The sequence below is a fragment of the Cryptomeria japonica genome, chromosome 7, assembly GCF_030272615.1.
Source record: "Cryptomeria japonica chromosome 7, Sugi_1.0, whole genome shotgun sequence".
In the NCBI taxonomy this organism is placed as follows: domain Eukaryota; kingdom Viridiplantae; phylum Streptophyta; class Pinopsida; order Cupressales; family Cupressaceae; genus Cryptomeria; species Cryptomeria japonica.
The window spans coordinates 315,075,534-315,147,622 of NC_081411.1; positions in this window are offsets into that span (position 1 = coordinate 315,075,534).

Consider the following 72,089-nt stretch of genomic DNA (forward strand, 5'->3'; position numbering starts at 1 on the left):
TCAAATATTTAAGCAGAGGGAATAGAAGAGTTTATGTTTTAGATTTACAGATTTAAAAAAATATTGATACTGGTGTCTCTAGGATGGAATAGAGGAGACTAAGTAGATACAAAGATGGAGTGCATAGAGAGAAAAGATGGTGCACAACTGATTTGTGGTTCAAGGTGTGTTAAGTTCATTGGATGGAGTGCATTTTATGGAGAGGTAAATCTAGAGAATGGGTGCAGAAAATGAAAGATTTGCTTTTTTCATTTTATATCTAGTGGCATCTTCATTTAAACAACTACCAGATTTCTTATTTATGTGGGTTGTGTGTAAAATGGTTATTATCAAGTCCAACAATACAAAAAATTGTTTTTGATGTGTTGTATATGATAGGCTTTTAAATGGTGAAAAGTGCTTGCAAGGGTTGAACAACGAATTCTTGTTGTGATTTTATCTGTTTTCTCTTTTTTGTAATGGAAGAATAAATATTGATTGCATAAATGGTTTGAAAAAAGCACATTTGCAGTGGTGACAGGATGTACAATCTTATGTATTTGATGCTTACAGATGAGTATTTGATATTGAAGATAATATTTTTATTTATTTGATAATAAAAAGTGAATAATGACTCTTATGTTCTATTTTATGTACTTTAACATAAAGAAATATAATTGTTCTTTCTAACATTTTCTATAATCTTTTATTACTCATGTAATTGAAATAGTTTAGACTTTTTTGTTGTCTATATAATTTGGTTAAGGATAAAAATATTGGGTAAAATTAGATTTTAGTCGCTAAAAGTTCAAATGAGACATTATATTAATATGGGCATCTCAATAGTTGAAAAATGTTTAAAAGTCATCTTATTTTCAAGAAATTGGATATAAGAAAAAATTTCAATAGTAAGGATTCAAATTACCAAATTAATATTAGTCAATTTATTATGAAGAATTTGAATGGTAATTAAGTTTTTAATAAATAATTGAGAAGTATTTGTCCAATATATCTAATATTTGTCTTTGTTTCTTTATTTTATGTAATTTTAATTTTTACCTTTGTTCATTGTTGAATGTAAATTTGTCTTGAGTCAAAATTAGTACTTAGGGTATTGAAAAAAAATCCTAGTTTGACAAAAAACCCTCCATAAAAATGGCAATTTAGATATTGAGTCCATAATAAATTTTTTAAATATATAATAGAAATATTAAATGTTAGAACTTTAATGTAATTATTTTTAAATCATATTTGTAAAATTTAATTAAAAATTTCAAAATTATTTTCTATAAGCAAATTGAATAATGAATTGAAATCTACCTAACCAAAATTCTACTACCAACTATTTTTTTTTTTAAATTATTATTTTTTTTTTAATTAAAAAAGTGACTAACACGCTATGTTAGTCGAATTCGTTGTTTCACGGTCCAAAAGAAAATGGTGGCCACGTAGTCTACGAATCAGCGAAAAGTGACTAACATGCTATGTTAGTCGAATTTGTTGTTTCATGAGGCAAAAGGAAATGGTGGCCACACAGTCTGCGAATCAGCAAAAGCAACTAACACACAATGTTAGTCAAATTCGCTGTTTCACAGGGCTATCAGTGGAGCTCTTGCCAATAATCGATGGAGTCATGTCTTCATAGCGGTGACATCGGGTTATCAGGAGGTCCCAATTTATGTTTCCTCGATACCCGATACTCGATACGCATGTTAGTCCCTCCATACTGCCTGATCTATCGAGTCCACCATCCTTTAGCTGCTTCATGAAAGATAAACTCCATGCTATTTTGCCCACCGAAATAACGTAGACTGTCGGATCCTTTTCAAGATGCACCTTCTTTACTTTCCACGTCATCCTACATCGGGGAAGCCTACATCGATAAGACCAAAACAACCCAAAACTGACTAACCTGTGAATTCGACTAACATGGCATGTTAGTCGCTTTTGCTAATTCGCGGGCTACGTGGCCGCCATTTATTTTTCCTCGCGAAATAGCGAATTCGACTAACATGGCGTGTTAGTCACTTTCGGGTTGTTTGGGTCTTATCGGCGTAGGCTTCCCTGATGTAGTCACTTCATTTGTACCAAGCTCATTTTCCTCATCGGACATCGAGATAACTCAAAACACATCTCCCCGACAATGTATGTTATCCTGATGAGTTTGACTCCCCTTCTTGCTTGGTATCACTTTATTGGAGAGAGTCTCTCTAATAGAGTCCCCTTCTCCATTTAGTGCATCGGGTATCGAGGTAACATAAATTAGGACCTCCCGATAACCCGATGTCACTGCTATGAAGACATGACTCCATCGGTTATCGGCAAGAGCTCCACTGAAAGCCCCATCGGGCATCGGGATGACATTTTTTCCTCATTGTCGATAGTGTATGTTATCCTGATGACAATAAAGGGCCTTCGCTGGTTTGCGGGCTGCGTGGCTGCCATTTCCTTTTGCCCCACGAAATAGAAAATTCAACTAACATGGCGTGTTAGTCGCTTTTGCTGATTCGCAGACTGTGTGGCCACCATTTCCTTTTGCCTCATGAAACAGAAAATTCGACTAACATAGCATGTTAGTCACTTTCACTGATTCGCAACTACATGGCCACCATTTCCTTTTGGACCACGAAACAATGAATTCGACTAACATAGCGTCTTAGTCACTTTCGGGTTATTTTGGTCTTATCGACGTAGGCTTCCCTGATGTAGGATGATGTGGAAAGTAAAGAAGGTGCATCTTGAAAAGGATCCGATGGTCTGCATTATTTCGATGGGCAAAATAGCATGGAGTTTATCTTTCGCGAAGCAGTGAAAGGATGGTGGGCTCGATAGATTAGGCAGTACGGAGGGACAAACATGCATATCGGAGTATCGGGTATCGGGGTAACATAAATTGGGACCTCTCGATAACCCGATGTCACCGCTATGAAGACATGACTCCATCGATTATCTACAAGAGCTCCACCGATAGCCCCATCGGGTATCAGGATGACATTTTTTCCCCCTTGCCGATAGTGTATGTTATCCCGATGACAATAAAGGGCTTTCGCTAATTTGCGGGCTGCGTGGCCGCCATTTCCTTTTGCCCTGCGAAACACCGAATTTAACTAACATGGTGTGTTAGTTGCTTTCGCTAATTCATAGACTGTGTGGCCACCATTTCCTTTTGCCTCATGAAACAAAAAAATTGACTAACATAACATGTTAGTCACTTTCGCTGATTTGCAGACTATGTGGCCGCCATTTCCTTTTGGACCGCGAAACAATGAATTCGAGTAACATAGCATGTTAGTCACTTTCGGGTTGTTTCGGTCTTATCGACGTAGGCTTCCCCAATGTAGGATGACATGGAAAGTAAAGAAGGTGCATCTTGAAAAGGATCCGACAGTCTACATTATTTCGGTGGGCGAAATAGAGTGGAGTTTATCTTTCGCGAAGCAGTGAAAGGATGGTGGGCCCGACAGATTAGGTAGTACGGAGGGGCTAACATGCATGTTAGTCGTGTGTATTACACCATCGATTTTGCATTTAACAATCGCGATTGACTAACCTGTCACTAACACGTAGTATGAAAGGTCTATTTTGGAGCCAGAATAGTGGCCACGCAGCCAGAATTTGCTATTTCACGAGGAAAAATAAATGGCTGCCATGCAGCCCACGAATCAGCAAAAGCGACTAACATGCCATGTTAGTCGAATTCATAGGTTTCGCAAGGCAAAAGAAAATGGTGGCCACATAGCCCATGAATCAATGAAAGCTACTAACACACTATGTTAGTTGAATTTGTTGTTTCGCAAGGCAAAAGAAAATGGTGGCCACGCAGTCCACGAATCAACGAAAGCGACTAACACGCTATGTTAGTTGAATCTTCCATCAACACGCTAGGTGCCTAAACAATGTTCCATGAATCTTCTCTCTCTCTCTTTCCCTCTCTCTCCCATTCTTTCTGTCTTAATTCTCTCTCCCTCTCTACCTCTATCTCTCTATCTCACTCTCCTCCTTTGTCAAGTGTATCTGTTTCCCACTCTCTCCCTACCTCCCCCCCTCCCTTTCTCTTTTTCATTTAAGTCTCTCTCTCTCTCTCTCTCTCTCTCTCTCTCTCTCTCTCTCTCTCTCTCTCTCTCTCTCTCTCTCTCTCTCTCTCTCCCCCCCATTCTTTATCTCTAAAGTCTCTCCCTCGCATTCTCTCTATCTCACTCTCCCCTTCTCTCAGGTGTATCTCTCTCTTATTCTCTCCCTCTCTACTCCCCCTCCCTCTCTCCCTTTCTCATTGCCTCTCTTTCTCACTCTCTCCCTCTCTCCCTCTCTTTGCACCAATTAGGTGACCTCCAATGGTTAAATTGAGACACCAAGATCCAAAATCACCAAGAAGGGGAAGTGCACTAACATATTTAAATAAATACAGAAAAGGGTGCCTCAAGTGCACTTGTTCATCGAAAATAGGGAAAATAAATGACAAATGAATAGTAAACAACTCAATGTTAGGGTTTATATTAACGTGCAAAAAGATGACATCAGTTTTGAGGTAAAAAGGCTTGAAATGGACTCGGGTGAGAGTTAAGATGGGACACATGAAAGTAGGGGCACATAAAGTTGTGTAAATTGTGCTAGGTTACAAGTTACAACAATTCACTATCTCTCTCACTCATACACACACTCCTTATTTCTATCTCTCTATAAATCTCCTTTCCACCTCTCTCTATCTCTTTGTTCCGCTCTTTGTTACTTGTCTTCATCACCTTTCTCTCTCTTTATTGCTCCCTCTATCTGTATCTCCCTATCCCTCTCTATCTATATCTCATTATCTATACATCTCTCTTAGTCGCCCCATCTATCATGCTTTATATCTTCATCTCTCTATTACTCTCTTTATCTCCCTCTTACTCCTCTCTCTATCTCTTTCTATCGATATCTCTCTACCTCTATCTCTCTATCTCTTTCTATCTATATCTCTCTACCTCTATCTCATTATCTATACCCCTTAGGACACTATTTGGTGTTGTTATAGGTCCTATTGTGTGCTAAGGGATCATATAGTGTCCTATGACCCCTTAGGACAACCTATGACCCCTTAGGACTCCATATGACATCTTATGTATCGTTACAAGTCATATGGTGTCCTAAGGACTCATATGGTGTCCTATGACCCCATAGGACACATGCATGGATCCCTAGGATACCATATGAACCCTAAGAATACCATATGACCCTTGAGAGGGAGAGAGGGGTAGGAGAGCGAGGGAATGGGAGAGAGACACACCTAATAGAGGAGGAGAGTGAGATAGAGCGATAGATACTGAGAGGAAGAGATAAGAGATAAATGAGAGAAAGAGAGATGCAGAGAGAGAGGGGGGTGGAGACCGAGATAGAGAAAACATAATATTGATGAATCAACACTTTTTCCTTGCTCTTTAACCTATTGTTCTATATCATCATACATATCAACTTATGAACCTTTACCTCATAAGATGATCTATATTCAAGTTCCCAAGGGGTTTGAGTCGGGATAGGTGGGTGGTAAGCATATTGAATATACTAATAGCTTGTTGTAGAAAGTTTGTCTAGGATAAAACTAGCAGTGTTTTGGGTCTAATATAGATAATATGGTGTAGGAAGTATTAAATGGAAAGAAACTAAAAGGCAGTCCTAAAATATACAATTTCAATCTAAGCCTAAACAAAATCTTACTATAATTACAATCTAAGCGTAAAATTAACTCTAATCCTATAATTTGAACTATAATCTAACCATAATTGAACCCTAACCATAAACTAAGTCCTAACCCTGATTGAACCATAATTCTAATCATATTCTATCCCAAACCCTAACCCTCAATTACCTATAATCCTAATTTAACCTTAACCCTAATGTAATTGAATCATAACCCTAATTCTAATGTTGATTGAACTCTAATACTAACCCCGACTATAGTTAAACACTTACCATAATCAAATGGTAGCCTTGATAGTATCCCTAATCTAAATTAAATTGAATCCTAACCCTAATTGAACCTTTCGGTTAACATAACTATAACCCTAATTAAACCTTAACTCTAACCTTAAAATCAACCTTTATTGAAGGAGCCTAATCCAAACATCATGCTTCATACTTAAACTCTGGCTACATTTGAATCCTAACACTTACTCAAAGGGTAATAAAACCCTAATTAATTGAACCCTAATCATAAACGAAAAATTATGTGTATAACCTTATTGAATACTAATCCTAATCTTAACATTGATTCTAACTAATCGCCCACCCTAACCCCACACATTAACCTAGAATAGTAACCTTAACACTAACCTCAATATAGCCTTATCTCTGGCCCTAATATAACCCTAATTGAATCCTAACCATAACTCAACCCTAAACTTATCCCTAATCTTAACCCTAACACTAATCATGATGTAAACCTAACCCTAAATACAATCATAACAATAACAATATCCCTAATCCTAATCCTAACCCTAACCTAATAGTAACCTTGAACCCTAGCCATAGAAATAATCCTTTGTCCTAACCCTAAAGATTAACCCTAACCCTAGCAATAATCCTTTGTCCAAAACCAAAAGCCTAACCCTAACCATAGCCCTAACCATAACCCAAAACCTATCCCTATCCCTAACCCTAAACCTATATCTTAACTCTAAACTAATAGCTTAGCCCTAAACCCTAACCCTAACCCTAACAATAAAGTAAATCTAAGCCAACCATATACCTAAGCATAATCCTTAGCCTCAACCCTAACCCAAACTACTATATTAAATCCTATCCTTAACCATAAGCAAAATGCTAAATGTAACCCTAACCCCAACCATGATGTAAATGGTAACCATAACCCTAACTACTATGTAAACTATAAGCCTAAAATTAACTCTAACCCATACCCTAAACCATAATTCTAACCCTACAAGTTTGAAATCAACAAAGGCCAAGCTACTTGCAAATGGAGCTATGCAAAATAGTAGAGGGCCAATGCTATTCAAAATGTTTGAATGAAAAGCAAATTGCTGCCCTTCTGAGAGTTACAGGTCAACACCCTAAAGATAGAGAGATGGACATTTTACAAACTGTCTACCACAATGCATTTGCTCAAGATCCATATGCAAAAGAATTTGGACTTAAAATCAATGACAAGCATGCTTCAGTAGAAGCTCAAGTTTTGCTTTCACCTTGGCTGAAGTATCATGAAGTATCATTATACTGGAAAAGAAAAAGGATGGAAGCGACAGCGTTGTTGTTTGACCTACAAATGCAAAACTATGGAAGGAGCTTGTCATTTTAGTTTCCATGGTAAGCTCATGTCAGAAGGAAACAAGTAGCACAACTGGCATGTGTGAAAGCGTTGAGACCAGTGAACTTATTTACCATAGATCATAGGAAGTTGTTCCAAAGTGCATTGTGAAAAAGGAAAAGGTCATTGCAAACCATGATTTTCAATCCTTTGCAAGCATCGCTTGTGCAGATAATAACCAATTTCATGTTGTGTGTCTTGATACATCTTCTCCAATATTTTACATGAATGACACATCACACATGATCATAAATAGTCTTGAAGGATGGAATTGATTTGAAGAAACTCCTTACGGATTATAGTACATTTCGCAACAACCACCCTAACCCTAACCATCGGGTATTGGCGTAGCAAAAATGGCATTGCTCTGATACTATATGTTTTGCCAATGGAAACATTTGGTAAGATTTTCTTTCTTTCTTTTCCATCAGGTATCGACGTAGCCAAAAAGGCCTTCCCTGATGGACCAAGTTATGCCAATGTAAACTTTTGTTATACCAATGACAAAGACAAAGGATAAGTCTTCATTGCCATCGGGTATCGGTGTAGGATATAATGTGCTATCCCGAGAAGGTATGCTACCCCGATGGATCCACCGTGAGGTAATATATTTTTAATTTTTGTTTTGCAAAGGGATAATATAACACAAAATTATATTTCTTAGGTTTGCATGTACATGAAGTATCTTTTTACCTAAGAAATTTAATAGAGTATTTTATTTTCATAACGATTTTTTACCATTCATGTAAATACCATAGAAAAGGAAAATTATTATTTTAAAAATTATATTTTCCCTCTATTTCCCTCTATTTCCCCCCCCTCTCTCTCTCTATCTCTCCATATCTCTCCCCCTCCCTTTCCCTCTCTCTCTCTCTCCATCTCTCTCTCTCCCTACCTTTCCCTTTCTCCGTCTCCCCCCTTCTCTCTCTCTCTCCATCTCTCTTTCTCTCATTTATCTCTTGTCTCTCCCTCTCAGTCTCTATCTCTCTATCTCACTCTTCTCCTCTCTTGGGTGTATCTCTCTCCCATTCCCTCCCTCTCCTCCCCCTCTCTCCCTCTCTAGGGTCATATGGTATCCTAGGGATCCATGCACACTATATGACTCCTTAGGACATCATATGACCTGTAACGACACATAATATGTCATATGGAGTCCTAACGGGTCATAGGACACCATATGACCCCTTAGCAAACCATACGACCCATAATGACACCAAATGGTGTCCTAAGGGGTCATAGAACACTATATGACCTCTTAGGACACCATACGACCTATAACGACACCATATGGAGTCCTAAGGGGCCAAATGGTGTTGTAAGGGGTCGTAGGAGACCATATGACCCCTTAGGACACCATATGACCCCTAACGACAATATGGTTTCCTAAGGGGTCATAGGACAACATAAGACACATAATGAGACCATATGACCCTTAGGACATAATATGACCCCTAACAACATCTAAGGGGTCATAGGACACTATTTGATCCCTTAGCACACCATAGGACCTATAACAATACCAAATAGTGTTCTACGGGGTCATATAATACCATGTGACACTTTAGGACACCATATGGTGCCCTGAGGGATCATATTGCATCCTATGACCCCTTAGGACACCATATGGTGTCGTTATGGGTCGTATGGTGTCTTAAGGGGTCATATGGTGTCCTAAGGGGTCATCTAGTGTCCTAAGGTGTTATAGAACACCATATGACCCCTTAAGACACCATATGACCCATAACGACACCATATGGACTCCTAAGGGGTTTTACGGTGTCCTAAGGGATCATAGAACACCATATGACCCCTTAGGACACCATATGACCCATAGTGACACTCAAGGGGTCATATGGAGTCCTAAGGGGACATAAGACACCATATGACCCCTTAGTATACCATACAATCCATAATGACACCAAATGGTGTCCTAAAGGATCATAGAACACCATATGACCTCTTAGGACACCATAAAACTCATAACGACACCATATGGAGTCCTAAGGGGTCATATGGTGTCCTAAGGGGTCATAGGAGACCATATGACCCTAATGACACATAAGGGGTCATATGGTGTCCGAAGGGGTCATAGGATACCATATGAACCCTTAAGACACCATATGAACCATAACAACACCATGTGGTCTCCTAAGGGGTCATATGGTCTCCTAAGAGGTCATAGAACACCATATGACCCCTTAGGACACCATATAATGACACCAAATGGTGTCCTAAGGGGTTTTATAGTGTCCTAAGGGGTCGTAGAACACTATATGACCTCTTAGGACACCATACAATCCATAACGACACCATATGGAGTCCTGAGGGGTCATATGGAGTCCTGAGGGGTCGTAGGACACCATATGACCCTTTAGGACACCATACGACCCCTAAGGACACCACATGGTGTCCTAAGGGGTCATATAGTGTCCTAAGGGGTCATAGGACCCCATATGACCCCTTAGGACACCATATGACACATAACAACACCATTTGGTGTCCTAAGGGGTCATAAGACACTATCTAACCCCTTAGGACATAATATGATCCCTAACAACACCTAAGGGGTTATATGGTGTACTAATGGATCATAGAACACCATATGACCCCTTAGGACACAATATGACCAATAACGACACCATATGGTGTTCTAAGGAGTCATATGGTGTCCTGGGGGGTCGTAGAACACCATATGACCCCTTAGGATACCATATGGTCTCTATCTCTTTCCCTCTAACTCTTTTTACCTCTCTCCCTCCCAACCCCCTTCTCCTCTCACCCTCTATCTCTATCTCTCTCACTCCCCCTCCCTTAGGCATCTCTCTCTTTCTCTCATTATCTCCCTCTCTCCCTATCCCTCACTTTCCCTTTCTCTATCTCTCTCTCCCTCTCTCGTAGGTGTCTCTCTCCCATTCTTTCCATTCTCTCCATTCTTTCCCTCTCTCCCTCCCTCCCCATCCATCTCTCTCTCCCCTCTCTCCCTCTCTCTTAGGTCTCTCTCTCCCATTATTTCCTCTCTCTCTCTCTCTAGTGTCTTTCCCTACCCTTCTATCTCTATTTTCTCAGCTCTCTCTCTCTCTCTCTCTCTCTCTCTCTCTCTCTGGTCTCTCTCCCCCCCTCTCTCTTAAGTGTCTCTCTTTCCTATTATGTTCATCTTTCCCTCTCTCCCTCCCCCATCCTCTCTCTTCCCTCGCCCTCTCTCCTTCCCATCATTTCCCTCCCCCTCTCTCAAGTGTCTCTCTCTCACATTCTTTCCCTCTCTCTCTCTCTCCCTCTCTCCCTTTCTCTCTCAAGTCTCTCTCTTTCCCTCTAACACTCTTTCTTTCTCTCCCATTCCCTTTCTCTTTCTCTCTCAAGTATCTCTCCTTCTCACCCTCTCTTTCCCTCTCTCCTTCCATCCTCTCTTCTCTCTCCCTCTCTCCCTCCCAAGCCTAACCTAAGAGAGAGAGACCTAAGAGAGAGAGATAGATACTAAGTGAGAGGGAGGAAGGGATGGAAAATGAGTATGAGACTAGAGAAGGATCCCAGGTGAGGGAGAGGGGTGGAGGAAGGGAAGGGTTTAGAGAGAGAGAGGTTGATGGAAAGAGAAGAAGAGACTAGAGATTCAACCTTCAAGTGAAGCCTATTCAACCTTCAATTGATTCTTCTAAACTTGAAATCCCAAGATTTAGAAGCTTTCAATGCATGGAAGATGTTAAATGTATGTAGAAAACTAGGTCATCATTCCCCAAGAGAAACCCTTTAAAGAGATGTCTCCACCTCAAGGAATCCCCAAATCTTATCAAAGTCCTTTTGCAAATCAACTTTCATGCCCTAGCATCATTTTCCTTTGTCCAAGAGGTCCTATTATATATCTAAAGAGCTATTTTGTTGAACAAAAGAGAGACTTTTTTGAGGTAGAAAAAAAGTTATCTTTTGTAAATACACCATAACAACACCATGTAGTTTCCTAAGGGGTCATATGGTCTCCTAAGGGGTCATAGAACACCATATGACCCCTTAGGACACCATATAATGACACCAAATGGTGTCCTAAGAAGTTCTATGGTGTCCTAAGGGGTTGTAGAACACTATATGACCTCTTAGGACACCATACGACCCATAACGACACCATATGGAGTCCTGAGGGGTCATATGGTGTCCTGAGGGGTCATAGGACACCATATGACCCTTTAGGACACCATACGACCCCTAACGACACCACATGGTGTCCTAAGGGGACATATGGTGTCCTAAGGGGTCATAGGACCCCATATGACCCCTAAGGACACCATATCACACATAACAACACCATTTGGTGTCCTAAGGGGTCATAAGACACTATCTGACCCCTTAGGACACAATATGACCCCTAACAACACCTAAGGGGTCATAAGACACTATCTGACCCCTTAGGACACAATATGACCCCTAACAACACCTAAGGGGTTATATGGTGTACTAAGGGATCATAGAACACCATAAGACCCCTTAGGACACAATACGACCAATAACAACACCATATGGTGTCCTAAGGAGTCATATGGTGTCCTGAGGGGTTGTAGAACACCATATGACCCCTTAGGATACCATATGGTCTCTATCTCTTTCCCTCTAACTCTTTTTACCTCTCTCCCTCCCAACCCACTTCTTCCTCTCACTCTCTATCTCTATCTCTCTCACTCCCCCTCCCTTAGGTATCTCTCTCTTTCTCTCTTTCTCTCCCTCTCTCTCTCTCTCCATCTCTCCCTATCCCTCCCTTTCCCTTTCTCTATCTCTCTCTCCCTCTCTCATAGGTGTCTCTCTCCCATTCTTTCCATTCTCTCCATTCTTTCCCTCTCCCTCCCTCCCCATCCATCTCTCTCTCCCCTCTCTCCCTCTCTCTTAGGTCTCTCTCTCCCATTATTTCCTCTCTCTCTCTCTCTCTCTAGTGTCTCTCCCTACCCTTCTATCTCTATTTTCTCAGCTCTCTCTCTCTCTCTCTCCCCCTCTCTCTTAGGTGTCTCTCTTTCCTATTATGTTCACCTTTCCCTCTCTCCCTCCCCCATCCTCTCTCTTCCCTCGCCCTCTCTCCTTCCCATTATTTCCCTCCCCCTCTCTCAAGTGTCTCTCTCACATTCTTTCCCTCTCTCCCTCTCTCCCTTTCTCTCTCAAGTCTCTCTCTTTCCCTCTAACACTCTTTCTTTCTCTCTCATTCTCTTTCTCTTTCTCTCTCAAGTATCTCTCCTTCTCACCCCCTATTTCCCTCTCTCCCTCCATCCTCTCTTCTCTCTCCCTCTCTCCCTCCCAAGCCTAACCTAAGAGAGAGACCTAAGAGAGAGAGAGAGATACTAAGTGAGAGGGAGGAAGGGATAGAAAATGAGTATGAGACTAGGGAAAGATCCCAAGTGAGAGAGAGGGGTGGAGGAAGCGAAGGGTTTAGAGAGAGAGAGAGGTTGATGGAAAGAGAAGAAGAGACTAGAGATTCAACCTTCAAGTGAAGCCTATTCAACCTTCAAGTGATTCTTTTAAAGTTGAAATCCCAAGATTTAGAAGCATTGAACGCATGCAAGATGTTAAATGTATGTAGAAAACTAGGTCATCATTCCCCAAGAGAAAGCCTTTAAAGAGATGTCTCCACCTCAAGGAACCCCCAAATCTTATCAAAGTCCTTTTGCAAATCAACTTTCATGCCCTAGCATCATTTTCCTTTGTCCAAGAGGTCCTATTATATATCTAAAGAGCTATTTTGTTGAACAAAAGAGAGACTTTTTTGAGGTAGAAACAAAGTTATCTTTTGTCAATACACCTGCAAATGATGTAGAAATAGAAAAATTAAATTTATTGCAATAAAATGATATGTATGATGATATAGAACAATAGGTTAAAGAGCAAGGAAAAAGTGTTGATAACAAGTTTTTGATTGTTTTGTTTAATGAGTTACCTAGTTATATTGAGCAATATGATGAGATAATGCTTGTTTTGTTTAATGAGCTACATTTGTATGTTATTGATGAAGAAGAAGATACATCTATAATAACTCAACAATGATTTTGAAACATCATCAGAATACAAATTATGTTGACCTCAAGATGTTGATTCATCAATATTATGTTTTCTCTATCTCGGTCTCCCCTCCTCTCTCTCTCCATCTCTATTTCTCTCATTTATCTCTTGTCTCTCCCTCTCAGTATCTATCTCTCTATCTCACTCTCCTCTATTAGGTGTGTCTCTCTCCCATTCCCTCGCTCTCCTACCCCTCTCTCCCTCTCTAGTGACATATGGTATTCTTAGGGTTCATATGATATCCTAGGGATCCATGCATGTGTCCTACGGGGTCATAGGACACCATGCAATTGGCAGGCGTAAAGCGCAATCATGACCTTGCCTGTACTGTTGGACGAGACGGAGATGTCCTCAAAGAAGGCAGGTTTCTATTCCTTTATAAAAAACTTCTGAAACCTTCAAACAAATGCGATTGGCATTTATAAGGTCAAATCTTTTTTCCAATGTCCTCGCTTCCTGTATCAGGATGGCAGCCTTTGCTGCCATTCCAGCTCCCCGGGTAGACTTGTACGCAGAAGAGAGTGAGCACTAATGAAGAATGGAATCGAATAATGCACTTCGTGACGACATAGCAGAGAAGGCAGGAGAAGGAAGCGCCCCTGTGGAGATTCCTCCTACACGGGACGAGCTGGACATTCCCACATATCCCACATATATAAACTACAATAAAAGATTGAGCAACAATCAAAGAATGAACTCACAATATCAAAATATTAAGCAAAATCACCATGTTTGAGAGAGTTAGAAAATCTGGTAGTAAAAATTTCAACTAATATTAATATGATTTTCTTCAAGCCAAACTTTGACTCCATGTGAATCGTCACTTCAAAAGAAATTAAAAGAAGGTAAAAATAATCATTACAAGAATGATTTCACCGTTTTTTTTTGTGAAGAACTCATAAGTAACTTTAATTTTTTTTTATGCATACCTTTATATGTTTGATGGATAGCCAAAGATAAATAGGATTGAAATGTGGGTTAATGAAATTTTTCGAAATTCAAGTTGGTATAAAACTCCATGCAATACGCTGTGTTCTATGAAAAAATTATAGACATTGATTGCTTGTATCAGATAGGTACACATTTTGTCAATGTTCATATTAGTTCTTCTAAATCTCAATCAAGGCAAGAAAGTTAAAAATGGAATTTCTAAAATGTTGATCAAGAGTCAATTCTTTAAAGAATTGAATTATTGCATCCTAACAATGGTTCAACTTTCTCATGTAGAACATAAATTATTGATAAATAATGGTGTTGTCTATAGTTTGTTGAGACACTTTGTCTAAACAAACATGTAATAGAAGGTAGTGAGAAAGTACAATAACTTTATTAGAGGAATAGAATTTCTAAATTATGTAATGCATTTAGATACTTTTATAGGCATTAGCAAGTTCAATTCACTCATATTGAACAATATTAAAAATGAAGTTGATAAGGAATATATATTATCATAAGATTTCTAAATAGTTGAATTTAATGATGAAGTTGATAGATAATATATCATCATATGATTTGTAAATAGCTTTTTATTTCATAGAAAATAGACAGATTCACATATAGATAAAAATAACAAATTAAATAAATAAAATAGAAATTTCAATATGCTTTGTCGTAATCTTTCCCTGTATTAAACACTTTTTATACTATCATATCTAAAAACTATAAAAATTTTGAAATTTTGTATTAATTAGAATGTAACATGAATGGTCACAAATTAATATAATTGAATATATCTTTGTTCCTATTTGTAGGTTTTAAATTTGATGCTTTCCTTTCTAATTATGGTGCTTATATCTTGTACATATTTTTATATATATTTATCTTATATTTCTATTTTTGTATGCTCTTACTCCCTTGTATTTATCTTTACTATTTTCAGTATGATATTTGTAGGTTCATGGCAATGTCTGTCTTTACTGGTTGTGCTCATTCTATTGATTCTCACATGTTTGGAGGCCTTATGCACTGTGTATGACTGTAAGTGTTGTTTGGAGGACACCGATTTATTTCAGGAGTAATGGCAGAACAATTAGCATATACTTCATGCCTTCCCGTTAGAGTCCTTTTTTTACAGCAATATCATGGTATGTTATTGTATGTTTTGATTTTCACATGCTAGGGAGGAAAACCATTGTTGTTATGTCTCTGCTTTGTCGGCATGAAATATATATGCTTTGCTTTCTGTGAAGTAAGCATTTTTACTTATGGCTAGTATGCCATTTTTATTCCAGGTACTTTTGTTGGTTTATATGCTCTTCTAATTTGGGATCACGACCCTTTTCTTCTTTAATATGTCAAAAGTAATTTAATTTGTCTATTTTCCACTTCTCATTATGTTTATCAATTATTAAAAAAATTAAATCTCTTAAATCTTTATTTGATATAATTTTTTAAAAACTTAATTATTTAGTGTGTATATGTGTATATATATATTAAACGTATTATATATTTGTATATATAGATACATACATACATATAATATATATATAAGACATATATGTATGTATGTCTACATATATATTCATATCATATATATACATATAATATATATGTAAAGTATATAAGTATATATTTATATAAAAGTGGTCTAATAGAGTATTATCTATGAATCATATAACCATTACATTAAATAAGTCACAAATGTTGAATCAAATGATTTGAAACATACAGAATTTCTTTTTATGCTTATAAACTTATGTGTCATTTGTTGTTTGGAAAGTTTTCTTTTCTACTATTTGGGTTCACTGTAAGTTTGCTTCTCTTGAATGTAACCAATCATTTTAAGGAGAATGGATTAATTGTGATATAGTTGTTTATTCTTTTGCAAATGGGTTTGAAGTAAGTTTGGTTCTCTTGAATGTAACTATCTTGAATTAAGATAATAAATTATTTACTATATAATTAATTTTTCCTATTTGTAATTTGGGTTCACATGGAGTTTTCTTTATTTCATTATATAATTCATCATTTCATTTTATTTTATTTATATTGGTTTTATTAAGTTGTTAAAACAGTAACACCCACAAGTAGTTGGACCATGAAGGTGAGAACTACTTTTTTAGAATATGCTTTATAGACCAAGTAGCATTTTATCTTATCCTTATCTATAATGTCTAATTATCATCCTCGTGAATGCGTCATCAAGCTTACATCCCATTTGCATTGGGAAAGCCATGTGCCAAAATCAATTTGTGACTCGCGCTCAACATTTTCTAGATGTGGAATATAAGGTAACTATAAGAGGCTTTAATGCTCACATTCTTTATGTATGATGTGTTTGATTATGTCAATTGCCTAGTAGGGGGATCCTTATAAGCTAAGTGGAAGCATCCCTCTAGTACAAGGAATTCATATTCCCTCTAAATTTACCTCACCTAGCCTTGATATGTTATGTGTAGCATAAAATTTCTTAAAGACCATTTAGAAGATGTTTTTATTGGAAATTTTAATAGCTTTTCCTTCTCACTAATCATGAGCATAATTAACATAATATACCTCCTTAGTATTAATTTTAGATTTATCATCCTTTAATGCATATTCTTCTCTTTATGAGAGAGGAATAAATGAGTAGATCAATTAGTTACTAGTTGATTCAAGTATATTACTCTAATCCTCATCTGCCAATCGTTCTTTTGGCGAAAGATATCTGAGACAATCATGTTGGCCTTGATTCTTTTTTATATTTTTTTTTATCTTTGTGGGCTCCTTTGTTTTGTTTCCTCTTGATCGGCACAATCCTTTATATCATGTTATGCTGGGAATAACAAAGCTAGGGATGTGATCTTGTTGGGTTTTGCTTCTGCTTGGCATTTTATTTCTTGATGTGTCCCTTGTTGTATCCTCATGAGGTCTCGGCTAACTCATATTACACTAGGGAATGTCTTTTGCTTGTGGTTTTTCTAACATCATTTCTTGCAGTGTTCTCTATAACTATATGTGGTGTTAGATTAGCCTTGCATGTCTATTTATTTGCATCAATCCATGCCTTGGTTGTGAAACTCATCTTGGTTCCTAGGACCCTAGTGCCTCACATACAATGCTAAATCAAAATAAGTGCTCTCTACTTTGGCAACCCATTCCAAGGGTGCTCATGCTCCATGATCTTTTCATCTGCATTTTCCATTGCATTGCATTCACTATATTCTTTTCCTTTCTCAATTACAATTGGGAATGTGTGCACATCCCTTATTATTCCATCCATCGTACTATCATCGCCAAATATTCCTAGAGCATTTTGCATACATCATCATAGTATTCTTGCATTTTCATCTCAATGTGCTGACGTGCATTATGTCCTACATCACAATTGGGTTATCACCTAATCCACATGCATCGCATCTTGCATCATAGATAGGTTAGTCCATAATACATATTCATCCATCACATAATCATATCATATCCATTCATACTATCATATTGCACATACCATAGAAATGGATCAATAATCTCATGTGCATACATCCATGCCATCCACATATGCATACATCACATAAGGAACATCATAAATACATCCCATCCTGCATCACAAATCCATCAGTGCATGTCATACATCTCAGATCATAATCACATCACATAGCATAAATTTCTTATATACACATCATATCCTGTGTCACAAACATGTTAGAACAGCATATCATATGTATCCATACATATATCATCATCCATACGTACATGCATAAAAACATAAAAGTGTCGTACACATAGGCTGATTCAATCTCCATTGTATATATATATATATATATATATATATATATATATATATATATACATATATATATATATATATATATATGTATATATATATATATATATGTATATATATATATATATATATATGTATATATATATATATATATATATATTATAGTGTCTTTCAAAGAACATATGTACAAATGTATCAATTATACATCATATGGTACATCATGAAAGAAAGAATAAGGTACATATATGAGTAATCATGAATGAAAGAATGGAGATCACCTCCCATGCTCAAAAAAATGCATGGGGTGGAAAGAATCACTACAATCAATAATCATGTATATGGTACATCAAAAATAATCATGTCCTCTATATCAAGCTATATCAAAATGCTCTGGGTAGGCTAGGCTAGTCCTTGTGCTATGTGCCCCTGTCCCTAATCTTTCCTCTAGGATCCCTGTTCGAATCCTGATGTTAACCCCACACTCTACCCACTACCTTGTGTGTGGGTCCACTTGTTTGAGTCCACCAAAACTCCTAGTAGATCCCCATGTCCTCTATTGGATCCTCTATTGTGTGAGTAGCTAGACCATCTGGCTCTCAAAGGGGTTGTATATGTATCTCTCTACTTTGGAGGGATGGTTCTCTCATACTACGCCCTGTACCATTCTGCCTAATGAGATAGTTCATATATCTCCTTGAGATAATTCTCAATCATCCTGGCTAGGATTGCCTCTCCTCCTCCTCCACTCCCAACCATGTGTCGAGCCTTCTCCCTCTCCCACTGATATCAAGAGACCCTCTCCTCTGTCCACAGTTGTACATACTCCACAATGTCCCTCTCAGCTAGAGCTATGTCCCTCTCCTATACCAATCGATCCTTGTCCACTTGTAATTGGGCTCTAGTGTGCTCCACTATGTCCCTCTTAGCAGTGATCTCTCAGATCCTCCCCTTTTCCCTGACAACTACCTCCTATAGAGACTGTATACATGCTACTGCATTCGATGGTACCCCTGAGCCCTCACCTCTCCTCTCTCCTCTATCATTGGGATCACACCTATGTTTGTGTGCCTTGCCCTTACCATTGTGTCAATGCCTATGTTAGTGCCAATGCACCCTTGTCTATGTTCATGCAATGGGCATCTCTTCTTCCTATCCCCACATCCCCTACTCTTGGCCTCCTCTGCCCTCTCCTAACTAGCACTTTTGGTGCCATCAATATCCCCTTGGCTCTCCTCTAAATTGTGGCTATAGTTGCCATTTATCTCCCTCGAGTTGGCTAATATGTGTCAAGCCTTATGCCCATCACTTGTGTCACCCTCCTCCAAGTACCTAAGGGTGCTAAGCCTGCTATGCCAACTATTGTTGACCTATGCTTTTCTCACCATGTTGAATAAGCATCAATAACTCCAAGATCTACTACTCCTTCTCTAGGATCCTATGTTGTCGATGCAAACTAGGTCCATTGATCTATCAAACCTTGCCTATCTCCCAAAAGTGGCCCCAAATTTGCAACTCACTCTCTAGTAATCTACCTGAATCTCTGTGGAGCCTCTAGTACATCCTGAATAAAGTTGAACTTATGTTGGACCCTATCGAGTTTATACCTCTTGATAACGTACTCCCATCATCCAATAATATACATAGGAGTAATAACATAGGGGATGTGCCTAGGATCCTCTGGCCACCTTGCTAGGCCCATATATGGATGCTAGGTCATATGTGTTATATCTAATCTATCAAAAATGACCCTCCAGTAGTTGACGTCCTATGTCTCCTCATAGTGGATCCCCTCTCTATAGATATATACAACTAGCAAATTAGTTGTCTAATCTGCCCTACCTAGTAGTTGAGTCATCGTAATATGCTCCCAAGCCTACATCTGAACTAGAGTCACATATCTAAGACTACAACCCCAATGATAGCATATCACATGTAGCTCCCTATATAGCTCTATCAAAACTAGTGTCCCCCGAGCCATGGGTCGGCCTCCATAAACTACATCTATACATACCTATATCATCCCTAGTACAATTGATCGGTTGCCTCTATCCGACAAAAATGAAGCCACTGACCAGTGCACATACAAAAAAGTAAATTCACCTATCAGAAGGTACCTACCTAAATGCCTACTCCAAGGATTCCCATGTTGTATCTCAATACCTAATCCAACTAATCTCTAGATGGCATCATCTAGTGTTGACCACAAGCTGCAATCACCCAAACACCCTTGATCAACAGTTTGAGGGTGCGATACGCATCCTCACCAATCACAATCATCTCCCATGTGTGCATATGAAAGGTAGTAGTTTTGCTCCATCTCTCCACTGGTGCCATCAGCATCATCATATGGGACTTGATGTGGGGCATCCACGCCAAGTGTATTAACCTGGTAGCATCAATCCCGGCCCACTCAGTAGGTCCAAACTACTACACAACCTAAAGCACCGACAATCACCTCTCCCGAATGACCAAGATATCTACGCGTCACTACATTCAATAAAATCAACATATCAGATCATTTTTCTCTATCTATTCATTTTCTTCTTAGCTCCCTGGCCCTCGATTTTCTTCTATTTTCCCTCAATCTCACCATTTTTGTAGCTTTCCCTTTTTCTGACCACGGGAATGTAATCTCGCCGATCCTTGGACCATGGGAATGCATTCTCTCTATTAGGGTATGGGAACCCGCTAATGCGGGAACACGATATCATGAATTCCTAAATCTAAACTTTTATTTCTCCCCTTTTCCCAGTGGCAGGTTGCAATCCCACTAGCATGATAACTGTGGGAATGCATTCCCAGTACCCTATTTTGTGAACCCACTACTTAGGATCGCATTTCTGAAGCCCTCAAATTTAACCTAATTTTTTCCAAACCCACTCCCCTACGTGAGTAGTGGGAATGTTGTTTTTCCTACTTCTAGGCATAATAAATACACCAAAATCAAATGTGAGGTCTCAAATTTTTGAACATACCTAGTGATCAATTCATCGTCTTCACCTAATAGTCACCACCACATTCACACAATTCCTCAAAGTCTCTGTATTCACCAACTCGTCCTCTGCTCCCAAAGCTCTAAAATGCAAGCTAAGAAAATGTAAAGGGCTCTCCAATTCTCTCAAATTCTTTCTCATGCACAGTGAGAGTGAATAGTAAATTTTCAAATTTACTTATATAGGGCCTTCTAAAGCCCTATTTTCACCGTCTCGATCCTTTTGGGATCATTTTTCTTCCCATTTCTCCCTATAGTATCTGTTTTGAATGTCATTTTTGCCTGTTGGTCCCATTTCTCACTGCCTTCCTTTTCCTCTATTGGGATAGCTTTCCTATCAAGATGTCATCAGGGCCTCCATTTCCTATGCACTCTCTCGAGGGGGCATCCCTGCCTCATCCTCCATCCATCGTTATTTCGATCTGGGGCATCTTTTCTCTTCCTTTTGTGCATGTTCTTTGCATCATTGGTGTCTTATTATCTTTGCGCTAATGATGTTTTAGCACCACCGTGAAGAGGGGCAAAATGTAGACACTAGATTTGATTAATATAACTAATTGCATTTAGCTATCCCAAACGTTTATAGATTAAATAATTACACATTATTAATTAATTAGTGTTCCCTCCTTCTAGATAATTAATTATATTAATTACACTATAGTCCCCTTTTAATTAATTATCGAACAACCACAAATCATTCAATTAATTAAATTCGACCCCCTTTTATTAAATAAATCAAATGCATAATTTGACTATTTAATTCATCTTTTGTCCTTTTCCTCCTTTTCCATTATAGAATTAATTAATTAATTCAGTTATATTTCCCCATATGTCTCCTAACCTAAACCCTCATCTAACCCTTCTTCTAACCTAACCTACTACCTAACCCTTGGGTTATAACCAACCCTATCCCTTTAAACCAACCCTATCCTTTCTAACCTCTCCTTCACATCTGTATGCACATTCCTAATATTTTTTAATATACTAAAAAAATCTTTTATTTGGGGTGTTTCTCTCCCAAATAGACATGTATCTGTGGGGACACTTGTTATTCCTCTCCTTGACACTTGCCCTTCTAAAGGAGACTTATCATCCTTGGTTAAGCATGGAATCCAATTCCACATGGCATCTTGAGGATTGCCACTTGTATTATTTTAGGACAAGTGTCTCATTTTCAAGCCCGCTCATCTCTCATCCATGCCTATTTAATCCCTCATTTTTCCTTGCAATTCATCCAGCGTTTTTGCTATCATATCGTCGTAATCCTAGTTTGCATACTCATATCCAACCATCATTTCCATCCATTCTTATCTTAACATCTTGCATACTCATCATCATGGAGCACATCTAGCACCCTTAGAAGAACGAAATTGAGCACATAACAAACCAAAGGACAATCAAATCAAAGGAACAAAATCGAGATTGTGTTTTTATTATTTTTGTCAATTATACTTCATTAATTCCTTTTTAGCATCCTAATCTTGAGTGTTTGATTAATTTGTGTTTGCTTAGGTTGTTAGCGTGTTATATCAATCTTGTTATATTTGCACTCACATTTTTACTCACACACCATGGTATCTATATTTTCGCCTAGCTATCGAATTATTTGATAGGATACCAATTTGGGTAAGACTTCCAAATTTGCCATTACAGTTTTGGTTTGAATCTTGTTTTAAAGTTATAGGTAATACTTTTGGGGAAAGATTTGGGGGTGGATGAAGGGCCCCTAGAGTATATGCATACAACCTATGCATATGTTTTAATGGAAATGGATTTGATTAGGATTGCACCTACAGATTTATCTTTGAATTTATAGAAGGGGATTTGGGTGCAAACATTAGATTATGAAGGTATCCTATTTAGGTGTAGAAGATGTTATCAAGCCATGCATTTGGTAGCTAAATGTGATAGGAAAAAATCAAATAGAAAGGTTACTTGGTGGAGGGAGGTATCTCCTCATCATTATTCAATTAAGAAGGAAATGGTTGACATCTAGAAGGAGAGCATAGGAAATAAATCTGTAAAAATTATTAAGAATAAGTTGAGTCTAGATGTTGAGAGAAATGAAACTATCAAAGCTATGAAGGATATGCAAAGTAAAGATCCTTCAATCTTAAAAATAGTGGAAGGTTCGATGACAAGTAGTAACCTCATAATTCAAGGTTTAGCTTTGCAATAGACATAGTTGGTAGTCATGTGGATCCACATAATGCAGTGGGGGGAAGTAAGGCACCAACATGGGTTTCATCTTTGTAATTGTAAAGGATGAAAATGGAATCAAGTAGTATTAAGACTTAATTCCACTTTTATTCATACACTAGAATATGAAAGCACCTAAAGAAGTAATTCTCTTTGACTAACTCTTATGAAAGAGAGTCAAGGCATACTTTTAGGGTTTTTATTCCTTTTCTACTATGAAAGGGAATGTGTCAAATGTCTAGGAGAATGATAAACTAAGCTAGTAGTCTAAATGAAAACAACTAGCACAACAATTTAATAACAGTCTGATATAGAAACAAAACTAAGACAAAAAGCACAGATGTGAAAATGGAAATTTATTGTGCACCTCTGACGGAAAATTAGGCTTGAATTGGTAGGACCAAAGTAGTGGGCGCTCTAGTCTCAGTGATTGTCCTGATCTACAAAGTGGGAATTTGCAACCTTATACTATCTAAAACCTACCTGTCAAATTTGGAGCTGAATGGTGAGGACTGGGGTGTTGGGCATCCTGGTCCTAGTGGACTAGGGCTATGGGCACTCTAGTATAGGCACTTTCTGCTAAAACTTGACTGGACAAGAAGGAAAGAAGGGGGGTTGTCGATAGGGGTTTGTCTTACATCAAACCCCAAGTTTGGAATTAACCCTAATTGAAATAGAAATTGAACTTGAACTAAAATGGAAAAGCTTTCCTTTTGAGGGCAAGGTTAAATTTCTTGAATTTAAATAATTATACCTTCAATATGTGATACAATTCTCTTAGGATAATTCCTCCATTTTTTGATGCAACAACATGATATATCACATAAAATACATCAAGAAACCATAGATAAAACATAAATTTAAGATGCCTTGATATAGTTTGTTGCTCCTTGAATCAAATATGTTCTTGAATTGATGATAATATTTGTGTAAAGTGTAATTGCTGAAAATGAATTGAGAGAGGTGCCTTATATAGGTGTTTCATTACTAAAATCACCTTTAAGCTAGCTTAGAATTAATATATTTTCGCATAAAGTGAGATATAAACATTATAATACCACCAAAGTAAGCTCCCAAAATTCAGGGAGAAAAGGTCAAGACCATAATGGTGGTTGCTCTGGTCCGGCCAACTTTTTTTTGATTTTCTAAGGATGCAAAATATCATGATTATAAAGTCAAATCCATCTCGGTGGGTCAATCCAAGGTGTTTAGATATGTGAAAATGTGCCTTTAATATTGAAATTAGGACATTATTAGGATTAATTAATTAATGAGAGAAATAAAATAAAAAGGGGGCACAATAAAGATTAAGGGTCCAATTTTATAATATGTGAGCTGGTGAGAGAGGACCTTAGATTTAATTAAATTTATAATAAAATTCTTAAAGGAGCCTTATAAATGCAATGGGACACACTAAGGCATGTACTAACTTAAGTGTGGAACTGGACAACCCTAATTAGGAGTGTACAATTTACGACACTATATTTTGTCATCACTTTAGCAGAGTACGATCTTACGGTCATACTCTCGATAAAGTAGAAATGAAGAGATACACTAAGAGAAAGACAAAGTAGGGATAAGATAATATTGAGGAGTGATCAATCCCCCAAGCATAGGATCATAAAACACAAAGCTCCAAGTCAACTAGCTGAAGAGACCTGCATAATCAAAATGTCTCAACCACTATAACATTCTTGGCATGTTATTGCAATAGAACAAGTGGACCTATAGAAAGAAAAAGGATGTACACCATTTGAAAGCATAAGAAACCATTATCCAATGCTAGCAAATGTGTTATGCTATGGATTCATGGGAGAGAAAGAAGGAACATGGATTTTAGGGGGTAGCAAGCTACATCAAGATAGGTGATCCATGCTGGGGAGGAGAGTCAGAATAGTCTAGCTGTGTTTTTCTAGTTCAACTCAACCTACTGCATATGTTTTTTAGTTTTGGGCATGAATCATCTCGTGTAAGACTTTGTTTTGTCTAGTTTCAAGAATGAACACCCCGTATAAGAAAAATGGTACATAAAATGAGGATGAGGCATGAGAATGCAACAATCCCATGTTGATAAATGAAATGACGATTAAGCATGAGGATGAAATAATCCCATAAATGATGGACAAGATAGGGATGAAACATGAGTATGCAACAATTCCATATTAATAATCGATTGTCTATAATGCAACTAAGAGACTGTATATATGCCCTCCCTTAAGATGTCAACATAGTCCTATGTTGATGTCTTAAGGTAGATAGAAATAAGGATACCCACCTTCAATACCAAGGAGACATTCGCTAATCAATAATGCATGCATAACAAACTAGAAAGAAAGACTCTTGAATAGGCTTTGTTTCTTAAAGCAAGGAAGAGATAATTGTAAAAGAGATAACTTGCAACAACTCTAAAAGGGATCCTTTTGAAGGATGCATGATTGACAAAGGAGGAAGAGATCTTTGCATAAAGACATCTACCTCCAAGAGTAGAGGATATCCTTAATAGAGATGAGATCTTGGAAGGAGAAGAGAACTAAGACTACACAGCTTCTCCAATGTTTAGAAAAAAGAGGATTCTTAGGATTTCACACTTTCACTAAGGAGAGAGTTTTCATAAGAGATGTACCATTTCAAACAAATAATAGATCCTCAACAAGGAACACACATGCATTCGTATAAAGGACAATTCTATGCAAGAAATGACATCAAATTATGAAAGAAGCAACTCAATAAAGCAAAAGGCAATCTTTAGAGAGAGAGAGAGAGAGAGAGAGAGAGAGAGATAATTGAAATATTATTCTTGTCCCCTTAGCATGGAGACAAGGACACCAAAGAGAGATCATTTATAAAAGACATTCTCTTCTAAAATAAGGAAAATATACTCAGTAAAGATGCATATCACAATATAGAAGGGCTCATTATTAAATATACAACTCAATAAGGAGAAGAATATGATGGATGGTTATAGACTTTCAACACTAAGGAAGAGGTCTAATTAAGGATATGCACTTATAAGGCAAGGATAAGATCTTCATTAGGTATACTTTTTGCAATAAGAGGAAGGAGATCCTCAACAAGGATATACACCACCACAATCAATAAGAGATCCTTAATAAAGGCACTACTTCACAAAGGGAAACTGAGTCCTTAGAAAGAAAGGTTGATTTAAAGGCTATTCTTACCCCCCAAGCATGGAGACAATAATAGAAATAATATTATGTTGCTACCAAAGTATGACTGCACTTAAAATTGTCCCACCATGAATGATAATGAGCCCCCTATAAGTAAGCTACCAATGTCACATAATGAGGAGCAACATAATAGGAACTTAAATGTTATGTAAAAGGAAAAATATAAGAGTTCAATGCATTGCAATCTAGTATTTGAATGGTACCAGTTATAATAAGTTGTTGAATTTTATCTATTAAATCATGACATTCATTAGTGGCATGACCAAGGATTTGATGATACTTTCAAAAAGGATTGTGCTGATTTTTATTATGACTCTTTTGTTGATTCTTTAAAGGGAGAGTAATCAAGTTGGCTTTAAGAAGCTCACACAAAATACTCTCTTGTTGTGGTGATAAGTTGTAAGAATACATAGACAGGTAAGTGCACAAATACGGGGGACCAAAAAGATGCCAAAAAATTTATTGGCCCCCATCGAGCCCTTTAGCATACACCTAATAAGGTGTGCATCCTATTTGGTGCACACCAAATAGGTTTGGCATGTCAAACCTAAGTTTTGGTCATGCCAAATCTATTTGGTGTGCACCAAATGGCATTGCATTTTGGGAATTGCATCTTCATTTTGAAAAGCACAAGTTGTCTTTCATTTTCAATCTTTCTCTCAGAAAATATGCATAAAACATAGCATTCAAGTCTAAGTGACATTTCTATTTGTCTTTTTCCTTTCTTATACTTTAAGTTATATTTTATGTATATATTGGTAGGATGTTTGAGAGTGGTTTCATATCTAGGAGTTATGATGTAGATGATGTAACAAGGATTTGCACCTGATGCAAGCTTGAATTTCCTGCAATCCCATGACACATTGGACTATTCTCAGGTTGTGGGTATGCTATTATGAGAGTAGACCTCCGGAGTATAGGTTGGCTTCCTATTTGATCACCTAAAACTTAATTGAATTTCTGAGAAAAGGGAAGAAGGATATGCATAAAACTGAAAATTAACTACTGCTAGGGGATCCACCAATGATTCAAAATGACTTGAAAACACTTACAAACCTCACAAAATACTCAATTAATGAAGCTATTTCTGACACACGGGTTGAATACACATGCTTTCAAAAATGATTTTCATGAAAGGTTAGTTTTTTGATATTCACAAAAGGAGAGTAATGATATTCTCACAATTCTGATACAAAAGAAACACTCACACAATCAGAAACCTGCACTATAACATGTACCTTTTACACTAAGCATCTGAAGAAACTAAGATAAAATAAAGGATTTAATAGAAGAATCATAAAATTTTAATTAAATATGCTTACCAACATAACACTTAGATAAAAGGTATCAAGGAGGAACTCAGCTTCAATATTGAAAATAAGGAATTTTCTGAATTACAAATCTAGGAAAAGTCATACAAAATGAGTTATAGGAGCATGCGAATTTGCTACTACACAAGTACAAACTCCAGAACTAGAGAAAAAGAGTGACAAACAGTCACTTATACAAACATGCTTCCCAAAAATTCAAATTTGAATTTTGGCTCCAAGAATGAAGTGTTGTCACAACTCTAAGCTTCTCCTCAAAATCAGGTGCGTAACTGGAAGAAATCTCCTCTCAAAACTGTCAAAAGAGTTGTCAAAGTGAACACAAACTCTTTGAATCAGATGCAACTAAAAATACCTCAAAATTAGGGAGGAAACTCAGAGAATCAAGTAGATAGAGTTCCTCAAAATACTCCTTGATTGAACCTTCAACTACTAGGACTCTCTAACTGGACTCAAACTACCTATTAGGTGTCCAATCTGTTGAGACATGGACCAGCTAGGACTCAAACCTAGGACCTTCCATACACTGCCGGAGTTCTCTACCACTGAGATACTGGCCCCTCTTGGACCAGTCCATCATTGGTTTGAGTGTGGCTTATTTCCAACACCAACACCCCCCCTTAAGCCACACCTCTCGTGTGCTTGGGGCTCCTAGCCTAGACTTGGCTCTAATACCATGTTGAGACATGGACCAGCTAGGACTCAAACCTAGGACCTTCCATACTCTGCTGGAGTGCTCTACCACTGACCTACTGGCCCCTCTTGGACCAGTCCATCATCGGTCCGGGTGTGGCTTATTTCCAACACCAACACAATCATCTAATTTAACTCCATGTGTTTGAAAAAGACTCCAAATCAATAAAGTTAACTATTCAATCAACACTTGTCCAATTCTATTTTGCATTTGAAAATATCTTTTACTCAAGTGATTTATGAGTATCACTTTAAATAAAGATTTACAAATTAAATCATACAAAGCTAGAAAAGTCCTAAGAAGGTTTACATAAATTATTAACTTCAAGTGTTGAACACATACTTGGAGGAATTATAAAACTAAAAGAGCCACGACCTTTTGAGGAATATAGATTTTTAAAAAGAATAAAGAAAAACTTTCACCTTATCGGGTTCTTTAGAGTTTGCAACCATAAAAAAAAAACCAAAAGATGAAAAGTTTTCATCTTTCATTTATCCTCTCATTTTATTCATTCTATGAGCAACCGCCACTGGAACTAGGGTTTGGAGTTTGAAAGGGTTGCATCTACTATTATCTTTGACCATTTTGCAAGAATTCATTGCAAGGAAAGAAGAGGTAAGACCACCATATTTCAGATTTTCTCCTTCTTTTGACCATTCCTCATTTTGTGAATGTTATTGGTGGTTGTGTATTTCATGACTTGGCTTTGTTTAGTTTGACAAAAGTTCAAACTTGTATTTCACGTCTCACTAAGGATTATGATCAAAATGTATTCTCATGGCTTTATCTAGTGTTGTTTCTTTGCTTGACTCAGTAATGATTGTCACTATAGCTTTCCATTTTGATGGCTTTTACTATACTTCACACATGTTCTTTTGATGGCACATTGCTCTTCTCAACCCTTCTCTAGGGTTTTGCACTTGTCCTTATGATTGTTGTTATTGGGTTTCATCTTGAATATTTCCCTTGTGTTGAGGACTGTGAATATGTTTTTGAGATACATTCTTTCTTCTGTTACCATGCTCCTTTGAATGAGAGGATTTTATTCGAATGTAGTTGTTCATTTCTACGCCTGAGGCTGCATATACTGACCTTTGATAAATCCCTGAAATGTGTTCACATCTATAACTATCTACTTGGGCATTTGTTAATTTTCTATGGTAATATTGTATATTAGATGCCATGGAGAGGTTTGAATAGGGTTTATTTCTAAGTACCATGATTCTCTTTTGTAGCTTTGCATCTTTATTCTATCTTTAAACTAATTCCCTCTATGTTTCACCTCTCAAGCTTGAGGTGCTCATGAATATTCTCTTACGGTGACTAAAATACCAATGACTTCTATACTACCCTAGTTATGAGATCTTCTTTGTGCTACTACATATGGTCATTAGTACCTTTCATGATCCTTATAGGTTACAGAGAGATTTAAAGTGTTTCTCATGTGGCATTTAAGGTCCTACACACCCATGTGACATATGTTGTTTGTAACTAGGGTTATGTATGGGTTTGGATTGCCTTAAGGCAACATCCAAACGCCCTTTAGGTTCAGGCCCTATCCTAGGGTAACGTGACTCTAGTATATGCCTAGCCCAATCCTAAACACACGCCACCTAATGAAATTAGTGCCAAAAACCAAAGGAGCCTAACTTGCAATCAACGATTTCAATGTGTATAAATAAGAGACATTTGCAAGTCTATAATCATCAAGTTCAAATCTCATACAAATGCGAATTAGCTCTGTTGTGTGAATTCTTCAAGAAGGGTGCGAACTTAACTTCAAGGAAGAGTGCGAACCTATCCAGATTGGTGCGAAATTGTCCAAGAGGACATAGTGGATTTTGATGCAAGTTTTGAAGCATGCAAAGGGACGAATCTGATATGTGAAGATCAGATTCAAGCTAAGTATTGTACTTATGATTTAGAGGAGAATATATAATCTGACCTGTGGGTCTTTCATGCTAGGTTTTTTCCTCCTTGGAGGTTTTCCTAGGGTATGCTTGTTTGTCTACTATTTTATTTCTGATTTATGTTGTCTTATTAAATACTACAAATTTGATTACAATCTAGGGCATAATTAATTTATGTTGGCTTATTAAAATACTACAAATCTGATTACAACTTAGGGCATAATCAATTATATAAATCTGATTAACATACCTAGGGTTTAAAATTACATGGTATCAGAGCCAAGGTTATTCTACCCCTCAGATTTTAGTAAGCTCTTACCTTCAGGTTGCTATTCATCTTTTATTAAGATAATGACAGGGGTGAAGTTAGCGGGCATCATCAGGTCCTCATCAAGGAGTCATTCTTTAATTCATTGTGGAGATTCGAGTGATAAACAAAAAAGAGGTGTCTTTTCACAAATGACATGAACTCTTGAGAAGAAGAACAACCTCTCATCATTTGAGGTAGGATATAAGACACCATTCTACCGCCCAAGGAGACATAATAAGATTCAGATTTCTACATCTCTCTCAGCAGAATTGGGTTGAACTCCAGTGATATTCATTTCCTGTACACATACATCTAATTGATGACCATTTCTGCATAAAGGTATCTGTATATTTTTGCATATTCATTATATTGTATTATGTATATTTTAATTGAATACTGTCATTCTGGATATCCTTGTTAAACAGTATATTATGTTCATACCTACTAAAATAAATCTGAATTATGAGATATTACTGTTGGTATTCTGAGTATTAATTTTATGATAGAGGAAGAGAAGTGACAGTTAGAGGAAAACGGTGATGGGGTCACCTTCTAGGCATGCCACCTCATGGTATAAGACCGGGGAGTCCCATGAGGCCAAAGGGGTATGGAGGGTTCTGCCTTTGGGCCTATGAAGGATGGACTTCCAGGGCATCCTACTGTGATAGCCCTCCTACTCTTCATCATAATGAATTGATGTGTAAATCATGAGGCATAGGACAAGGATGGCATGATTAGGGAAAATGGTGATAGGATACCTCACTGGTTCTCCACCTTAGATGGTATGGTAGATTTATTTGCTACTAGTCATGCAACTGCTATTTTTTATTGCTAACAAAATCAGTTGTATACCCACCAATCTTCAAACCCTAGCTGACTATGCTAAGGCACATCAAGAGGAGATTGTGAAGTATGGCTTTTGAAGATAGACTGCAAAGATAGTTTCTTTTGGGGAAGCTTTCGGTTCTAGTGTCAGTGTTATCTAAACATCAACAGGTGTATTTTCCTTAATTCTTTATTAACCTTGTGATGAGAGACTTTATGATTTAATTGAAGATTAAGTATTCTTGTTGAATAACTTTTTCAATTTGTTTACATAGGGTTTCATTTGCTTTTGTGTTTACTTAGTTTTGTAAAACCCTTGTTGGGTTGTGTGAAAGGAAAAATATATTCTCCTTGATTTAACCCATGTTGGGCCAATCATGTTTTGAGGTTCCCTGCGACAGGTGTTTATCCTTGTAGGTCTGCAAGCAAGTTTGTGCCTGTGTTATCCCAAGTTAACATACTTATTACATTTCAGCTCATGTCATTAAATGTTGTGGCAAATGCAGTTTTATTATGTGTCAGTTATCTGTTAAAATAATTGCATGACAGATTGCCTTCAATTAATTGGTTATGATGATGATCCTTCCTACATAGTAGAAGTTAGAATGTATTGTTGATTTCTTAGGACTTTTCTATCGATAACATTTATTGGCAATCTTGCTGTGTAATCTCTTGATGGAATTTATCCCCATCTTATCTCAACAATTGTGCTATGGGTCCACCTTATTGAAAGATAGATGGACAGGATCCTTGAGATTAACATAAAAGATTGATTGTGCAGATGTTAAGGAGGAGTGTCTCCTTCTGAGTTGGTATACTCTAACCTATGTTGGTTGATTATCTTTTATTATGAGTATTAGCATGTAATTCTTTTCTTGAGTCAAGCATTTTATTCCTTTTTCAATTTCATCATAAAGTATGATTTCCTATCCCGGAGTACAGGAAATTGATTGGATCTTTCAGTGGCTTGGAATGCTTTTGAAACAGGGCATACTAAATCTTCAAGGGAAATTATTGGGATGGGCATACACTCAAAGGAAGTTCAAGTACCTTGGAAGCTATGATTGGAAACAGCTGCTACTGAGAAGGAGTTCCAACTATTTTGGTATATCTTAAGGGGTTATGAGATTCAGGTGTGCAGATTGAAGAAAGCTTTGTATGGCCTCAAACAGGACTCTCATGCTTGGTATGAAAGAATACTTGTTAAGTTTAGAATTTTTGTAAAATAATGCTAACTCTAACATCTACTTTAAGTCATCCAATGATGAAATGCTAATTATAGTTCGATATGTGGATGATTCATTTCTTACTGGTAAAGATGAACTTATCATTAGATGTAAGGAAGAACTAGCTTTAGAATTTGAAAGGAAGGACTTAGGTTTAATGCATTAATTCCTAGGTCTGGAAGTATGGCAAAGGTCCAATGAATTTTTTCTAAGTCAAGGAAAGTATATTATTGTTATTTTTGAAAAGATTTAGAATGATGGATTGTAAACCCATGTCTACTCCTATGGAATCTAACTTAAAGAAGTTAAGTGTTTCTGCAACTAACTCTAATTTTGTAGATCCATCAAAGTACAGGCAGTCGATTGGATCACTGATGTATCTAGTTAACAATAGACCAGACATATGCCTTGCAGTGAATGCTCTCAGTCAGCTCATGAGCTTGTCCAAACATGTTTATCATGTTGTAGCCAAGCACATCATAAGATACTTGCGAGGCACAGTTGATTATGGGTTGAAGCTGCTTAAGTTCAAATTGGTCAAGAAGTGTTACGGACAAGGAAAACTCTTCAAGCATTCACCCACTGCGATCTCTTGGACCTACAAGGACAATCCTCAGTGGCATTAATTATTACTGTAGATAAATACATTGTTGCAAATGTTGCATCAAGAGAGGCAGTGTGATTTCTTAAAAGTCTTGTTGTGCTATTTTGATTTATTATCAGGGTTGTATATTGCTGCCTGACAATTCAGTGTTTTATGGTAGGACAATCCTATGTTGTAAATGTCCTCACCAAGTCTCTTGAAGCTTGAGATAGACTTAGAGCTGTGGAGAACACTACCTTGGTTGAGAGGGAGTCTCAATCTCTATGATACATTGTGTTGTATCAACCATCCTTTGCGGGCAATGTAAAATGGTAGAAAAGATCCTCTCCAGCCTCTGCAGGCAATGTAAGGTGGATCTAGTCTATGCTTGTGTGCGAGCTGGAAGACTATGTTATGTAGTTCCATTCTATGCTTGTGTGCAAGATGGAAGACTACAATATTATGATTATGTCTATTCTATTTCTTGCTTGTGTGCAAGATGTAAGATTATGATGTTACATTCTTCTTTGAGAGAAGACTGAGGTAAAGACAATAAATGATGGATATGCGTGATCGATGACATGGAAAAACTCCATGATGTGCATGAATAAATTATGTATGTATTCATGACTTGCAAGTGTGCATGCTAAAGTTTGAAGTCGTCCTCCATCGGCATTACAAGATGGATACTATGGGATATTGTGCAAAGAGGAGCAAAGAGGTACCATTCAGCTAAAGTGTATTAACACAGATGAACAGGTTGCAGATATCCTTACCGAACCCTTATCCAGAGTGAAGTTTGAATACTTCAGAGAGAAACTTGGTATTGTGGAAAATGGAACCCTGATTGAGAGGGAGCTTCAATCTCAGTGACTATTTGTAGCACTTTGAATCATTCCTTGCTTGTGTGCAAGAATGAATTACATCCAATCTATGCTTGTGTGCTAGACGGATAATTGTAATAATGTAAAGACCCACTGGTGTATTACACTTTCTATGCTTGTGTGCTAGGTGGAAGATGTAATTCTATGCTTGTGTGCTAGATCCATTCTATGCTTGTGTGCTAGATGGAACTTAAAGGTTCAGATTATGTATTCTCCTCCTCCCTAGTTAAGAGGGAGTGTTGTTTGTAACTAGGGTTATGTATGGGTTCAAATTTCCTTAAGGCAACATCTGAACCCCCTTTAGGTCCGGGCCCTATCCTAGGGTAACGTGACTCTAATATATGCCCAGCCCAATCCTAAACACATGCCACCTAATTAAATTAGTGCCAAAAACTAAAGGAGGCCGACTTGCAATAAAGGATTTCAATGTGTATAAATAAGAGACATTTGCAAGTCTATAATCATCAAGTTCAAATCTCATACAAATGCGAATTAGCTCTGCTGTCCGAATTCTTCAAGAAGGGTGCAAACTTAACTTCAAGGAAGAGTGCAAACCTATCCAGATTGGTGCGAAATTGTCCAAGAGGACATAGTGGATTTTGATGCAAGTTTTGAAGCATGCAAAGGGACAGATCTGATATGTGAAGATCAGATTCAAGCTAAGTATTGTACTTATGATTTAGAGGAGAATATATAATTTGACCTGTGGGTCTTTCATGCTGGGTTTTTTCCTCCTTGGAGGTTTTCCCAGGGTATGCTTGTTTGTCTACTATTTTATTTCTGATTTATGTTGGCTTATTAAATACTGCAAATCTGATTACAATCTAGGGCATAATTAATTTATGTTGGCTTACTAAAATACTGCAAATCCGATTACAACTTAGGGCATAATCAATTATATAAATCTGATTAACATACCTAGGGTTTAAAATTACAACATATACCATTTTTCTACTGCTCCAAGATCTATAGTACGCATTCACTGTTTACTGTTGGACTGCTCCATATGTACTTGTTATGCATGAAATATGAATAGCTCTAACTTGCAAAGGTACTATCATAATATTGAACTGCGTAATATTCATGACATCTTAACCTTTTGTCACTACTCATGACTATTAGTGGCTGCTTTGAGACTACATGAAAACACCTTTTATAGCATTGTTCCTTTTTTTTATTTTATGCCTATGTGACTGAATCTCTAGAATATTGACTGCTCTTTCATGAACTACCATTAATTATCTTAAATTTAATTGTCATCACTTTGAAGGCTAGAATACTATCATATGCATTCATTTCTTGGCTCTTTTGTGACTTTCATTGACTGGACTCTAGAAATATCACTAATCACTGAGATCTATACCTTGCAATTATTTTGATGATTGTTCTCTTTGTTAATTGATTTTTATACAAGCTACTTTAATGCCTCTGTAATTTGCATCACTTATTCATAATTATTTCTATCTTTTAAATTATGTGTCTCCAAAAAAAAAATTATTTGAATTATGCCTCAGGGATGGTTGTAGCTACTCATTTAATAATACTAGTTAATGCTATTATGTATGCTATATGATAGCTTCTCTTACTCCATGAAACTACCTTCTCACATTTTGACTTTGCTTGAGACTTCAATGACCAAGAACCTTGTCACTTTTTTATTCTTGATTATCATATCACTTGGATTTGGCTATATGGGTGTGAAAATGCCTCAAGACTACAAATCATTATCTTCTCGTTGAGTGACTGTACTTGATTTGTGGTTGGTAATAACCTTGACATCTTGCTCAGAGATCTCAATAACACAATGAGGATGCTCGTGATCTCTGAGATTTTGCACTTGAATACCTCTGACATTATTGATGCAATACTCCTTCCTCTATTAGCATGTGATAGCTCCTATGCCTATAAACTTTGTTTTGATCAAATCATTTTACCCTTTACTAGTGAGAAGGACTGCTCATGACTATCAAAATGCTACCAATCACTGAGTTTTATATGCTTTTAAACTGTGGATAAGTTTTAACTTTCAAGATAGCCTTTTACCTTTCAACATGGGTAAGTGCACCAAGATGGTGAACAAAAAGGGGGGTATAAGTGGCCACTTTTTTTTTGAAAACAGGTAAACCTAAACTTCAAAGAGATATTTGAAGGTCATGCACTAAAAACTAGGAGTTGAGAAAAAAAATAAAAATTATAGTGCTCTGAATCTAGTTTCTAAACTACTAAACTTTAATAAAATTAGATAAGATTAAGAGGGTCAAAACTATCGTGCATAAAAAACTGTTCCTGATTTTTTTAGAAAAACATAACATAGTTGTTTTCATGCACTTCACAAAATATATAGTTAGATTTAGTATTTTGCAAAACCCTTTGGTAGGATGATAGGTAAGAGTGAGATATATAAGTTGTATATTTTTGTGTAATTTTTCATTGAGTTTTTTTTTTATGATTTTTTGAAGTGACCGCATCCTGAAAATTTGGTACTTGTTCATGCATTGGGCATAACTTGCATCAAAATAATTGAAAATCCAAACTTCTTTTTTTAAAAGTGTATAGAATCTAGTGTAGAACAATAATATGTAATTTATTTTGAATTTTATCAAGTATATCAAAATTTATTAAAGCAATGGTAGACATATGTCTGTGAGGACTCTCAAGGCACTGGTAAAGAAAATGAAAGTTTACTATGCTAATGTTTTCCAAAACTAGAAAAATTTGTATGGCCAGAAAACTGAGAAGACATGTGAGATTATGGTGGTAATTTAAGAGATACCCACTTGATCATTTGTAAACCTGATGAAAACAAAGTTGAGAAATCATGTTGGAAGATGAAAAAACATGTAAAGGGACAAAAATGGGGTGAAAATGAGCTTGCAAGCCTTAGGGTCATTTTCCAAGCCTCTTACCAAGCCAAAACCCGCACGGGTTTTCAAAAACAAAAAGTACTATTCACAGTTCTCCATAACCCACACGGGTTTTGAAAAACAAAAAGTACTATTCATAGTTCTACATAACCCGTACGGGTTAGAAGACATAATAATGTATGCTTGTAAACTTAGCATTTACTGCACATATGTATAAACATACATATATAATATGTGTTTATGCATGTGTATATCCATATCTATAATTATATATATAGATATATAGATATATGTATATATGTTTGTATACATGCATGTCTCTCTTCTTTTCCTCTCTCTCTCATCTTCCTTCCCCCATCACCGTCACTATCTTATCTGAGCCCTAATTATCCTCCTTGAGTTCTATCTCATCTTTGTTCCCCTCACACTTCACTATCTATCGAGTCTCTCACCCTTTTCTCCTTCTCATTCTCTCTCTACCTCATGTCTCTCACCCTCTCCTCCTTCTCCTGCTCTCTCTCTCTCTCTCTCTCTCTCTCTCTCTCTCTCTCTCTCTCTCTCTCTCTCTCTCTCTCTCTCTCTCCCTCTCCACCTTTCTTTTCCCAATATCCCTCTCCCTTCCTCTCCCTCTCCCCCTCTCATTTTCCTAATCTCCCTCTCTCCCTCTCCCTCCATCCCCCTTTCCTTATCTCTCTCTCTCTCTCTCTCTCTCTCTCTCTCTCTCTCTCTCTCTCTCTCTCTCTCTCTCTCTCTCTCTCTCTATCTCTCTCTCTCCCTCTCCCCCTTTCTTTTCCCAAGATCCCTCTCCCTTCCTCTCCCTCTCCCCCTCTCATTTTCCTAATCTCCCTCTCTCCCTCTCCCTCCATCCCCCTTTCCTTATCTCTCTCTCTCTCTCTCTCTCTCTCTCTCTCTCTCTCTCTCTCTCTCTCTCTCTCTCTCTCTCTCTCTCTCTCTCTCTCTCTCTCTCTCTCTCTCCCTCTCCTTTTCCCAATCTCTCTCTCCCCATCTCCTTCTCCCCCTCTCCTTTTCCCAATCTCCCTCTCTCTCTCTCTCTCTCTCTCTCTCTCTCTCTCTCTCTCTCTCTCTCTCTCTCTCTCTCTCTGTGGTTGGGTTTTCGAGGAAATTTTTGTTTTTTAATTGTTTTTGGCTAGGCTTGGTGTTACCAAGCCTAGCACATTTTTTGAATTTCTAGAACATGCATAAGTTATGAATTTTTTATTTTTTTTTGCATGTGGCCACTTTTCTGTTCACCATCTTGGTGCACTTACCCACATGTATCTTATCTTACTAATTTTTAATCTTACACACTTAATCATAGGATTATGATGGGGAACTGTACTTTCATCTTTTGATTAATACTTCTATCACTGCCATTGAGTATGCTAAAGATGCTACATCATCTTCTAACAATAAGGATGATCACTACCTTTAGTGTTGTTGCTCTCTTGTTGAAGACTGCATTCTCTTATTTTCCTTGAACTCCATTGTTCATTATCTTCTATTCTTGATAAGGATTTCTTTATGACTATCACTGGCCTGAATGTCATTACTATTGAGATTCATTGTTTTGTTCTGGAGATGCATTATGATTCTTTGATGCAAGTATCTTGGTATGTTGCTACAGAGCTTGTTCTGGAAGGATGTGGCTATCTCTTGCTTAGAATGTTATTATAACATTTACTCACTAGTTTTTCCATTCACTGTATCCTTTCACCTTTCAAGGTAATCTTGTTATTGTTGAATTGGAGAATGTTGACGTTCTTCTTTTCACTATTAAAGCTTAAAACCTTTCATTGTACTTTGTATAAGATATTGCTCTTGATGTAGTGACTATTCTCATTGGTTGTAGCATATCCTTATGTTATTGATGGTTGAGGCCTCATTATAATGCTCAATTATGATTGACTTCAAGATGACTTATAATGTGAATGTTAAAGCTCTAGTTTGAAACCTCATGCTGACTATATGTTATAAATATGAAGGCTCTTATTACTGAAGATTTTCTCTACTCTATGAGATTGTAAACCATATCATAACACTTCTCTTGTATTCATACAACTCTTAGAGGGCTTATTTGTTGTCTTGAAGCATACATGCATTTCTATTAATACACTCCTTGATGGTTGAGCTAATCCTCATTTCTGCTCTTTGACAATGAACATTATCATTAGCTATGTCTATAGTTGCTCTGAGTTTGATATGTCATGCTTATGCATATGAATGCTCTTTAACCATGGTGTGCTCTTACTGGTTTTTAAAGGCACTGCTCATTTTTTCAGACTATGAGGCTAATTTAATGTTGCTACAGGTTGTCATCTCCTTTCATGAACTGTGTACCTTTACTATCTTCATCATGCAGTTATGTTTGCTCCTTTAAGCTTATAATATTCACTTTATTTTCTTATTTTGTAGCTCCTATTGGCTACAATAAGTATGTCATAATTGTACTGAGGAAAGTCCAGAAATCCCTTATGGCAATGGGGTTTTCTGAACTTTCTTCAGTACCAGTATAAAATACTAAGGAAAAGATGATCCACTTGTAACTACTGATTTTATGAGCTGGGTTCAACCCTTGTGGGAGCCTCATTTATTCCCACTCATACATAAAATTTGTAACCAATACACATTCTTTTTTTGTTCCTGCACATGAAGCAAACAAGCTAGATAAAAAACATTGCATGACTGATTTCTTGTTGATTTGATCTGATATTTGTTTCTTGAGCCTAATGAGACACTAGTTGTTCTGATGTACATGAGGGGTATATTGTATGCTTGTAGGTGCATGTGCATATAAAGAATGGTGACTTTTCATTTCTCTTACGCATTTTCTCAAATGCAGGTACCCAGGAGCAGTGAGGAGGCAACACACCAGATGTAAGCTAGGAAACCAAGAGCTAATTAGAGAGGATTCATCATTCAAGCAATGATGAGTCAACCTTCTTTTTGTGCATTTACATTTATCTCTTTTTTTTTGCATTTGCAAACATATAGTATACTCCTTATTTGCACCATATCAGTTAGTCTCATGGCTTGTGTGATACATTGTACATCCATCAATAAAAGATTATATTCTTCATAAATTGTGTACTTTTCTAGCTTCTCTGAATTTTGAAAACATAAAAATGTAATCTTTATTCAAGCACATGAAGGTAAAAATAGAAGAATAAAATGTACCTTTGTATGTTAAAACACTAAAGCTCTACCTAATTGAGCTTGTAGCAAAAATATGTAAAAAATTTGGCAACATCTGCTATATGTCTGTCTGCTAAACATTTTGACTAGCTGCCTTATGCTTTCCATTGGGCACAGAGTCATTGAAACTTGTAAAAAACTAAAAACACAATCTATAACACAGAAAGAACTCTAAAAACTCCTTAAAACATGTCCTATTTTATTGATTGCAGGTATGTGATTTGTGACAGTAAGTTAAAACATCTTGTTGTCATGAATGATATGGCTATAATAAATGAACTGTGACAGGGTAACAACAAAACAACTCTGAAAAACACTGATGCAACACACTATGGCTAGATAAGGGTATTATTTGCTATGTGTGCTAGTGAACACATATTTTCCTCTGCTTCATATAATTAATACTTCTCTTTAATACCTATAGTGCACTACAGTAGTAAAAACTCCTTATAACTCCTACAAAATCGTGCACTAGGCACTTGGGGAAAACAAAACTGCAAACTGACCTACTGTGCAAAAGCACTTATTAACAACTAGAAACTATTGAAATATGTACATATTTTAGGCATACCTCAAAATAAATGCTTGAGGTGAATCCCATTTACTAGGATTGGTTAAACTTCACCATCCAACTTTAACAACTAGAAGGAATTGTGTTGCTTGCACTCATAAATCATATAAGGCCCACTCCAAAAAGCATCAAACTTTGTATGCTTGTCTAGCCTACTCTTGAATTCATCTCATTTTAGGACAATGTCACCTTCTTTGAACACCCTAGGAGATTCCCTCTTATCAAATGATCTTTTCATTTGAGCTTGGTGACGCTTAATCTACCTCATTGCCTCATTTCTAACTTCTTCTTGCTCAATTAGTTGAGCTAATCTTGCTTTCATATGCTCTTCTTCAATCATATCCAGCTGGTTAGCTAGATCAAGGGTTTGAAACTCAAGTTAAATTGGTAACCTTGCTTCTCTCCCATATACAAGCATGTATGGTGACATTCCAGTGGACCTCTTAGGTGTGACTTTGTCAGCCCATATGGTTGATTTAAGCTTGGTATGCCAAGCTCTCTGATTTCCTTCCATGGTCTTCTTAATGATTCTGAGCAGATTCTTATTTGTGGACTCAGCTTGTTCATTACCCCGAGGGTAATAGTTATATGAGGTGTTGAGATAAACACCATTTTTAAGAGACCAATCAGATATTCTACTCCCTACAAAAGCAAGAGCATTATCTCAAACTATAGACTCAGGAACACCAAATCTGGATATCAGCTCATCATAAAAGTTTAAAACATTTGTCTCATTTTCTTCTTTGAGTGTCACAGCCTCAGTCCACTTAGTAAAATAATTAGTGGTTGAGAGCACCCACTTATGACCAACACTTGAAGGAGGATTTATGACTCCAATTAAGTCCAAACCCCACTTCATAAAAGGATGTTCTACCTAAATAGGTTGCAATGGTAGTGTTGCTAACTTCTCTTTTCCTACAAAAATAGAACATTCTTTACATTTTCTAACCCAGGAATGTGCATCTTTGAACAAGTTAGGCCAATAATAGCCTCCTTTCATAACTTTAAGAGCTATAGCTCTTGCTGAAAAGTGTCCACTTATCGATTCTTCATGAAACTCATGTAATACCTTATCAACATGATCAACATCTATGCATCTCAACAATACACCATGAAAATCTTTTCTAAACAGAAAACAATTCAAGAGTACATAGGGAATGGATTGAAGCCTATAGTACCTTCTTTTTTACTTAAAGCATGAGGACACTCACCAGTCTACAAGAAATGAGTCATTTCTTGTACCGAGCTAGTAGGAGGAACATAAACAGTTGTTGGTTCTTCATCTTGAAGGGCTAAAATAGATTTCCCCTCATCCTCTTCACTATTGTTTGTATGACCAGCAAAATTCTCACACAATCCCTTACCTCTGACCATCTTAGTGACCTTAATATCCACATCAAATTCCATCACCTTAGTCACCCAACCAACGTTCTTATCATTTAAGTCCCTATTGAGCAAAAACTCTTTAACTGAGAGATGAGAAACCATCAACTTAATCCTATTGTTAGGAAGCATATGCTTAAAAAATTTCAAACTCCTAACAACAACAAGAATATGTTTTTCAATAAAAAAAATACTTCTCCTCATAATCCTTAAGGCCTTGACTGAAAAAGGCCAAAGGATGCTCCAAATCATGCTCATTCTCTTGAACTAGCATGGCTGATATGTTGTCAATGATATCATACGCATACAAAATGAAATCTTTTGAGAAATATAGATTTAATAAGGTAGGAGCAGCTGCAAGTACTTCCTTTATCATCTCAAAACTCCTCTTTCCATCCTTAGAGAAATTGAAGGAAATATTCTTTTTCAACATAGAAGTTAGAGGTTTTAATAATTCTGCAATAACTGGAATAAACCTTCTAACAAAATTAATCGTACCCAAGAATCTTTTCAAGCCCTTCTTGTGTGCTGGTAGGGGAAGAGAAAGAATTGCACTTACCCTCCCCAGATCAATAGTAAACCTTCATTTGATACCACATAACCCAGAAGGTTACCCTCAAAATAGCAAACACACATGTTTTTGGGTTAAGAGATACACCATATTCCTTGCACCTCTCAAAAATCTTTCTTAGGTGAGCTAAGTGTTCATCTAAATTTTTGGAATAAACAGTGATATCATCCAAATAAACAAGTACAAACTTATACATTAAACCATGAAATGCCATATCCATGGCATGTTGAAAAGTGGCACTAGCATTTGACAAACAAAATGGCATATTCTTATATGCCATAGTATTCTATTTGGTTGTAAATGATGTCTTAAACTGATCTTCTTACTTCACTAAAATTTGGTTATAACCTAAAAAGCCATCTAGCAAGGAAACCCTCTCAGAACTTGCAACAACTTAGAAAATTTTCTCCATAGAGGACAGCGGGTATCTATCCTTCAATGAGGCCCTATTAAGGTCTCAGAAATCAACACAAAGTCTGATTTCACCATTCTTTTTCCTAACTGGGACAAGGTTTGACACCCAGGAAGTGTGTTTGATAGGGAAAATAGTGTTGCTCTCAATCAATTTATTAAGTTCTTTTACCATAAGGGGCTCAAGCTTCGGGTTAAGAGGCATCTATTTTTTCCTCATAGGTTTAGCATTTGGATAAAGCTCTATGGTATGTTGGGAAATGTTAGGGTCAAATCCTTTCAAATTATAATATTACCAAGAAAATATGTCACTAAACTCTTGGCAAAGTAAAAAAAATGCATGCCTTTCCTCTAAAGTACATACCTTGCCAATCTTTAACAGCTTGTCCTTGAAAATCTCAACATTTTCATAGTGTTCCTCCTTGATTTGCAAGATGGATTTTTTTTTCTCACTTGGTCATCCTCATTTAAAACTGACTCCATTGTGACCAAACCTTTAGGTATCTTGTTTGATTTCAGTTGTATGATCTGATCATCATATTGTTCCTTAAGCTTCTCTTGATTGCTACCTAAAAAATTTTGCTTCTTCCCTCAAAAAACTAATAATCTATTGATCACTATCAAAAACTTACCAATGATCAGAATTGTTAGGAATAGAAGACCTAACAATCACTTTTACATATTTTTGTTCTCTAACATTGTTGATATCACTTGGAATATCATATTGTGCTCCTACTGCAACAAGTCTATCAACATGTTTATTCAAATTTCTAGGAATGGACAACATATTAAAAGCCTAAAAATCTTCAATAAGATCCCATACCCTATGCTTGTAAGACTTCAAAAGTTCATTCTTAGTAGTATGGAGACCTCTTACCTAGTTGACAATCAACTCACTATCACCATATACTTGCAAATAGTTGACACCCTTCTTTCTTGCCCACTGCAAGCCATGAATTAAGGCCCCATACTTAGTTGTATTGTTAGTGCAGCTAAAAGAAAAATTGAAAGCAACATAATACTTATCATCATTAGGTGAAACCAACATATAACCACCTCCAGCACCATTCTTACTCCTTGACCCATCAAAATAGAGCTTCCAAAGCTCATTTTGATGCTGGTCATCTTGCTATCTTGCATCCTTCACCAAGTTTGGAATAGCAAAACCTTGATCGTGAAATATATAAACTCCAAGATTTACTTCATCCATATGTTTAAAGGGATCATCTTCAAGATTCTCAACTTCCCATTCATCAAGTATAATATCAGGGATGTCATCAATAGGGGTATTTGGGTCACGTGGGATAGGTCGATCCACTTGTTCATGGATGGCTAAAATAGCATTAACAACACTAGGGACATAGTGTTCTATTTGATCATTAGCTAAAGCTTCTGATTTAATGGTAACTTTGGTCCCATACCTAGTCCTTTAAAACATATGTGACCAATCAGATGACAAATAACCCACTAATTTGGCTGTAAAGTCTCTTGACAAGAATATTGCAAAGTAGGGTGGCAAGTCAATCACATATACATCTTGTGGAATAACAAAATTAGGGTAAGCATGGAGTGTTAGACTCTGATTTTTAATAACTCCTACAGTATTTACATGAGTCCCATCTAGCTGCATTGCACCCTTATTCAATGCCTCATAACTAAGTACTAACTGGTCAGCCAACTGCTTGGGCATGACTAAGCTACTTGCACCTGAATCTATCATGTAGTTATGTACTAGGTGTTGGCCAATGATTAAAGTGATATAAAAGGGGGGTAGTTTGTTTACCTTGGACTATTGTGACTATTGTTCACTCTTCTGCTGAGGCTTATTGATAAGAATAGCCTTAGAAGTTTGTTGATTGTTAGGTTGAGTAGTCAATGAAATGTTAGACAAAGCATCATGTAACAAGTCCTTTTGCCCAGGTATAGCTAGGGAATCCCACATTGACACACTGACATAAGTCTTCCTCAACTGATCCAAAATATTAAAATCAATCATAATAACCTTCTGCTATCCCTTAGTAACATCAGTGTCCTTTTGAACTTGTGTTGGCTGAGGTTGGCTCTTTGGCTGATCTTTAGTCACGACAGGTTGTTATCTCTGAAGAATCAAAGTATTATGAGTAGAAGAAGACCCTACCTGAGCTTGAGTACTTGAGGAAGGCTGATTATTGTTCTTATCAGTATGTTGCCCCATATCAATAGCCCTTTTCTTGGATCTTGTGTTGGCTACTATGGGGATATATGACTGATTTTGAGGTTGATTAACCCCACAAAACTCCTCACCTTGCCAATTCATCAAGGTAACGTCAAGACTACCTTGCTCTTGATGAATAATGATGAGCAGTAAATACTCAATAGATACTAAGAGGGGGGGGTGAATTAGTATGGACAAAAACTTCTTCAACAACTTAAACTGTAAAGACTGCACTAACTCATAAATAGTATCACCGATCTAAATCAAGGAAATACTAGTAAAACACAATATGACTGTAACAGACATAAACTGGTAACATCTAGATCTTCTCAAAACCTGACATCTCATCTCAACTTCACCCATATGCTTAAGCAATTAATAAATAAGCAAGCAATACATCACAAATACTATGACCATTGGATCAACTTGCATTAGCACTTAACAGAAAACACTAAAACATCACATGAAAAAGCATCACACATAACATAGTAATTTTTCATGTGGAAACCCAACTAGGAAAAACCATGGTGTGGATGAATACCCACAAGTTTTTCTTGACCTCTTCAGAAGTTCGCTCTATTAGGAGCCTAGTCCGGTTAAAGACTTTACAATAGGTTTTGCTAAGAACCGATCCTGCTAGGGATCACCTGATTAAGGGATGGCTAAATACCCGATTAGAGGTTAAAACCCTATTAAAGGTTACCTTGCAAGAGGATTTTAAGAACTCAATGATTTTGAGTCACCCTGTTAAAGGATTTACAAAAAGCCTGTTAAAGCTACCTAGTTAAGGGATTTTCCAACTGCTAAAATGGCAGGTAATACACTAATTTGATAACAACACTCAATGCCAAGGCAGATCCACTTTAGCTCCTTTACTTCTGCAATCACACTCTGCAGGTCTCTACTCATTTCTCTGGTCTGGCAAGAATCACCTCACATACAATCATTTGCCAACAACTTCAAATAAAAATCATTATCAACCTTATAGACAACAATTAGGTCAGTGGCCAAAACATAAAACCCTAAGCATCTAGGTTAACAATATAGTTGGTCTAATCCTGACCATTTAAACACATTACATATGGTAAAACAATCTTGAACAAATCTCAAGAGATTCTCCATCGTTCGTTCTTCACTGCTTCTGGAAGCTGATAACCCATCACGCGCTCTCTAACGTTTACTAAGAGTTTGCACATTCCTAAGGTAGATAGAATCAATCTTCTTCATGCAAGATCCTCAAGGAGATTCTTCACGCGTGCAAGGATGATGTGGCAACACGATCTAATCTTCATTTCAATGCTAACTCATCATAGAATATCATTGGTCGAATCACACAGAATGGGAATGCATCAACCAGAAACCCTGAAGCTGAGACTACCAACCGGTAGTCATATCAAATGAAACCCCGATACAAACTTTGCATATACCGATTCACATTCCAACATACCGCTTCACTTTTTGCATATACCAGTTCATACCATCATACCGGTTCACACTTCAACATACCGCTTCACTTGTACCATTATATCGGTTCTCTTGCCAGTTTTCTTACTTCAATATACCAATTCATACTTCAGCATATTGACATCAATGACAACATACAATGACAACATACCATCCAACTCTTCACATATACCAGCAATCTCCCCCTTTGGAATTGATGACAATATACAAAGATATCTCAAAATCTTCTTCCATATCATATATCTTCAATACTGCAAATATCTTCTCTCGTTCACATTTTATCCCCCTTTGACAGCAATGCCAAAGTGGAGGCAAAAACATCCATGATCTACTATGTTGCTCCCCCTGAGGAGTAGCATCCTTCAACATATCAATCCTGAAAACATTTGACAATGCAATGCCTGACTGATGTGGAGCACATACTTTTAGTTCGTGTGTCTTGAAGGGGCAGACCCCTAATTCACCTCTTAAATAGGTAAATGTAGCCTTCGGTAGAGGCTTGGTGAATATATCTGCTAACTACTCCTTACTAGAAACATGTTTCATTACAACCTCGTTGTTATGAACTTTCTCCCTCAAGAAATGATACTTGAGCTCGAAGTGCTTGGTTCTAGCATGCAATACCAAATTCTGGGAAATATTAATTGCGCTTGTGTTATCACAAAATATACTCACCGGTTCAGATACATGGACTTTGAAACCATTTAATACATGTTTCATCCAAATTGTCTGAGTGCAATTCATAAATGGTACTACATATTTTGCTTCTGCTATGGACTGAGAGATACAACTCTGCTTCTTGCTCATCCATGAGACTAGTCTACCATCGAGAAATAATGCACCACCGGTTGTACTCTTCCGGTCATCCACAATACCAGCCTAATCGGCATCGGTAAATACTTTGAGATTGAAATCATTATTATATGGATACCACAATCCATAATCTATAGTTCCCTTCAGATATCTAAGAATCTACTTAACTGCTACCAAGTGGGATTCTCTTGGACTTTTTGAAAACGTGCAGCAATGCCTACTGAATGTGCAATGTTTGGTCTGCTGTGTACTACATAGTGCAACTTACCAATCATTGACCAATATTCCTTCTCATTCACCAATGCTGAGTCATCTTCTTTTGATAATTTACAACTGGTCATCATCGGTGTACCAACCGGTTTGCTTTCTTCCATGTCAAAGGTTTTCAACACCTCTTTGACATACTTGGACTGAGTGATAAAGATACCATCTTTCATTTATTGAATCTATAGTCCAATGAAGAACTTAATCTCTCCTATTAGTGACATCTCAAATTCCTTCTTCATTTCATCTGCAAACGCATGGCTCATCTTGTCATCTCCACTAAAAATTATGTCATCAACAAACACTTCATAGATCAAAACATGATCTCCTTCTGACTTCAAATAGATATTGCTATCTTCACTTGTTCTTTCAAATCCAATCTTCACAAGATGGGAGTGTAAATGTTCATACCATGCTCTAGGTGCTTGCTTCAATCCATACAAGGCTTTATGCAGCCTACACACCATATCACTGTCTTCTGATAGGGCAAACCCATTGGGTTGCTCTATATACACTTCCTCTTCAAGTATTCCATTCAGGAATGTAGACTTCACATCCATCTGATACACTTTGAATCCCTTGAAGGTTGCATATGCAAGTAACATTCGAACTCCTTCCAATCTAGCTACTGGAGCAAAGGTTTCTCCATAGTCTTCTCCTTCTTCTTGAGCATATCCCTTACACACCAATCTTGCTTTGTTTCTTACCATTGTGCCATCTTCATTCAGCTTGTTTCTAAAAACCCATTTGGTGCCAATAACATTTTTGTGCTCAGGTCTGGGTGCCAAAGACGATGTACCATTCTTTTCAATCCGGTCAAGTTCCTCTTCCATAGCCTTAATCTAGTCTTCATCTTTGTGTGTCTCTTTAAATTTTTTGGGCTCAAATTCAAAAATCATGCAAGAATTCTCTTTGACCTTTCTTCTTGTAAGTATTCCTACATCCTTATCCCCTATGATCTTCTTTGGATCATGATGCATCTTTACATACCTAGGAATGATCTTAACTGATTCCTCTTTCTTTTCCTCTTCATCCTCATCTTCATCTTCATCTATATCAACATCTACCGGTGTAGGAGCATTGTTACTTGTACTTGGTTATTTTGCAACCGGTTCCCAGAAGGTTACACCTGGTTCATCTATCACTCACTCACTGGCAGTTTCCTCAGGTTTCTTAGAGGTTTCATCAACTCTAACATTGATACTTTAAACAATTTTTTGAGTCCTACTATTAAAACACTTGAGAGCTTTGCTCTTGGTGGAATATCCTAGAAATATTCCCTCATCACATTTTGCATCAAAATTGCTCTGGTGTTCGCTTCTCTTGATATAACACTTGCTACCAAATGCTCTAAAGTAGCTTACTACTGGTGTCTTACATGTCCAATACTCATAAGGAGTTTTATCCTTACCATTCTTGATGAGTACTCGGTTCATAGTGTAGACTGCAGTGCTCACCGCTTCTCTCCAAAAGGTGTGAGCAACCTTCCCTTGAATCAGCATCGTTCTAGTTGCTTCAACTACAATCTAGTTGTTCCTTTATGCTAGGTCATTCTGCTATGGACTTCGGGGGGCAGACAGTTGCCTTTTGACATCATTCTCTTCACAGTACTTATTGAATTCACCAGAAGTGAACTCACCTTCTTGGTCAGTTTTGAGGGATTTAATCCTCTTACCGCTTTCCTTTTCAACTAGTGCTTTGAAGGCTTTAAACTTTCCAAAAGCTTCAGACTTGTCTTTCAAGAATGTGACCCACATCATTCTTGAGCAATCATCAGTAAGAATCATAAAGTACCTATCTCCTTGAACACTCCTAGTTTTCATAAGACCACACAAATCAGTATGCACAAGATCAAGTAAATTGTCTGCTATGAAAGATTTACCTTTGAAGTTTGAGGAAGACATTTTCCCCAATTGAGATTCTCTGCACAAAAGATTCTCTGGTTTGTTCAGCACAGGAAATCCTCTAACTACCTTGATCTTATTGGCTTTCACAATATTATCAAAATTTACATGGTAGAGTCTCCTATGCCATATCCAACTATCATCAAACTTAGCCATTAGACATTGACTGATATTTGTATTTGACTAAATAAGTTACCTTTGGTTTGCATACCGGTTACCATCAATTCACCACTCTTTCCTTTTATTTTGCACACTCCATCTTTGAATTCCAGAATGAATCCTTTATCATTTAGCTGGGCAACACTCAAAAGGTTATGCCTGAGACCTTCTACCCAATACACATTATCAGCACTACTTTTTCCATTTAAAGAGATGGACCCTTTTCCTTTTACCATACATGGTACATCATTACCAAATCAGACTACACCTCCATCGTACTCTTCCAGACGAAAAAACTTTCTCCGGTCACCAGTCATGTGGTGGGCTTCCACTATCAATAATTCACTCATTATAATTATCAAAGTGGGAGACAAGAGCCTTCTTGTCTAACACATATTTCTTAATGGCTAAAAACATTATGTCTTCGCTTTCTTTATCTTCTGATTCATCATCAGTGACACCTTCATCGACTGCAACAAGACAATTTCTCCTATTTCCTCCTTTGAACTTTTTAAACTTCTCCAATTTGTCCTTATTATCACTATTTGGATAGTTGATAGCAATGTACCCTATCCTATTACAAGAAAAACATTTCAAAGGGAGCTTACCTCTATATTTCCCAGTTCCTTAGGAAGTCTCTTGGCAAGAAGAGCTTCAAATTCCATCAAGATCTCCTCATCATCCATATCTCTGCTTTGTCTAGGTTCATAGCTGGTACCAACTTCTTTTCCCTTTCTAGATGGTGCAACAAATGCTATAAAGTTTGATTCAGTCTTCTGAACACTGCCATCATAAATTTTTAGCTCATATGAGGTCAACTTAGCAATGATGGAGTCTAGGGATACCTTTGTCTTGTCAATAGATCTCAACTCTTGAATAGTGACAACCCTTATTGCATAGACCGGTAATAAGGATCTCAAAACTTTGCTAACAATGGTGGAATCATCCATTGTACCTCCTACACTCTTGATGTTTCCAACAACAGTTTTAATTCTTATCCCATATTGTTGAATGGTCTCTCCTTCAACCATCTGCATGTCTTCAAATTTTCCCCTAAGGCTCTCTTCCTTAGCTTGCTTCACATGCTCATCACCATCATAGATAGACTCTAGAGTATCCCATACATCTTTTGGATTGTCTTTATCTTGGGCATCTATAAACTCAATATCAAATAGACTGTTGATAAGAGCTTCCATAATTTTCCCATTCTCCTAAATTTCTCTTCTTTGATCATCAGTGAGAGTACCAGTAGGGACAACATAAGTATTCTCAACATAGTTTCAGTGTTGAGGACCCATGCTTTTAATGTAGATCTTCATTATGTCCTTCCATATCTTAAAGTTATCTCTATTGAACTTTGGGCCTTCCCTCTTCATCATTAGAATAGGGTCTTTTCCTCAAGCAGTTAAGCTTATAACACAGAGGATCTGGAGGACGCTCTGATACAAATTGATGAATAATGATGAATAGTAAATTCTCAACAGTTACTAAGAGGGGGGTGGTGAATCAGTATGGACAAAAACTTCTTCAACAACTTAAACTGTAAAGACTGTACTAACTGATAAATAGTATCACTGAACTAAATCAAGGAAATACTGGTAAAATACAGTATGACTGTAACAGACATAAACCAGTAATATCTGGATCTTCTCAAAACCTAACATCTCATCTCAACTTCACCCATATGCTTAAGCAAGTAATACATAAGCAAGCAATACATCAGAAATACTATGATCATTGGATCAGCATGCATTACCGCTTAACGGAAAAAACTAGGTGTATTAGGATTATACTATTGAAAGGGCCTTTGGTTAAAATTCCTCCTTTGACCTTGAGAGTTTGGTTGGTATGGGGCTTGGTACAGAGCTTGGAAAGGAATTTGGTAAGGTGGCTTATTTTTGGACTTTCTTGATATTAACCAACTCATTACCAAAGTTATGCAAAGTCTTCTGTAGGTTAGCATTTTTCTCCTTTATACTTGTTTACTCTTGCAAATGACTAGGGACAGCATGCTCTTGAGCTCCAACTTGAGTATTAAATGCTAGAAATAAAGGTACAATAGCTACAACAAGTGGAAGTACAAGGGTAATGGGTTGTATATCAGAAAAAATTGGCATGGGAGGCCTAGGTGTTATCTTCCCTACTCGAATAAGACTATTCTCGGCCCTAACAGCAACATCATAAGTGCAATATCACTATTCAAAGCCTTTAGGTAAAATAAAAAAGCATAATCATTAGAAGGTTTTACCGATGTTGGAATCCGATTCCAAGTCCTCTGAAACCGATAGTTGAAATCCATCATATGCTCATGTGGATCTCTTTTGATGGTAGTGAGTTGCTCCACCAATGAGAGATGATCAGACTTGTCCTCAAAATGTTGATTCAAAAGTTGTCCTAGCTCATCCCACGCAACTATGGAGTTCACAAGAAGACCCTTGAACCACTGAAGGGCTTTCCCTTTGAAAGAGGATGTCAAAAGCCTCAAAGCAACATTTTCTGTAATAATGTGATGCACATTGCACAAGGAAGCCACATCTCTGATATGTTCAATGGTTGTTGTTTGATCCTCTCTAGTGAAAATGGTAGACTCTTAAGTGTTGTAGCTGGTATGTCATCATGTTGAGCCAAATTTAAAGGACTACCTTGGTTAAAAGGAACAAATGGATGGATCCTAGGGGGCTGATTAAGAGCCATATTACTATTAGAGGTAGCAGCATTGCTCGAACTAGTGGTATTTGTTGTATTCTGATTGGAAGAACTTGCAAACATAGGATTATTATAAGTTGTAATAGGAGGGTAAGAATTAGGAATAATAGGAAACACACCAACTGCTGGATTTGGAACTTTGTTGACTACCCTACCTCTCATTTTTGGGGGTGATAGTTGGATATGATTGACTGGGGTTGCACTTTTCCTAGTCTAGTATTTTCTCATAACCTAGGAAGGGTGGACTGCTTAAAAACCAAAGTTTTGAGTCGCCAGGTGTGAAAGATATTTTGTTGTTGCACACACCAAGACAGTGTATGGTGGCCTTCTATGAACTATAAAGTCCAACAGTCTCACTAAGCATGCCAAAAACTGTTGTCACGAGGATTTGCACCCGATGCAAGCTTGAATTTCCTGCCATCCTGTGACACATTGCACTGTTTTCAAGCTGTGGGTATCCTATTATGAGAGAAGGCCTGCAGATTATAGGTCAGCTTCCTATTTAATCACCTAAAACTTAATTGAATTTTTGAGAAAAGGGAAGAAGGATATGCATAAAACTGAAAATTAGCTACTACTAGGTGATCCACTAATGATTGAAAATGACTTGCAAATGCTTACAACCCTCAAAAAATACTCAAGTAATGAAGCTATTTCTGACACACAGCTTGAATATAGATGCTTAAAAAAAACAATTTTCATGAAAGTTTAGTTTTTTGATGTTCACAAAAGGAGAGTAATGATATTCTCACAATTCTGATACAAAAGAAACACTCACACAATCAGAAACCTGCACTATAACATACTTTTTAAAATAAGCATCTGAAGAAACTAAGATAAAATAAAGGATTCAATAGACGAATCACAAAATTTTAATCAAATATGCTTACAAACATAGCACTTAGATAAAAGGTATCAAGGAGGAACTCAGCTTCAATATTGAAAATAAGGAATTTTGTGCATTACAAATCTGGAAAAACTCATATGAAATTAGTTACAGGAGCATGAGAATATGCTTCTACACAAGTACAAACTTGAACTAGAGAAAAAGAGTGACAAAGAGTCACTTATATAAACATGCTTCCTAAAATTTAAATTTGAATTTTGGCTCCAAGAATGATGTGATGTCACAACTCTAAGACTCTCCTCAAAATAAAGTGCCTAACTGCAAGAAATCTCCTCTCAAAACTGCCAAAAGAGTTGTCAAAGTGAACACAAATTCTTTGACTCGAACGCAACTAAAAAATCCCTCAAAATTAGGGATGAAACTTAGAGAATCAAGTAGTTGAGTTCCTCAAAATAATCCTTGAATGAACCTTCAACTACTAGGACTCTCTAACTGGACTCAAACTGCCTATTAGGTGTCCAATCATCTAATTTAACTCCATGTGTTTGAAAAAGACTCAAAATCACTAATGTTAACTATTCAATCAACACTTGTCCAATTCTATTTTGCATTTCAAATATCTTTTACTCAAGTGATTTATGAGCATCACTTTAAATAAAGATTTACAAATTAAATCATACAAAGATACAAAATTCCTAAGAAGGTTTACAACAATTATTAACTTCAAGTGTTGAAAACACTTAGAGAAATTATAAAATTAAAAGAGCCATGACCTTTTGAGGAACAAAGATTTTTAAAAAGAATAAAGGAAAACTTTCACCCTGTCGGGTTCTTTAGGGTTTGCAACCCTAAAACAAAAAACCAAAAGATGAAAAGTTTTCATCTTTCATTGCTCCTCCCGCTTTCTTCATTCTTTCAACAGTTGCCGTTGGAACTAGGGTTTGGATTTTGAAATGGTTGCATCTGCTATTATCTCTAACCATTTTGCAGTAAATCATTGCAAGGAAAGAAGAGGTAAGACAACCATGTTTCAAATTTTATCCTTCTGTTGACCATTCCTCATTTTTTGAATGCTATTGGTTGTTGTGTATTTCATGCCTTGCCTTTGTTTAGTTTGACAGGAGTTCAAACTTGTATTTCACATCTCACTAACGATTTTGATCAAAATGTATTCTCATGGCTTTATCCAGTGTTGTTTCTTTGCTTGACTCAGTAATGATTGTTACTGTAGCTTGCCATTTTGATGGCTTTTACTATACTTCACAGGTGTTCTTATGATGGCACATTTATTTTGTCAACTCTTCTCTAGGGTTTTTCACTTGTCCTTGTGATTGTTGTTATTGGGTTTCGTATTGAATATTGCCCTTGTGTTGAAGACCATGAATATGTTTTGAGACACATTCTTTCTTTTGTTACCATGCTCCTTTGAATGAGAGGCTTTCATTCGACTGTAGCTATTCATTTCTACACCTAAGACTGTATATACTGACCTTTGATAAATCCCTGAAAAGTTTTCACATCTATAACTGTCTACTTGGGTGTTTGTTAATAATCTATGGTAATATCATATATTAGATTCCATAGAGAGGTTTGAATAGGGTTTGTTTCTAATTGCCATGATTCTCTTTTGTAGCTTTGCATCTTTATTCTAGCTTTCAACTGATTCCCTCTGTGTTTGATCTCTCAAGCTCGAGGTTCTCTTGAATATTCTCTTACGGTGATTGAGATGCCAATGACCTCTATACTGCCCTATTTATGAGATCTACTTTGTCCTACTACATATCGCCATTAGTACCTTTCATGATCCTTATAGGTTACAGATGGATTCAAAGTGTTTCTCATGTGGCATTGAAGGTCCTACACACCCATGTAACATATATCATATTTCTACTACTCAATGATCTACAGTAAGCATTCATTGTTTACTGTTGGACTACTCCATATGTACTTGGTATGCATGAAATATGAATACCTCTAACTTGCAAAGGTACTATCATAATATTGAATTGCATAATCTTCATGACATCTTAACCTTTTTCCACTACTCATGACTATCAGTGGCTGCTTTGAGACTACCTGAAAACACCTTTTATAGCATTGTTCTTGTTTTTATTTTATGCCTATGTGACTAAATCTCTGGAATATGGACTTCTCTTTTGGGAACTGTCATTAATTATCTTAACTTTAATCGTCATCACTTTGAAGGATGCAATACTATTATATGCATTCATTTCTTGGCTCTTTTGTGACTTTGATTGATTGGACTCTAGAAATATCACTAATCAATGAGATCTATACCTAGCAATTAATTTTTATGACTGTTGTCTCTATCAATTGATTGTTCTACAAGTTGCTTTAATGCCTCTGCAATCTGCATTGCTTATTCATAATGATTTCTATCTTTTGGATTTTGTGTCTCAAACAAAATTTGTTATTTGAATTATGCCTTAGGGCTGACTTTAGCTGCTCATTTAATAATACTAGTTAATGATATTATGTCTGCTATATGACAACGTCTGTTACTCCATGAAACTACCTTCTCACATTTTGGATTTTCTTGAGACTTTAGTGACCAAGAACCTTGTCACTTTTTTTTTCTTGATTATCATATCACTTGGATTTGGCTATATGGGTGTGAAAATGCCTCAGGACTACAAGTCATTGTCTTCTCGTTCAGTGACTGTACTTGATCTATGGCTGGTATCAACCTTGACAACTTGCTCAGAGATCTCAATACCATAGTGAGGATGCTCATGATCTCTAAGATTTTGTACTTGAAGACCTTTGACATTATTGATGCAATACTCCTTCCTCCATTAGCATGGGATAGCTCCTATGCTTGTAATCTCTATTTTCATCAAATCACTATACCTTTTGCTGGTGAGAAGGACTGCTCATGATTATCAAACTGCTACCAATCACTGAGTTTTATATGCATTTAGACTATGGATAAGTTAACTTTCAAGATATCCTTTTACCTTTGAACATGTATCTTATCTTACTAATTTTTCATCTTACACACTTAATCATAGGATTATGATGGGGAGCTTTACTTTCATCTTTTGATTAATACTTCTATCACTTTAATTGATTGTGCTAAAGATGCTACATCATCTTCTAACAATAAGGATGATCACTACCTTTAGTGTTGTTACTCTCTTATTGAAGACTACATTCTCTTATTATCCTTGAACTCCACTGTTCATTATCTTCTATTCTTGATAGGGACTGCTCTATGACTGTCACTAGCCTGAATGTCATTACTATTGAGACTCACTGTTCTGTTTTGGAGTTGCATGATGATTCTTTGATGCAAGTATCTTGGTACGTTGCTACAGAGCTTGTTATAGAAGGATGTGGCTATCTCTTGCTTAGAAGGTTATTATAACATTTACTCAGTTCTTTTGTCATTCATTGTATTCTTTCACCTACCAAGGTAATCTTGTTATTGTTGAACTGAAGAGTGTTGATATTCTTCTTTTCACTGTTAAAGCTTAAAACCTTTCACTATACTTTTTATAAGATATTGCTCTTGATGTAGTGACTATTCTCTTTGGTTAGCATATCCTTATGTTATTTATGGTTGAGGCCTCATTATAATGCTCAATTATGATTGAGTTCAAGATGACTTGCAATGTGACTATTAAATCTCTAGGTTGAAACCTCGGGCACACTGTATGTTATAAATGTGAAGGCTCTTATACTGAGGATTTGCTCCGCCCTATGAGATTGTAAACCTTATCATAACACTACTCCTGTATTCATACAAATCAAAGAGGTCTTATTTGTTGTCTTGAAGCATACAGTCATTTCTATTAATACATTCCTTGATGGTTGAGTTGTCCCTCCTTTCCGCTCTTTGACTATGAACATTATCATTATCTATGTCTATAATTACTCTAAGTTTGATATGAAATTCTTATGCACATGAAATCTCTTTAACCATGGTGTGCTCTTGCTGATATTTAAAGGCATTATTCATTTTTTCGGACTATGAGGATGATTTAATGCTACTACAGGTTGTGATCTCCATGCATGAACTGTGTACCTTTACTGTCTTCATCATACAGTTATGTTTTCTCCTTTAAGCTTATAATATTCACTTTATTTGCTTATTTTGCAGCTCCTATTGGTTACAATAAGTATGTCATACTTGTACTGAGGAAAGTCCAAAAAACCCTTATGGCATGGGGTTTTCTGAACTTCCTTCCATACTAGTATGAAATACTGAGAAAAAGTTTCACACGTCCATTTACACAAGAAAAAGATGATCCACTTGTACTGTTGATTTTATGAGTTGGGCTCAACCTTTGTGGAGCCTCATTTATTCCCACTCATACATAAAATTTGTAACTAGTACACATTTCTTTTCTTGTTCTTGCACATGAAGCAAACAAGCTAGATAAAAAATAATGCATGTCTGATTTCTTGTTGATTTGATCTGATATTTATTTCCTAAGCCTAATGAGACACTAACTATTCTGATGTACATTAGGGGTATATTGTATGTTTGTACGTGCATGTGCATATAAATAATGATGAATTTTCATTTCTCTTAACGCATTTTCTCAAATGCAGGTACCCAGGGGCATTGAGGAGGCAACACAATAGATGAAAACTAGGTAACCAAGAGCCAATCGAAGAGGACTCGTCATTCAGACAATGATGAGTCACCCTTCTTTTTGTGCATTTACATTTATCTCTTTTTTTTTTCATTTACAAACATATAGTATGTTCCTTAATTGCACCATATCAGTTAGTCTCATGGCTTATGTGAGACATTGTACATCCATCAATAAAAGATTATTTTCTTCAGAAATTGGGTACTTTTCTAGCTTCTCTAAATTTTAAAAACATAAAAATGTAATCATTTATTTTTTCACTTCAAGCACATGAATGTAAAAACAGCAAAAAAAAATGTACCTCTTTGTATGTTAAAACACTAATTCTCTACCTAATTGAGCTTGTAGCAAAAGTAGGTAATACAAGATTCTAGTTTTTAAAGTATCCATATAAATTTGAGTAAACAACATGCTCATATCAACATCCTCTCTTTGGTCTCTCCCTCTCCTTCCCTGCATTCCTCCTCTCTCTCTCTCTCTCTCAAGTTTCCCCCTCTCTTCAACTTAGGCTTTCTCTCCCTCTAGTCTCTCCCTTAACCCCCTTCTTCCATCTTCTCTCTCTTTCTCCCTCCCTCCCCCTCTTGACCTCTCTCTCTCTCCCTATTTGTGGTTGATGGAAAGAAAAGAAAATACCAACGAGAAAGAGAGAGACTAGAGAGCAAGTGAGAGAGATGGAGAGAGGAAGGGAGTGGTTGATGAAAAGAAAGGAAAATACCAAGGATAGAGAGATCTTAAGCAAGTGACAAAGAGACAGAGTCGAAGTGAAAGAGAGAGGGAGGGAGGAAGGAATGGGTCGAGGGAGAGACCTCTGTGTGTGTGTGTGTGTGTGTGTGTGTGTGAGAGAGAGAGGGGGGGGTTGATGGAAACAAAGGGATATATCAACGAGAGAGGGAGGAAGGGATGGAAAGAGAGGGAGAGGTTAGAGAGAGAGAGATTAAGTTGGAGAGGGATGGAGGGGTTGAGTAAAAGAGAGAGACCAAGTAAGAGAGATGGAGGGAGAGAGTTAGGGGTTGATAAAAATAAGGAGATACCTAAGAGAGAGAGAGGAGGGTTGGTGCAAAGAGAGGGAGATACCTAAGGGGGAGAGAGAGAGAGAGAGAGAGAGAGAGAGAGGGGGGGGAGAGAGAGAGAGAGAGAGAGAGAGAGAGAGAGAGAGAGAGAGAGAGAGAGAGAGAGAGAGAGAGATGAAAAGGGAGGGAGAGACCAAAGAGAGAGCCCAATTAAGAGAGAGGGAGGAAGGAAGGTAGGGTTTGAGGGAGAGAGAGTCAAATTGAAAGAGAGAGGGAGGAAGGGAGGAATTGGTTGAGGGAGAGACATAAGATAGAGAGAGAGAGAGAGAGAGAGAGATGGAAGGAGGAAGGAAGGGGTTGATAGAAATAGAAGGAGAGATCATATGGAGAGAGAGACTAAGTGAGAGAGGGAGGGAGGGATTGAGGCAAAGAGAGATCCCAAGTGAGAGAGATACATGGAGGGAGGTAGGGGTTGATGAAATGAGAGGGAGAGACCTAAGAGAGAGAAATAGAGAGAGGAGAGAAAGGAAGAGGGTTGATGAGAGAGAGATGATGGAAAGAGAGGGTGAGACCTAAGAGAGAGAGAGACAGAGAGAAGGGGAATGGGAGGGATAGAGGGAAAGAGAATTGAGAAAGAAAGAGAAAAAGATGGGGAGAGAGAGAGGGAAAGAGACTTGAGAGAGAAATAGAAAGGGATGGGGAGGGAGAGAAGAAAAGAATGGAGAGAATGGGAGAGAGAGAGAGAGAGAGAGAGAGAGAGAGAGAGAGAGGGTGTTAGGGAGAAGGGGACTCGAAGGGAGAGTGGGAAAAAGAGTTAGAGGAAAAGAGAGAGAGACTTGAGAGAGAGATAAATACTTAGAGGGAAAGAGAGAGAACTGGGAGAGTAAGAGATTTAGAGGGAAAGAGAGATAGACTTGAGAGAGAAAAAGAAAGGGAGGAGGAAGAAGAGAGCTGACAAAATGGGACAGAGACACTTGAGAGAGAGAGAGATCTAGAGGGATGGGGTGGGAGAGAATGAACAAAATGGGATAAAGATACTTGAGAGAGAGAGAGAGACTAGAAGAGAGATAGGGAAAGATAGTTAGAGGGAAAGAGAGAGAGACTTGAGAGAGAAAGAAAAATGGATGGGGAGGGAGAGGGAAATAATGGGATAGAGACACCTATAAGAGGGAGAGAGAGAGAGAGAGAGGGAGTGGGGGAGATATAGAGACCCCTAACGACACCATATGACCCCTTTTAACATCAGAGTACATGACATGACTGTTTATGATGCCATATGACCCTTTAGGACAATATGATGTCTTAAGGGGTCATATGGTGTCCTAAGGGATCATATGGTGTTCTAACACATGTGTTGGCCCTTAGGACCCCATATGACCCTTTACAATACCATATGACCATTTACAACACCATATGACTCCTTAGGACACCATATGACCCCTCGGGACACCATATGATCCCTCGAGACACCATATGATCCCTTAGGACCATATGATGTCCAAATGGTGTCCTAAGGGGTCATATGGTGTTCTAACACATGTGTGGCCCCTTAAGACCCATATGACCCCTAACGACACCATGTGACACTTCGAGACCCCATATGACCCTTTATAATGACACCATATGACCCCTTAGGACAATATGATGTCCTAAGGGGTCATATAGTGCCCTAGGCAGTCATATGGTGGTATAACACATGTGTGGGTCCTTAGGACTCCATATGACCCCTAACGACACCATATGACCCCTTAGGACCATATGTTGTCCATATGGTGTCTTAAGGTTTCATATGGTGTTCTAACACATGTGTGGCCCCTTAGGACCCCATATGACCCTTAACAACACCATGTGACCCCTTAGGACACCATATGACCCCTTATGACACCATATGACCTAGTAGGACAATATGTTGTCCTACTGGGTCATATGGTGTCCTAAGGGGTCATATGGTGTCCTAAGGGGTTATATGGTTTTCGAACACGTGTGGGCCCTTAGGACCCCATATGATCCATAAAAACACCATATAACCCCTTAGAACACCATAACACCCCTTTTAACATTCTAGTACATGACATGACCCCTTAGGACATTATGATGTCCTAATGAATCATATGGTGTCCTAAGGGGTCATATGGTGTTCTAACACATGTGTGAGCCCTTAAGACACCATAAGAGAGAGAGAGAGAGAGAGAGAGAGAGAGAGAGAGAGAGAGAGAGAGAGAGAGAGAGAGAGAGAGAATGGGAGAGAGATACACCTGAGAGAGGAAAGTGGGATAGAGAGATAGAGGCTGGGAGGGAGAGACTTAAGAGATAAAGAATGGGAGAGAAAGAGAGATTGAGAGAGAGTTAGAGAGAGAGAGAGATGGGGAGATGGAGAGGGAAAGAATGGAGATAATGGAAAGAATCAGAGAGAGAGACACTTGAGAGAGATGGGGAGAGAGAGATGGAGAAAGAGAAAGGGAGAGAGAGAGGGGGGAGAGAGAGAGAGGGGGGGGAGTGGGGAGATATAGAGAGACCTAAGGGTAGATGGAGGGATTGTGAGAGATAGATAGATACCTAAGAGGTGGAGGGAGGGAAGGTGAGAGAGAGAGACCTAAGAGGTGGAGGGCACGAAGGTGAGAGAGATACATAAGTGGTGGAGAGAAGGATGGTGAGAGAGAGAGAAAGAAAGGGTGAGAGATAGAGAGATCCTAAGTGAGAGGGAGGAAGGGATGTGTTGGTAATTCAAAACATTTGTCAAATTTTGAAGACCCGGGCTCAAAATTGTGTTAATTGTGTTCAAAATGCACCTTGTTGAACAAGCTCAAGTAGCTCATTTTGAGAGCCTATATTTTTGCACCAGTGAATTATTATGCAAAATCCTCTTGGGGAAGTGTTGTGCACCTTATAGAGCTTCCACGTGTCTATTTTATTCTTCCTATGATCATTTTTGATGAGTTTGTTAAGTCTCTTTTGGAGGTCTAGGAGTTAGGTTGGTTGTTTGCACATGTTTCACTTTTCTAAGTAAGCCCTCTTTGAGGCATTTTATCTTTACGTTGGTTGATTTTCAAGACAAACTAATAATTTCCCATGTTTCTATGCTATTTTTTAAATCCCCATACCAAGTGGCATAACCCCATCAATCCGTTTGACAAGTTTTCAAAGTTGATTATGTTTGCAAAAAGTTCAATTTTGCAAACTGGATTATGTCAAGTAGTAGTTTAGTGCCCCCTTTGTGAATTTTTATTTCACACCCAGTTGACCCGTAATTTAAATTGGTTGTACCCTATGATTCCCTATAAAATTATGCACCATTTTCCCTTTTTGTAGCCCCCCATTTCCTCGTTTGATCAACTTTCAAAGCCCATTCGAAACGGACTTTTTCAGGGTTTCTCAAGCAGCATGTTCAGTGTTTTCAGAGGATGCAACTTTGAGGGTTAATATTCTACACATGTGACCTAATCAAGTCAAACCCTCTTGCACACTTATTCAAGGTATCTTTATGTTCCAACATGTCAAGTGGGAGCTCATGAGATGGACGTTTGATATTTTTTGTAATCAATGATTGAAGGAGTCTCAGGTTGTTTAACATATGTATGTTCAGAAACAACTAAGTAGGTGACTTTGGAGTTTAATTTCTTTTGCCTCGAAAATCATTTGGAGAATTTGTCTAATGTTTTGGATTCCTCACATTATATTATGCCAGGATGCCAAGTTTAAACTCTTGATTAGGTGTTTTGATCAGTTTTTAAAGCCAGTTCCGAAGGCTACTCAAGTATTTTTGACCAAATTTTAAAGTAGCTGAGCGTCAAGCCAAATTCTCGCTTGATCGATTTTTCACGTCCGGGATGCATCCAGTTGACGTATGGGATCACTTCTACAAGTCAATTGCATAGAAACGAAAATATTTTTTGGCCAAGCCCACAAAGGGGTCGAATAAAGTTGTGATCCAGTGAGATTTAGTGAGGCCCCCCAAAAGAAAATTAATATTATTTAAATTATATTGATTTAAATAATATTATATTGAAATTTGTTTGGGCATATCTAAAAGGGTTGAAGTGATTGAAATCATTTATTTGATTTAAAGAAAATTTGTTTGAAGGGAAAAATCAAAATATATTAAATCATTTTATAATGATTTAATGTTGCTATTTAAATTTCCCTAATGGCTTCAAAGATGGGAAAATGAAATCATTTCTTAAAATCACTTTAATAAGTGATTTGAAACTTTGGAAAAGCTTATATTCTCTCCTAAGAGCAAAGTGGTGGGCCCCATGGATGGTCGTAAGGAAAAATCGCCCGTGAAGGAGGGATTTAATTTCGCAGAAGGGGGTTGCCTTTTTATTTATCCCGTGTGGTGGACCCAAACTGATCAAGACCCACGTGGGATAAGGAATGTGCAAGGTTGGCCCGCACGGCTCAGAAAGGAGTAAAGAACATGGTGTGGGATAAGCGATAAGCAGCGGAGCATGACAAAGGGGAAGCAAGTGATATCCCACGCAAAGGATGAGAACGGGGAATGTGTTGTGTGGGAAAAAAATGAGGCATGGTGCAGAACCAAAAGGTGAAGCCCGAGGTAGGAAAAATTAGGGCAAGCAAAAGTATGTTTGCGTGCATATTTTTAGGCTTTTGGCCAGGAATCAAGGATCATCGTAGGGAAAAATTTCGGCCAAGATAAACTCTTGCCAGGCGCAATGAAGGTTGTGTGTATTTCGAACAGTTTTTTTGTGTTGAAAATATGATCTCGTGGGAGATCATGCTTTTGAAATGTGCACAAGTCTGCAGATGAAAGAAGTGCAAAGGGTAGAAAATGCAACAGACTACACCAGAAAGGGTCAAAATCCGCTTAGAGCCAAGAATGGATAAATGGAGGAGGCAGCCTGGGAAGGTACAGGCGGGCAATGGAAAATGACTAAAGTGCCGAGCATATCTGATGATGCATAAGAAGGCATGAACAATAGAATGTTCCATGCCTCATTACTAAAAGCATAATCACTGAAGCATCATACCAAGAATCCGCGACTCGATCTAGTGAACCGATCTTTTTCTATGTATCCAGAAATGTGAAAGGGTGATTGTTGTGCTATCCAAGGGTATCGTCAAATACACGTTGAGAATTTCTAGTGTGTATTGCATGGATGTCTTCCCATCTAACTATGTAATTTGGCAGCGATATAAAGAGAAAAGTGTGGGAATATTTTGCTTCCGCACCTCCACAAATTGTGTCTTAAATAAGACATCAAGCGGAATATGAGTAATCTGAGTAATGTAGAGGCAATGCCATTGTGAACAGGATGTCGAGGTTGAGTGAAGGTTTTTAGATTACAGGTAATGAGTGAAGGGGAGCAAATTTCAATCACCAGTGGGGTAGATTTTGGTAGAAGCGAAATACAAGGTTACAAATGATGTCAAGGTGACCTTTATTTCACTTAACATAAAGAGGAGATTTAAGGAGTTAAAATGAAAACACTGGGCAGACTAATTTATGGTAGCAGAGTTAATCCTAAGAGGAGTACATGCACACGATGTTCACAGTAAAGAGCCTATCAAGGAGGGAAATATTTTAATTAATTCCAGGGGATACATGCTTCATTAATGGAAATAATGCATAACTCTATATAAATTATTCTTGCCAGAATGTGATTATTTTAGAATTTACCGAGTGAAGGGTGAGACTCATGTTTAGAGATGGAGATGAAAACTACTCACAAGGGAATACATAGGTTAAATATATTGGTAAGTGAGGATGTACAGGGAGTAACCTTTTACCTGTAGGGGTTATCTTCAAGAAATAAAGAGTAATACAAACCTCCAAAGGGAAATTTATTTCTCAATGAAACAAGCCAGGTAAAAAAATTAGAAGGTAAATAATCCTTAGAAAATGGAAGGGCTAGTGCACAGCCAAAAAAGTTCACCCAATTAGAGTGTTTTGGTAAAAATATGAGATTTTATTTCTCAATGTAAAGGTGATGCAGACACTTCATATAGAGAGGGAAAGATATGGGCAATTGCAAAGTAAAATATTTATGCACAACAGGTATAAAGTATGGTGAGAATTATTTAGTTTTGCCCAGAAATACTGTGAACCATATGAAAGGTTAAGTTTTATTGGGAAGGCATAATTCAGCACAGAAGTGTTTTTAATAAATCTGAAAATTACTTGAGCAAAGGGGATAAATTTCCAGTTATAAATTTCAGAAAATACATTGAAAAGGGATTATGCAGTTGTTCAGAGGAGGACATTTCCTATTTTCAGACAAAGTTGAAAAGTGTGTTATATAAATAGAAAGCTTTGAACAATGGGAAGATTTTGAGTTTGACAAGCTGCCTGTAGGAGATATTTTTCGGATTTTCAAAACATTTTCAGCAAACTCAAGGCAAACTAAGGACAGAATTTGCAAAAAGAGGTACAGATTTTTAATCTTTCAAAATCCAAAGGAAGTGCACATCTTGAGGAAGGAATTTTAAATTCCTGAAAAATGCTCAAGCCAGTGAGATGCATTCTAGGGTTTTCCCTAGGGTTTTGTTGTATTCTTTTTTCATTCTCTGTAGTTAGAGTTTAGGGGAAGTTTAGTTTTAGAAGTTAGTTTTAGAAGGTAGTTTCTGCTGGAAGAAAGTTCCCTGAACTTCTCCAAATTTGTGCTCCATAAGAGCTATGTACAATGCAGGGTTTAATGCCAGCAAGAGATATATTTTCAATTTTTAAACGCTTTATACTTCAAAATAGTTGTAATCAGCAGTGCAAGTAAAGAGTATTGGTTTTTCTTGTTATTGTCTCCAGCTTGTAACAACATTATTTATGAAATGAATGATCAAGGATTTTTTCTCTTGTCCCAACAAGTTTTGGTGTTCATTCTATTTTTTCTTCTCTTCAAGGAAGAGATTAACATACTTGAGTAGGATGATGAGTAATGTCTTTTGCATGAAGGATCATTGAGTATGATTGCAAGAAGAACTAAATTAATTAGTGTTCATGTAATGCATTAATGCTGAGATTTTACTGATTACAGTTCAAACTATTTGGATGTAAGCGTGCATACTGAAAGTAGGCTCTGCTGCCTAGTAGATGAAGGCAGTGGCTATATGTTTATTCCTGGTTTCCATAATCATTTCATTTTCAATCTCTTTTATTTTCAGTTCATAGGAGTAGTTGTTAGTTTAGAAAACCAGTCTCAATGCAGGCATATAAGATATAAACTGAGGTTGTAGCCAAAACTAAAAGTTTATCCTCTTTCCTTGGTATATTTTCATTGAGACATCTTTTTAATGTAACAATGTCAACCCATGTGTAGTTTCAATAACTTGAGGCATTGCCAAAAGAGGAGGAGATTGCAACCTTGGAGCTGAATCTCATTCGTTGGCAAAATTCCAACTTTAGACCTGTTGATAGGAACGTGGGTGAGTCTTTAGTGTTTAATAATCTGTTGATTTGTGAAGCAACGGGATGGAAGGAGAGTACAAGAGACTAGAGAGAGAGAGAGAGGTGAAGAGAAGGAGATAGGGAGAAAGTGAGAAAGAGAGATAATGAGAAAGGGAAAGAGGGATGGGGAGGAGAGGGAGAGAATGGGAGAGAGATACACCTGATAGAGGAGGAGAGTGAGATAGAGAGATAGAGACTGAGAGAAAGAGACTTAAGAGATAAATAATGGGAAACAAAAAGAGATGGAGAGAGAGTTAGAGAGAGAGATACTTAAGTGGTAAAGAAAAAGGGAGGGGGAGCAGGAGAGGGAGAGAATGGGAGAGAGATACACTTGAGAGAGGAGAGTGAGATAGAGAGATATAGGAAAAGAGGGAAAGAGACTTAAGAGAGAAAGTATGGGAGAGAAAGAGGGGGACATAAAGTTAGAGAGAGCGGGAGAGAGGGAATGAGACGAAGAGGGAAAAATAGTTACAGGGAAAGAGAGAGAAAGAATGGGAGAGAGATACACCTGAGAGAGAAGGAGAGAGATAGATAGATAAATGTTGAGAGCAAGAGACTTGATAGAGAGGAGAGAGACTTGAGAGAAAGAGAAAGGGAGCGAGAGGGTGAGGGAGAGAAAAAAAGGGAGATAGAGATAAAGAAATACTTGATAGTGGAAGATAAAGGGAAGGGGAGGGAGATGAAGAGAATGGGAGAGAGAGAGACCTAAGAGAACGGGAGAGAATGAGAGATAGAGATACATGAGAGAGGGAGAGAAAGAGAGAGACCAAGTAAAAGAGGGAAAGAGAGGGATGGACAAAGAGAGAGAGGGTGAGGGAGATGTGAAAGAGAGGGAGAGATCCCTAAGAGAGGGAAGGAAGTAGAGAGGGAAAGACCTAATAGAGAGAGGTAAGGGTTAATGAAGAGAGAGGGAATGCGGGGAAGAGACTAGAGATAATGTTGATACAATCATGTTGATTCCAGAAATATGATTGTCTAAAATTTATATGAATACTCTAAAAACTAGAATCTGCATTATAATTCCTAGAAATCAGGATCCACTCTCAAACATCCTGACAATATATACATAAAATATAACATTTACGTATAAGAAAGAAAAAAGATAAATAGAAATCTGACTTATTCTTAAATGTTATATTTTATGTATATATTCCAAGAGAGAGAACACTTTGTGCTTTCTAAGATTACAGATTGCTATGAAATACATTTGGCATGTGCATTATTTGCCATGCGCCAATTATGGCATGTGCCAAATGGATTTTTGAATTTTTTTATTTGATGTGCACCAAATTTGGAGTGTGCTAAACGTGCTACCTTGGAAAAAACCAAACCAAAGGCTTCGATTTGCCTTGGGCATCCAACCCAAAGGCTTGGATGCCCATCTCAGACCTGAGACATGTTTTCTAGTAAATATTGAAACTTTACTTACTTTTTTGTTCGTGCTCTCCATTAGGTTTGTGCGTGTTCCAATGCAATTAGAAAAACACCATATAATTGTCCAGCTCTCTCTTAGCTATCCAGCCATATAATTATTTTCAACTTTTGATATTGTTAAGGTATTTAACCATAATTTCTTTTGTTAGTGTGTTTTTTGTCAAAAACCAACATGTAGTATTTCGACCATAGATTTTTACTCATTTATGAAATTTTGAAAAAAATTACATTTTTAGAAACTAAACTCCATTCTGCAAAAAACGTTGAAAAATAATTTTTGATTATTTTTCACAAATTTTTGGGGGGAGCACGCCCAAATTTCTGTTTTTCAGAATGTATCCACTTCAAAAATTAGTAAAAAATCATATATTCATTATAAAATTAGTGAAAAATTTTGGCATAAACTACATGGTGTTAGCTAATTTCTCACTAGGGTGATTTTAAAAATTCCAAAAAAAGTTGACATTTTAGGGGGAGCACACCAAGTGCTATTTTTTTGTTTTTGTTTTTTCTGAAAAGCACCACTTTGTCTGCTCCCTCTTTTTCAAACCCTTAATCTCCACCATTTTCAAAAAAAAAATAGTAGTTTAGAAAGTAGACTCTGAGGAATACAAATCTTGTTCTTGTTGCATCCTCATATTTTGAGTGTAACTATGTTCATTTTCTTGTCGAAGTTCAGACTTTGCTGATTTCAAAAAAAAAAGTGGCATCTTAAGACCCCTTATTGGTCCCCCCATCTTTGTGCACTTACCTAGACGTATTAGACAATGGGTAAGGGGATGTCGACAAAGGAGGACTTTGAAAAACTGACCTTCTATAGATTTATCATGATCATCATAACTTTATTGCACGCATCCTAAACTATGGCCATTGTATCCATGTGTAAAATTTTAAATATGTGTTTAAATGTCTAAAGGAGAGGGTTCATTCCTAGTATCAAAATATAAAGATCCCTCATCATCATTAAGATATGTATTGGAAGGAGAGGTGGGAATTTATTTAGAAGAAGTTTGGTAAATAACAGAAAAGGCTCCTTCAAGGTTTCCTTCTTAGATTGAGGAATTATATAACCATTCATGGAAGGCATAAAGTCTAATGTACCCCAATTCATTGCTAAGGAAGCATCATTGATAGGAGATTGTTTTGTTGAAGGGATCATACTATTAAAGGGATAAACGCATCCTACATAATGACCAAAATCATAAGGATTAGGATCAATCTTCATCATGTGAAGTTTATTATTATATATGAATTTGATTGTGTGATGAAGAGTAGAAGCAACTGCTTTCATAGCATGAATCCATGATCTACCTAGAAGAAGATTATAATTAATATGGTTGGGCATGACATGAATAGGCGTAGGTAAAGTCACGGGTCCTACTTTGATAGGTAATATGACTATACAAAGTGACTCTCTAAGAAAATTATCAAAGCCATGAACACAAAGAGGTTCAGGTTGAATAGAAGAATGATCTCAATTTATCTTGTTTAATATGTCAACAAAACAAATGTTAAGTGTTGACCCATTATCAATTAAGGTACCTTTTGTATACACATAAAAATGGCTATGAGCAATTAAATAAATATTTTATATTTATTTAATAATTATTCTTCTATTAAATAGTTAATTTGAAAAGATTAATTTATTTAATTAATTTCGTGTCTTTCTATTAATTAATTTAATTGAAATATTTTATTAATTAAATCATCTATCCTATTCCTCTAAATAATTAAATATCTAATATTTAATTATTCCTCTAACCAAGTTAATTAAATACCTAATGTTTAATTATCTCCTCTAATCAATTAAATATCTAATATTTAATAGTTATTCTCCTATCCTATAGTCTCAAATATTAAATAATTTACTAAATTATTTAATCTTTCTTTTCCAACTCACCCTCCATCTCCACTTCATCTTCCCTTTGCCAACTCATCAAACATGTGGCTAAGGAAATTAATATTTCTTAAATATTAATTCTTCATTTATCTTCAACCTCCAAATTCAATTAATATTATGTACGTACACATATTTCATAACCATCTTCTATATTCTCTCCAACATCCCTACATCTTAGGAAGGACTTGAGTCCACTTGTCCTATCGTGACTAAATATTCTCCAACCATCCCTAGGTTCTCTCAGTCAGCAACCCAGTCAAGGTGAGATGAGTGACACTTGTCTTCTCCTTCCCCCTTTCTCTCAACCTTCACCTTTGCTCACAACCATCCAAATCTATAGATATGATCATGATCGTTGATGTAAGCCACATCATCTCATCCTCTCAAGGTCTATAAAATCAAGAGCTTCAGTTGAGAGAGAGTTATACTTCAAGAGACTTCAAGTGCATTTTCAAACAAATCATTTGTAAAACTTATGCATCCGTGAGTTTTAATCTTGAAGCAAATAGAATTTATCATTTAGCATAATCATGTAGTATTTCATATCATAGCATTTGTTAACTATTAGTTATCAGTCCATTCTTCATATGCCATCTTGGAAGCTATCAGTGCATTGTCTGAGAGCACACCATCTGCAACCAAGAACAGTGGAGTTTGGACACAATGAGACATAAATCATGAAGGTAATATTAGTATTTTTATTTCATATGTATTTCATGTAGTTTCATTGGTTGAGTTTGGATTTCCTATAGCATTTCCATTTGTATTTTATGAAACTAACTTGTTGCAAGTAGCATTCTAAGAATGAAATTCAAGTCGACACATTTTGGCGCCCACCATGGGGCCCATGGACCTCACATATACCTTTAAAAATCTCGCAAAAAGTAAAATTAACACATTTGTAATGCAGATTCACGCATGTGTGAATTCTGACAGTGCTTTTGCTTGTAGGTTAGCGCATTTGCATCACAGGTTAGCGCATATGCCATGCAAGTTAGCCCTTTTGTCTGAAAAATCTGTGCATTGGCATCATTGGTTAGCGCTTTTGTCTTCTAGGTTAGCGCTTTTGTCCTCTAGATTAGCGCATTTATTAAAGAAATCACGCTTTTGTATCCGTAGAGCAGCACTTTTGTAGTCTAGGTTAGCGCTTTTGCTCTACAGGTTAGCACTTTTGAGGAAAAATATAGTGCATATGTTAGAATAGCGCTTTTTTTTCCAGCTAACAAAATTTTCTTGCAGGTCTGAATGCCCAAGATATTGGATTTTTCAAACTACTAACATGCATGTGCAGGATGGTGTTTAAGGCAAATTTTATGCATTTCCTCATCTAGTTAATTAAAGGCCTTATTTTGGGAAGTGATATATCATGTCTTGTTCATTTAGTCTAACTAAGAGGATAAATTGATAGCATGCAACTTGCATTTTTAGTAACCTCTCTAAAATAGTTGTACATAGACTTCTAAAAAGGCTAAACTAAACACCATGCTTGTTGGAGCAACATCTCCAAATAGGACTTAGCCAACAATTGCTTTGAAAAGGTTAAAAAGAATACTTATATTTTGTGTCTCGAAAGTGGTAGGTATATGTTCTCCCCTTAATTGGGTGACCAAAAAGCCAAACCCACTCTTTTATGCTTTCTTTACTTTCAAACAATTAAATCCTTTAGAGGGCCTACCTTCCCAAGTTGCCTTGAGGGGGCCAATGAGAGGGGAATGACCTAAAGTGGAAACGAGCTAATACCAAGTCCTTCCAATCCACTATAAATAAATCGTGTTTGTGACTAAAGTCCCAAACAACATGTGTTGATAAATTCATACCGACACTATGTTTCCCCATAAACCCTATGGAGTGTAACCTCTATAGGTTGGGAACCTTCTGTATTTACAGAGCTAAAAGTGCCGCATGTATGGCTACATGACCGGAAGCCTTTACTAAAAATCACTTGTACTAGTTGTCAAAATCCTTCTAGTTGTTGGTATAGGAGGTCAGACCTTTGAAGCAGCTCACACACATACGGTTCCTAGTAGAGATATAAAGTTTACCATGGGGAGTTTTCATGGAAACTAGTGCTTGGCTGCCCCGAAGAAGTGAGTGTTGAGGGTGGAGCCAGTGGGGTCAAGCATATAAATATCCGCTTTGAATAGGATAGCCTCGGGGGAAACCCCACATGAGATTCAACAACTATTGTCTCAGCCTACCATAAGATTTTTACTTGCTTGTGCATTTTGTTTATTAGACATTGT